General features: G+C 36.1%; 4 protein-coding genes and 2 pseudogenes across 7 annotated transcripts; 4 read left to right on the top strand and 2 right to left on the bottom strand.

Annotated features, from left to right (window-relative positions):
- Positions 1-30,003: 30,003 nt before the first annotated feature.
- On the top strand, positions 30,004-31,003 carry LOC106425619 (urease accessory protein F). The gene has a single exon (XM_013866339.3). It carries the CDS (start codon positions 30,176-30,178, stop codon positions 30,911-30,913), a length of 738 nt encoding a protein of 245 aa, XP_013721793.1. The 5' UTR covers positions 30,004-30,175; the 3' UTR covers positions 30,914-31,003.
- Positions 31,004-33,805: 2,802 nt separating this feature from the next.
- Positions 33,806-38,619, top strand: LOC125589981 (annotated as a pseudogene).
- A 232-nt stretch (positions 38,620-38,851) lies between these two features.
- Positions 38,852-44,007, bottom strand: LOC106425618 (WAT1-related protein At1g21890). 4 transcript variants are annotated; one of them, XM_048762745.1, is made up of 8 exons: positions 43,541-44,004; positions 41,133-41,419; positions 40,842-40,904; positions 40,568-40,684; positions 39,763-40,030; positions 39,517-39,675; positions 39,282-39,433; positions 38,852-39,201 (listed from the first exon to the last, which is right to left on the bottom strand). In XM_048762745.1, the coding sequence occupies exons 2-8, from the start codon at positions 41,333-41,335 to the stop codon at positions 38,991-38,993; spliced, it is 1,173 nt and encodes a 390-aa protein (XP_048618702.1). In that variant the 5' UTR covers positions 41,336-41,419; positions 43,541-44,004; the 3' UTR covers positions 38,852-38,990. The 4 variants fall into 4 exon arrangements, with proteins under 4 accessions (XP_048618702.1, XP_048618704.1, XP_048618703.1 ...); XM_048762747.1 differs by having other exon boundaries at positions 41,133-41,218; positions 43,541-43,723; XM_048762746.1 differs by lacking the exon at positions 41,133-41,419 and having other exon boundaries at positions 43,541-44,007.
- Positions 44,008-51,547: 7,540 nt separating this feature from the next.
- On the top strand, positions 51,548-52,548 carry LOC125589980 (urease accessory protein F). Its single transcript, XM_048762749.1, has one exon. It carries the CDS (start codon positions 51,721-51,723, stop codon positions 52,456-52,458), a length of 738 nt encoding a protein of 245 aa, XP_048618706.1. The 5' UTR covers positions 51,548-51,720; the 3' UTR covers positions 52,459-52,548.
- Positions 52,549-58,179: 5,631 nt separating this feature from the next.
- Positions 58,180-60,163, top strand: LOC125589982 (annotated as a pseudogene).
- A 232-nt stretch (positions 60,164-60,395) lies between these two features.
- LOC106425633 (WAT1-related protein At1g21890-like) lies at positions 60,396-64,085 on the bottom strand. Its single transcript, XM_048762748.1, has 7 exons — positions 62,677-64,085; positions 62,386-62,448; positions 62,112-62,228; positions 61,307-61,574; positions 61,061-61,219; positions 60,826-60,977; positions 60,396-60,745 (listed from the first exon to the last, which is right to left on the bottom strand). Exons 1-7 carry the CDS (start codon positions 62,877-62,879, stop codon positions 60,535-60,537), a joined length of 1,173 nt encoding a protein of 390 aa, XP_048618705.1. The 5' UTR covers positions 62,880-64,085; the 3' UTR covers positions 60,396-60,534.
- Positions 64,086-72,089: the final 8,004 nt, after the last annotated feature.

Here is a 72,089-nt window from a genome sequence, read left to right as displayed (position 1 = left end):
TAAAGTGACATAATTATTAACAAAAATTTAGCTCAAAAAAATGTGACATGATTTAATTTGTTAATAATGTTGCTAATATAAGGAGATAAGAACATTAAAATCACAGTAAGGGCAGAACACAAGTGTTGATCCAAAAAGTGTTGTCCAAGAAAAAAAAAAGACTGTTGACCAAGTGAGAATATTACGATCCCGTAAATTGATAGACTGATATTTTTTTCATCCTTTAAGCTATCATTTTTGTCAAAAAATATTGTACATTGTCAAATTTGAAAAGTAGTAGGGGCGCAAAATCGTGATTGAAAATTATATAACAAAATAATTGGAAACTACAATATTAATTGATATATTAAAACGTTTACAAAATTGTAAACAGAATCGAGATTTTATCTCTTTCTTTAACTCAAAAAATCATTTGTAATGTATGACAGATCTATGCGATTTTTCAATCTCAAGATATATTTACCATGAGATAGGTTCGTAATATCCGAAACATAATATATCAACTTAACAAAATAATATACTCCCCAAACTTACACTAAGAAGAACACTTGGGTTTTTCCTGGAATTTGTTTTTTTGCATTTTTAGCCAAGTGTTCTTCTTAGCGTAAGTCTCGAGAGTATATTATTTTTTTAAGTTCATATATTATTTTTTGTATATTGTGAACCTGTCTCATCACAAATATATTTTGGGATTGAAAAATCGCATAGATCTGTCATACATTACAGAGGATTTATTCAGTTAAAGAAAGAGATCCAATCTGAGATTCTGTGATTTCTTCTATTTTCTTAAGATTTTGTAAACGTTTTATATGTCAATATTGTAGTTTCCAGTTATTTGTTATATAATTTTCAATCATGATTTTTGCGACCCTACAATAAGTCTTATCTATCCTTAACTTTAGGATTTATAGAATTCCATACTACTTTTCAAATTTGCCAATGTACAATATTTTTTTGACAAAATTGATAGCTTAAAGAATGAAAAAAAAAATATCAGGCAATCATTTTGCGGGATCGTAATATTCTCACTTGGTTAACGGTCTTTTTTTTTAATCTTGGACAACACTTTTTGGATCAACACTTATTTTCTGTCCTTACTGTGATTTTAATGTGCTTATCTCCTTTTTTTTTTTTTTGACGTCAAAAGGCCATTCTATTAATCAAACTTGAGCTGGTCTGGGTAACCAAACCGGAATAGAACAACCAATAAAAAGTAACTCCCTATGGAAGGATCTTGCAGTCTTAGCTAAAAAATCTGAAATCTGATTACGCGCCCGTGGAACATGAATGATGCTGAACTCCGGGAAGCATATCTGTAATGTCTCTATTCTCTCCAATTCTGTCGCAAAGCTTGGCCAATCTTGAGGGTCCTTTATCATTGCAATCAGCTCCTTGCAGTCTGTCCCAAAGCTCTGGCATCTTGAATGTTGAAGCATATTTTCCATCGCCCACCCCAGTACTTCTACTTCCGAATGCAAAGCTGATTCACGTCGAGTGAAATTCTTTGTTCCCATAAGTTGAATATTCTCAGCACTGTCCATCCATACCCAGCCGCATCCACTAAAGTGAGCAGAAGATGTCCAAGATCCATCTAGCAAGCATATATTACCCAAACGTATGACTTGGGCTATCTCAGGGATATTAGCTTGAACCACTGGTTGTAACACTGGTTGTACCGCTTCGTTAGCATCAAACTATGCTTGACATTCACTCTCTGCGTGTCGAACTAGCTCCAATGGATCTCTATCTATTCCTCTGAAGAGTTTGTCATTTCTAGCCTTCCAAATATACCATAGTAAGGATCCCTGTCTCGTTCTGGCTCGATGATGCTATTCTTCCTCCAAAACAGATAATTCATATTTGTATAGACACTTGATACCGGAAATATATCAGGGCTTGTTGGAGTCAATGATAATGACCAAACTTGAATAGCTGGCGGACATTCAAAAAATGCATGGGTCACAGTTTCCTCTAATTCTCCGCATCATGGACAGTAATTGTCACACCTCATATTGCGTCTTGTTAAGTTCCTCGTTACTGCCACATGACCAGTCAACAATTGCCATATAAGATGACATATCTTCTTTGGCGCCTTTACCTTCCAAGCAAAGGCTTGGAGCTTTGTGATGCTTGGCTCTATAACTTCTTTCTCTACTGCTGGTTTTAATACATTTTGTGCCACCCAATAACCAGATTTAACCGTGTATTGGCCATTCTTTGTGTAGTTCCAGGAAAAAGTATCTCGACGATGAGTCGAGCTTATGGCTAAACTCCTTATGAGAGGTATGTCCTCAGGGATGACATAATTCTCCAATAGACCAATATTCCACTCCTTCGATGCTTGATCAATAAGATAACTGACTCTCATATTAGGGTGCATGGCTGGCGCTATGGAGTTAGCTGGTCTCGCGGGGGTCGTTGGAATCCACGGATCTTCCCACCCCTTGACTTCATATCCTGAATGTATTTTCTGTCTGATCCCTAATAGTAACAATTTCCAGGTTGCAATAATGCTCGTCCACACATAGGATGGGTTGGTAGCAGTATTCACTCTTAGTGGAGAACTCAATCTATAGTATCTCCCCTTCAATACCCGTGCAACTAGAGAATCAGGGAACTGAAGTAGCCTCCATAATTGTTTCGCCAACAGGGCCAGATTGAACTCATGGATCATACGGAAACCAATTCCACCCTCCTCCCTTGGTAAACAAACTTTCTCCCACTTCGCCTAGTGTATCCCTCTCTTTGGTGGATTTGAACTCCACCAGAACTGTGCAATGGCACTAGCAAGGTTTTCACAAATCTCTAGTGGGAGCAGAAAAGTAGACATAACGTACGTCGGTAGAGCAAGCAAAATGGATTTAATCAACACTTCCTTACCACCTTTTGAGAGCCATCTGCCTGTCCATCCATTCACTCTATGCATCAACTTATCTTTCAGAAATGCAAAGAGTTTGCACTTAGATCCACTTATGTCTTATGGGATACCAAGGTAAGTTCCCATTCCTCCTTCATTCTGTATTCCAAGCACATCTTTAAGCTGTTATCTAGTAGCCGCATTAATCCGCTTACCAAAGAGTAAGGAAGATTTATCAAAATTAATACATTGTCCAGACGCTTTGCCATATTTCCTGACTACTTTCATTACTTCTTCACATTCACGGGGCTCCGCCTTACAGAAGAAAAGGCTATCATCAGCAAAGAGAATGTGGGATACCGATGGGCACGCGCGTGTAACGCGCATCCCTGTTATCTTCCCTTGGTTCTCTGCATGATTGAGAAGACTAACGAGCGATTCCGTGCATAGAATAAAAATGAAAGGAGACAAAAGATCCCCTTGACGTAATCCTCTCCCTGGAACAATATTTCCTCTTGGCTCACCATTGATAAGGACCTTATATTTCACCGACGTAATACAACGCATTATCCAGGCAATCCATTTCTCTGAGAACCCCATTTTGCGCATGACAGCTTCAATAAAGGGCCATTCCATCCTATCATATGCCTTACTCATGTTTGTCTTGATAGCCATCCTTTTACTACGTCCACTAGGTTTAGTTCTAAGAGCGTGGAACATCTCCTGAGCAATCATAATGTTATCTGAGATCTGTCTCCCAGCAACAAAGGCTGCCTGAGTCTCCGATATCAGTCCTGGTAGCACTCTCTTTAATCTCTGGCATAAAACCTTAGAGATTATCTTGTAACTGACGTTACATAATCTGATGGGTCTAAAATGGGCCATTTCATTGGGCCTCGTTGTTTTCGGGATAAGACATATATTTGTATCATTCCGTCCATTCGCCATCGTCCCCTCGAAAAGGAATTTATTAACCATAAGAGTTAAATCATCCTTTACAATATCCCAGAATTTCTGATAGAAAAGTGCCGTCATCCCATCTGGACCTGGGGCCTTTTCCGGATGCATAGCTAAGAGCGCTAGTTTGATCTCCCATTCAGAGACCGGAGCTGTAAGGTTGTCGTTCATATCTCCAGTGATCGTCGATGGAACCTGAGAAAGTGCGTCTTCAATATCTTCTGGATCCGATGATTCAAAGATCTGTCTAAAGTAACTAGTAGCAATGGCTACTAATCCTTCTTCGTCCTCAACTATGGCTCCATTCGCGTCTAGGAGCTATGTAATCTTATTCATCGCTCTCCTTTGCTTTGTTAAGGCATGAAAATTTTTTGTATTTATGTCCCCTTCCCTCAGCCAAAACACCCGACTCTTATGTTTCTAGAATAATTCTTCTGCTTTAAGAGCATCGGAGAGATCCTTCAACGCTGCTGCAATTTCCTCAGTTGTTGCATTATCATCAGCATACAAACCCTCCACTTTTTCCTTAAGCTCCTCCACTAATTTGGCCGAGTTCACATTATGTTGTCTCCTCCATTCACTCAAGGCTTTTCTGCAACTGGAAATATGTTCCATAATAGTCGCATTAGGAGGAAGATCAGGAGATTTCCATCCATCAAGAATAACTTGCCTTAGCTCGTCATCATCCAGCCATCTCTTATCAAACTTAAACTTTTTCGATCTCCTTATTGGCTTTATGAGTATGTCTGCAAGGATCGGACGATGATCCGATCCCCATAGCCTCATATACTTCACAGTCGAGTGAGGAAACTGTTCGTGCCAATCTACATTTCCCACTGCTCTATCTAAACGACATCGAACAATTGCTCCTCCTGCTCTCTTCCCTACCCAGGAGAGCATATTCCCCTTAAAAGGAAACTCTAACATCCCACAGTCATTAAGCATCTGCTTAAATGGAAGGAATGAGCTATCAGGACGTTGTCGCCCACCTTCTTTCTCATTATGACCTGTGATTTCATTAAAGTCTCCTATCATGAACCAAGGTCCATTTCGTGTTGTTGAGAAACGCGTAAGACGTTCCCAAACTTGTTCCCGTCTTTCTAGTACAAGATCCCCATAAACAAACGGCATATAGACTTTTATTCCATCGATGACTGCTGCAATGTCAATCATACGGTTATTTGAAAATAAAACATTAACTCTAAGTTCATCCATAAAAAATAAAGCTAAACCTCCGCTGAGTCCAAGTGGCTCAACAGTAAACAAATGATCAAATCCTAAGTCGGCCTGAATGTTTTGCAACAACATCCTTCTGTTCTTCGTCTCAGAAAGAAACACAAGTCCTGGGCGATGCTTCTGACACATCTCTGTAAGGCGTCGAACTGTGAGGTCGTTTCCAATCCCTCGACAGTTCCAACTGAGTGTCTTCATATCTGACCGTGGGATGAGTTTTTGAAACCCATCAATCCTTCACTTGTTGACGAACCACCCCTAAGCTTTTTTGAACTTTGGTGGTGGCGCCTAGATTTTCCTGCATCAGCATGAGAAGAAGACGAACGCTTCCGCGGAGATCCCCAACGAAGAATCTCAAATTTTCTGCTCGAAATGCCCAAAGAGACATTTGTTTTTGCGCTTTGTCTCTTACTTCGGGTCGATTTATCAGCCGATCTTTTTGCTTCCTTGAGCGAAGCTCGACGCGAACTCGAATCCTCCATCTCCGTAAGCTCGAGGCCTAAAAGATCATCATTTCTCACGCCGCAGTCCATCATCTCTCCATCGTGCTGATCAGCAATCTCCATGTCACTCAAGGCACCAATGATCTGGCCATCCCTAACTCCATCTTGCAGCTCTTGATCGCTTAAGGCAGCAAAAGTTAGAGATCGAGTAGATTCCTTTACACGTTTGGTTACATTTTCTTCCATAGGATGGTCAGCCCGAGATGGAGTAACAATGGTACTGGCCAGCCTCCTAGTCACCGTAATCACTGGTGATCGCTTTTCATCAGTTTTGCCATCGCTTCTCGAGACCACAGGTTGTTCATATGGAACACTTTCGCGGCTATGAGTAGCTAGTTCCCCTCGATACCCTGTTTTCTCACCTAATGATTTCTGTCTCCAGGTTAGCGCAGGTTTGCGGTCATATGGACCTGTACCCACACGTGATCCACCATATCTATTACTCCTTGAATGATCATCCCGTCTGCGTATGATTCGATCCGAATGAGAGTTCCGATAGTTACTTTCCTCAAGCTTCCTATCGCTATCATATCTGGAGCTACGGGATGGGTTGTATCTGTCGTGACTTAACTCCACACGGTAACGAGGCTGCGGCTTTGGTTGATTGTTCCTTTGGTCCGAAGGGACTTGCACTCTAGCGAACACATCTTGCCGCTCAATCTTAGGTTGTTTCCTGACCTCCAAAGACGGGCAATACTCCTTTTCATGCGTTAACATACCGCAGGTTGAGCAATCTTTGAACAACATTTCGTACTTGATCTCCAGCGTGACCTCATCCCCTTCCGGCGACTCAGCCTTACGCGTGAACTTCAGAGGTCTACGGGTATCCACATCGATAAGCATACGGCCCTCGGTGTGTTCCACTTTGTCGATATGTCCCAATCTAGAACCTATGTTCCTCAGATTCTGATCAGTCCATAAGTGTAGAGGGATCCCTATCAGACGAACCCAAAAAGGGATTATCTATGGATAATCGTCGTGGACAATGGGCTCCCATCGGACCAGCACCACCATGCAAAAGTTGAAGTGGAACGGTCCTTGACACAGAACCGATTGAAGATCTTCTTCTGTGGTAAAGTTAAAAAGAAACTTTCCATTACCCAAATCATTAGCTGTGATGCGGTCAGCTAACCCCCAATGCGATGGCATTTTCTGTAGTAGTTTCTCGACGTTTTGTTTCTTTGGATTAAGGATCTTTCCAATCAATGACAAGCTGAATTCATCAAGGATTGTCGGATCATTCTGACTAGACAGTTTAATTGGTTCATCATCATCCTCGTAAAGTATTCCTTTCCCCTTAATATCCGCTATGTGAGTAGAGCGGTTCCTATAAGAGGACCCCATGTGACGGTCGTAGTGATCAGGTCGCTAGGACGTAAACGCGAAGAGATCTCCAGTGATCGTTACGACAAGGATCGTTACGAGCAGGAACGTTATGAGCAGGATCGTTAGGAGTGGTGGTGCAATATTACGATCTGGATACCGCTCAGAAACGGTGAATGAAACTGCAATCTCGATGAAGATCACGATCTGGAAACCGCTTAGAAACGTCAATATCGGTGAAGAACCAAGATCATCCAAGAGAACCTTTGATGAGAATGAAAACTTGGTGATGAAGAAAGTGCAAATGCGGGAGAATATATGCCGTACCCTTAATCAGATGACAAAGATCAATCTGATGATGCTTAATCGGCCACCAAGGAGTGGATCGATGCGTTGAGATGATGATCTCAAGAAGGTGTCGCCATTGTCGCCGCCAGAGCTCCTAGGTTACCTATTTTTTTTAACACGTTAAACATGATGCGCTATCATCTCTTTTACCTTTGGTGGTTTTTCATGTGTCATTCTTTCTCTGTTTTGTGCTTATCTCCTTATAGTAGCCACATTAACAAATTAAATCATGTCACATTTTTTTGAGCTAAATTTTTTAATAATTACGTCACTTTATTAATACATTTTGTATATCCGTGTTTTCTATTAGTCTTTCAATAATTGTAATTCATTTTGTGATATCTAATTCAGTTTGATTTTTATTGTTTGTTAATATAAGTAATTTGATTGTTTAGAACTGTATACAATAACTTTATAAATTTTGTAGCAGCTGGAAAGAAAAATATATATTTTTTTTTTGACAAAGACAATAAACAAGTTAGTAATATATTGGTACATAATAAAATAGATACAAACATACATTTTTTATAGAGAATACACGAAAACGTATAATATTCATAATTTGAATCAACGGCAATTTTTATAATAAAGGCATTTTAATCTACCAAAAACACCGCCATCGCCTTCTGGAGGAACAATCATTTGGACGTTTGGTTGTCTATTGCAAAACTTCTCGCAAGCTTCTTTACATATGTTTAGATCAGGGTTTTTAATTACTTTCATGCACTGATTTGGAATGCAATCTTTGATACACCTTTCTACATTGATTGAATGAGAAATGTGTGCTGAAAACACTACCATAATCATAATTATGGTTATGAAAACACTTGATTTTTTGTGAATTCCCATGACGTATGACTTTAGTTATTTCTAAGAAAATGTTGCACTTTCTTCTTTTAAAATTGTAAATAAGATAATTTGATGAGCGATGTTAGGTTAATGTTGGTAATTTATATAGTAGAACTACTAATATCTATTTTTAATAGTTGTTTTAAATCAGTTTAGTATTTTGTCTTAAAAATATATTGATTCAATTAATTTTGTAAATTTTAGCTGAGCTATGTCTATTTTAATTCTCCAAACAACTTTTTGCTATAAAAACAATAATTATTCGTTCGTATTTCTAATTTCTAGCTTGCAGATATATCCATATACCATTTTGGTTGATTTTATAACGACTTGTTTTTATGGTTAAATGTTGTAACTACATGTTGTTACTTATCAGTAAGATCTATACAATGGTTGAAGAAGGGAAATGGACACAAACAAGTTTCTTTTTTTAAACCACATTTGAGAGACCATCGTCATGAATGTTCCACCGCACCATCACATCACAACCTTGTCTGTGTCCAATAGTTTTAGGGTTTGAAAATTTTCCTGTCCCAGATACCTAACAACAACATCTGAATGTGTCTATTTTAGTCTTTGTAATTTCAGCTATAAAACTGGATTTTGCTTAACCACCGGTGCAAATTAACACCGCAGAAGATTGAGGCACAACACTTTTCACAGATCTGATTCTTCATGCAAATCATTCAAAGATCTGAATCATTTGTCGAATCTAAGATATAGAAACCTCGCTCATAATTAGGATTATACATATATGAAGAAACAAGCAAGCATAACTAAGAAAAACAAGAAAACCAAACCGGAATATGCATTTAAACTTTCTCGTGTAAATTATAAAAAAAATCAAGCAAACAAAGGTGAGGGAAGAGAAACCACAAAAGAACCAACCAATTCGAGTTTAAACTCATACCAAACAGAGAGGCGAAACAGAGCTAAATACATACATACATATAGATCCGGGCAGCCGGACTTAATTTCATTTGTCGAAGGGAAATCTCTAGAGAGATATCAGAGAAGATTGAGAGAGATGCTTGGTAAAAAATCATTTGAAAATCACTTTGACATAATTTCATTTGCTATCAATTATGCTAATATGAAAAATAAGCACATTTAAAATCATGGTAAAGACAAATAAGCGTTAACCAAAAATGTCTTGAAATTTTAGATATATACTTATATTTCGAAAACTATAAGCAGCCCAAAGATTAATTTTAGAGAGAGCGAAATTTTTTCTCTCAGTCACTATCTTCAAGAGCGGTCCTTACTCGTTAGTTTGTTGGCTAGTTTCAAAGTTGACTTGCCTAGTCTAGTTTCTTTTCCTGTACTTTCTCACCTGTAACTTCAACAAATTTTCCCTTTTGATATAATTCACTGGTCCACCAACCACGTTGGTTTCTACACAACGGTCCCCTTGCTGCTCGACCACCAGAACAGCTCATATCTGACCTGGCTCCTCGCCGGAACTCACCTCTGCTCCCCCCGAAACGTCATGACCTCTGTTTGGATGCCAATCAGTTCTAGACTCCCGACCTAAGCGGCTCTAGCAAACCTTCGGAGCCGACTGTTATTCCTCTGAACGGTGGTGCTCGAAGCTTATGTAGTGTCTACAAGGAAACTGTTCCGTCTCTTTCTCCTCTACTAGTCCGCTAGACGTCTCATCCCTCTTCAAGGACTAACTACAACAGGAAACTGCTTAGCTAACTCCTACTGAAAGAACATGTCTCTTTCTCACTGAACCTTCATCGGCGTGTGGTGAACAGACTTCTCTACTGCTAGCCTTTCCTATCTTTATATCCCTTCTCAATATGGCAAGAAGATTCACGGCAGTGGAAAAAGGCAAAGCGACTCAAGGCTGATGGTTTGATGATTGCCCTCATGGCCGATGTCACTACCTGCAATTCGACGCATCAGATCATCGGCCGATCCTGTCTGTTTTTAACACGAGGAGAAAAAAAGCAGCAAGATCTTCTGATACGATCGCCGCCTATAGATGAGACCTTTAACTCTTGTCCCCTCTCATCCATCGCATACCGATTACCAGCATGTTAAGCTGCTCTAGAGACGTGGAGTAAAATTCAGTTTCTGAATAGCAAGAAAGAGATTGAGAGATTGAAGCTTGAGTTAGACGCAGCTATGGCGTCGCCAACTGGGACGCTGGATACTATTACGACACTTCAATCACTACTCTGGCTTATACTGGGAGATAAGGCGGCGATGGCTTTTTTGGAGACATAGGAGTAGGCTTCTCTGGCTTATACTGGGAGATAAGAACTTCAGTTACTTTCAAGCAGTAGCAAAAGGGAGAAATGCTCATAATTCTCTCTCTGTTCTGGAGGATCGCAATGTGAACCACTTATACGAGGAAGAACATATTGCTGCTGAAATAGCACGGTACTTTACTGATTTCTTTGCTTCTTTGGGTGCGGACTGCACGGCGGTTGTAGAGTGAGCTCTCCTCCCTTGCATCTCGCAGGAGTCGAATGCCAAACTCACCACAATACCATCGGCTGAGGAGATAAAGAAAGCATTTTTTGCTATCCATCCCGATAAAGCCCCCTATCCGGATGGGTTCTCCACGTGCTTCTTCCAAGAAAATTGGGCAACAATAGGTCAGGCTATTATCACATAAATCAGGAGCTTCTTCTCTACGGGTGTGATGCAGTCCAGTATCAATGCTACTTATGTCCGTCTTATTCCGAAGATTCAAGCTCCTAACCTGGTCTCAGATTTCAGGCCAATAGCCTTATGTAATGTTTATTAAAAGGTTATCCCGAAGATCTTGTCTCTCTGCCTCATACCAGCATTGGGCTCGATTATATCTGAGAATCAATCAGACTTTTTACCGGGAAGAGCGATCTCACATAATGTCCTCATTATCCATGAAGTGCTGCACTATCTGAAGACTTCAAAGGTGAAAACACATTGTTTTATGGCGGTTTAAAACGGGCATGAGCAAGTCTTATGATATGCTATTTTATCCGCTTGGTGTTTACTCGACTAGGTTTTGACGATTGATGGACTCTGATATCACTTAAATTACTCTAAGGAGTGATTTGTACTCTCTCAAATAAGAGGTTGAGTTGCAGTACTTAGGGATCAAATTCACGGGGAGCTAAGGCAAATAAAAGATCTAGAAGGTATGTGGTTAAGCTAGGCAAACATGTTTAATTAAAATAGAAGTGGTGAACAAGTAATTGTTCGGTTGATTGATTCGGGTTTTAAGACAAATATGAAATGCGTTACACTTAGGGTTTCTATTCAGACAATAAGTATTATACAGATATAGATACTAACCATATATTGGATATTCTAGAACTCAAACAGTAAGAATAGTCGATCAACTTCCGTGTTCTTAGACTATCTATTGCCGGATCTAAGACCTCAACTAACTTGTTCACTAGGCTTAACTAAATCGGCTTCCGCTTGTTTCTAGAAATCCTATCACAATGTAAACTGATTCAAACAGAGAACCAAGCTTCTACTTGCGCCTTAATATCTATAGACAAGGTCCCAGTTAGCTATTCTAGAACACATGCATTAAGAACAGCTTAATTGATGGATATCCTAATACTTAGCCATTCTATATTTTGGGCTAATCCCTCATGAATATCTGAACCCTAAATCTAACAAAGAGAACTACTCGGACATAGCTAAGCAATTCATAATAAAGAAATATGAAAACTGCATAAATAGATAAGAGTAGAAAAACTTGGAGTTCCAATCACAAATCTCTGAATGAGCTCTTGGATCTTCTCTCCAAACCTAAGGCTCTAAGTATTTTTCTGTATGAAAGTATGAAAGCGTGTTTTGCCTAGATTAATGGCATAGCACATAAATATTAGTTTAAAACTCGTCAGAGGTTATCTGATAATTCTTGTAGGACTTGGGCTTAAAGTCGGCTTGAACCAAATCTGGCCTTTGCGCGCTTCGTTGTCGATCGACAACAAAATGTGTCTGTCGATCAATTATCATCTTCAATCGTCGATCACTAGGTTGTTCGATGGTCAGCTACGGGTCTTTATCATTTTATCTCCAAAATGCACCAAAATCACCACTTTCCTCCAAATCACTCCAAAACCTGAAAACATACTAAAAAGACTCCAAAACAACTATAATTTATTTAAAAACACATATATACCATGGCTAAAAGTGGGTAAGGGTTTGGGTGGATGAGAGTGTTTAGCTGCGAACTCCTCGTGAGTTAGAATCCTTACTATTGCACATGATGCAACTTCCTCTGGCGATCGGTAAGGGTTTGGGTGGATGAGGGTGTTTAGCTGCGATCTCCTCGTGAGTTAGAATCCTTACTATTGCACATGACGTACTTCCTCTGGCGATCGATGTGGGGTAGCTGATATCGATCGATCCTCGTCTGTCTCCATCGGTAGATGTTCATTTCTTGGTGTCGGTCGAAACTAGTGTAAATCGCTGAAACTCATGGAGCTTTTGACTTGGAAGTCTCCTTCCTGAAGCTTCTCCTCCTTTACCAGTTGCCAGAAATCATCATCTATGATGGCATTCACGTGGTGCTTCAGTGATTCATCTCATTTACCCTTGATGAAGGTCTCCTGCCTCTTAATAGTCTCTCCTGTCTGAACCACTTGTGTCTCCAACTTCCTCACATGGTTGTTCAAAGACTCAAATTTTGAGTTCAGCTCTGTGTAGACAACATCTATCTTTCCATTGAAATTCACCATCAACTTTTGCTGACCCTCAAGGCATAAATTATATCTTGCTCTCTCGAGTCTGTGGTGGTTGATTCTGGTAGAAAGAATTTCCATAAGCTTTGTTGCTATTGTTGTAGTTGCTGCTGAAGAGTTTTTGGTACTGTGAACTCTGGTTGTATCCACTCCTCTGTCCATTGCCAAAAGAGTTTCTGTATCCACTCTGATTTCCAGACCTCTGATTCTGAAAGCCTGAACCACTAACGAAGTTCACATCCTCCTCTCCATATATGTCACTGTCGACATCTACAACCTCTACATCCTCTGCAAAGTTGATTTGCTTCTTAAGAAGCTTGTCAACACTATCCAGCTTAGCCTTAACATCGTTCAGCTGCTCCTTTCCTAGGGTAGTGGCCGATTTTTTTCTCTCAAAATCAGTGTTCTTGGTGTTGTTGCTGGATGCCAAGTTCTCAATAAGTCTCACAGCCTCTTCTGGATTCCTAGTGTTGAAGTTTCCATTACTGGCTGAGTTGAGAGCAATCTGATATGTTGCTGCTAAAGAGTTTTTGGTGCTGTGAACTCTGGTTGTATCCACTCCTCTGTTCATTGCCAAAAGAGTTTCTGTATCCACTCTGATTTCCAGACCTCTGATTCTGAAAGCCTGAACCACTAACGAAGTTCACATCCTCCTCTCCATCTATGTCACTGTCGACATCTACAACCTCTAAATCCTCTGCAAAGTTAACTTGCTTCTTAAAAAGCTTGTGAACACTATCCAGCTTAGCCTTAACATTGTCCAGCTGCTCCTTTTCTAGGGTAGTGGCCGATTTTTCTATCTCAAAATCAATGTTCTTGGTGCTGTTGTTGGATGCCAAGTTCTCAATAAGTCTCACAGCCTCTACTGGATTCCTAATGTTGAAGTTTCCATCACTAGCTGAGTTGAGAGCCATCTGATATGCCAGTGTGATGCCTCTGAAGAAAATGCTGAGCATTTGCACTTCATTGAATCCATGGTGTGGGCAGTCTCTATGATATGACTTACATCTGATCCAGGAGCTTCTGAATGACTCTGTAGGCTCCTGTGTGAATGTAGCAATCTTGCTCCTCAACTCTTCAGCGCGTTCCTCATCAAAGAAATTTCGCAGGAATGCGTTTTTGATGTCGGCCCAGGATGTAAGAGATCCTGGCTGTAACTGCTTAAGTCAGTGCAAAGCTTCTCCAGCAAGTGAGTACTTGAAGAGCTTGCACAAGATGTAGTCCTCAGGGACTCCATTGGCTTTAATAGCAGACACTAGATCCTCGAACCTTTCCATATGGTCCATAGGATGCTCATGTGATAACCCACAGAAGGGTGTCTGTCCCACGAGTGTGAAATACTGAGCCTTCAGCTCAATGTCTTGCCTCTGAATGGCTGGAGGACGGATGGCATATATGTTATCGTATTACTGATCTGGCATGTTGTAATCAGCTAATGTCCTCGGTCTAGCAGCCTCGTCAACAGCTTGAGCAGCTGCAATATCAGCATCAGTATCATGGATTACAACCCCCTGATCATCTATCTTCTGACCTGCTGGATTACGCAGACGACCCTCCTGGTCATTCAGGTTTGCAGTCGCGTCCTCAATTAGAACTATAGACGCAACCATGTCTCACGGCTCAGTATTGGTCGATGTACGATGTGGAATGTCCATCGATGTCGGGTGGGTAGAGGCAGTCGACGGAAAAGTAGTCTCGGTCTACGGTGGAAGGCGAGTGTCGGTCGACAAACTGATGTTGTTGTCGATCGATGCGGTGCGTTTTTCCTTGTGGATTGAGCATTCTAAACGTGCAGGATCTAAAAAAAGAAGTGTTTGTTCCTTGTTGCTTCCGGTACTGCTGGACATGCACCTGAAAAGACAAAAAAAAAAACTTATCAGTTTTTGCAAGTACAAAAACCTAGACTATACCTAACTAAATATGATCTAATGGCGATCGAAGCTCCCTAGCAACAGCACCAAATTTGATATCACTCAAATTACCCTGAGGAGTGATTTTTACTCTCTTAAATAAGACGTCGACTTCCAGTACTTAGGAATCGAATTCACGGGGAGCTAAGGAACACAAAAGATCTAGACGTTATGTGGTTAAGCTATGCAAACAAGTTTAATTTAAATAGCAGTGGTGAACAAGTAATTTTTCGGTTGATTGATTGGGGTTTTAAGACAAATATGAAAGGCGTTAGACTTAGGGTTTCTATTCAGACAATCAAGATTATAGAGATATAGATACTAAGCATATATTGGATATTCTAGAACTCAAACAGTAAGAATAGTCGATCAACTTCTGTATTTTTAGACTATCTAAGACCTCAGTTGTCGCTTGTTGGTCTTGAGAAAGTGTTGATCGATACCAATTAAGGATTGTCGATCGATACACCTTTCAGCCCATCGATCGATACGACTACTGAGTTGTCGATCGACGTACCTTCCATGAAGCTTTACATGCGGGTATGACTTGTTCACTAGGCTTAACTAAATCAGCCTCCGCTTGTTTCTTGCAACCCTATCACAATGTAAACTAATTCAGACAGAGAACCAAGCGTCCGCTTGCGCCTTAATATCTATAGACAAGGTCCCAGTTAGCTATTTTAGAACACATGCATTAAGAACAGTTTAATTGATGGATATCCTAATACTTAGCAATTCTATATTTTGGGCTAATCCCTCATGGATATCTGAACCCTAAATTTAGCAAAGAGAACTACTCAGACATAGCTAAGCAATTCATAACAAAGAAATATGAAAACTACATAAATATATAAGAGTAGAAAAACTTGGAGTTCCAATCACAAATCTCTGAATGAGCTCTTGGATCTTCTCTCCAAACCTAAGACTCTAAGTATTTTTCTGTGTGAAAGTATGAAAGTATGAAAGTGTGTTTTGCCTAGATTAATGGCAGAGCACATAAATATTAGGTTAAAACTCGTCAGGGGTTATCTGGTAATTCATGTAGGACTTGGGCTTAAAGTCGGCTGGAACCAAATTTGGCCTTTGCGCGCTTCGATGTCGATCGACAACATAGTGTGTGTGCCGATCGATTGTCATCTTCAATCATCGATCACTAGGCTGTTCGATGGTCAGCTACGGGTCTTTATCATTTTATCTCCAAAATACACCAAAATCATCACTTTTCTCCAAATCAGTCCAAAACCTGAAAACATACTAAAAAGAATCAAAAACAACTATAATATATTTAAAAACACATATATACCATGGCTAAAAGTAGGTAAAATACATGGTATATCAGAATCATTGGATCTTGCAGTGCGTCTCTACGGTTTCCTACTCCTATTTGATTAATGACTAAGCCTTGGGGAAAGTAACACTACACAGAGGTATTAGACAAGGAGATTTGCTCTCACCCTACATCTTCATTCTCTACGGACAAGTCTTATACGGGCTGTGCCGGGAAACGCAAGAAAGCGGTGAGATGACAGGCATCAAGGTGACGCGACAAGCACCGAGGATCAACCACCTTCTCTTTGCAGACGAAACCATGTTCTTCATCAACGCAACCCACCAAAGCTGCTCAGTACTAAACTCCATCCTACAAGACTATGGCTCAGCTTCAGGACAATCAATCAACGGCGACAAATCCTCCATCTCCCTCTCGGTTAAAACACCATAGGCCACTTGACTTTTAGTGAAACAAAGCCTTGGTATCACCAAAGAGGGAGGTGTTGGAAAGTATTTAGGACTTCCAAAGATATTTACAAGAAAGAAGCGTGATTTGTTCTCTGCCATTGTCGATCGGGTTAAGAAAGAGGCAGTGTCTTGGTCCTCTCGGTGTCTCTCTTCAGCCAGGAAGCTTACGATGCTCAAGGCAGTCTTGACGGCAACGTTGACATACTCCATGTCATGTTTCTTGCTGCCCAGAAGCTTATGTAATATGATTCAATCCACTTTGACTCGATTTTGGTAGGACTCAAACTTCGACCAAAAAATCTGTTGGGTGGCTTGGGATTCCTTATTATTGTGTAAGGAGGATGGGGTTTAGGCCTCCGTTACATTCACGTCTTCAATGTAACCATGCTCGGAAATCTTGCATGGCGACTGGTGCACAACCCGGATTGTTTTCTTGCGTGTGTTCTTTTCGACACATACTATCATAGCTTGCCCTTTCTAACTACGATATGTTCAACGACTGCTTCCCATGGCTGGCGAAGTCTGCTTGCATGCAGTGACCTTCATTAAAAGCAACTATGTAAAGTGATAGGCAATGGTGAAACTACACATACATGGAAGGACTCATGGATCTCTTCTTCAGAACATATCATCCCCTACGGCCCAACAATGGAATTTCAAAGTGATCTCGTGGTTTCTTACTTGCTAACCAGAGTATCTATTTTATGGAATAAGCAACAAGTTGAACTCCTGTTCCCCGAGACTGCACATCTCATTTACTTGATCCAACCAAGCCGTCTAAACGCAGAAGACTCCTTCGCTTGGCAACGAACGAAATCTGGTGTTTACAGTGTCAGATCAGGCTATCATGCGTTCATAAATGACAGGCCCTCGAGAGCGATACCAACCCCGGCGGATCCTAGCTTCAAATGGTACTGATACCACTCAAATTACCCTAAGGAGTGATTTATACTCTCTCAAATAAGAGGTTGAGTTGTAATACTTAGGAATCAAATTCACAGGGAGCTAGGGAACCTAGAGATTCTAATATGATTTGTTAAGCAAGATGGTTTTAAGAGTTTTGAAAGTAATTGCAGTTTTATATTGAACAAGTATTTAATAGCAAGTTTTGGTGCTTAGAAAAGAAATAGCTAGACTTAAGGTTTTTATTCAGGAAAGTTGGAATTATAATCCTATAGATGCCTAATGAGTTGCATGCATGATAATGTAAAGCTCAACTATTTGATCAACAAGTCTTTCGGCCTTTGTGAGCATTGACTTGTTGACTATTAACTAGATCTATGATCTCAACTTTCGTTATATTAATCTATAGAAAGTGTCGATCGGTACACCTTTTGCACCGTCGATCGATTATTGAAGTATGATATCGATCGATGCGCTCTAGTCAAGCTTTATGCACATGTTGAATGAATGATTACTAAGCTCACTAGATCAGCTCTCGCCTTGCTCATAGCAAGAAACAAAGTTCAATTAGAATGTTTTCAGGATGATAATTAGCCATGGATTTTATCAATCAATCTTAGGGAAAGTTCTAGGTAGTTAATCTAGACACAGACATTAATGAATAATTCTAAAGATGATTATCACAACTCAGCAATCTATAGTTGGGGCTAATCTCTCCTAACCTATTTAAACCCTAAAATCTAACAAGAGAACTACTCAGATATGGCTAATCAATTCATAACAATAGTTAGGTATAAAAACTTCATAGAATAAATAAGATAAATATCAATGGAGTTCCAATCACAAATTATAACTTTGAATCTTCTCTCCTATCTATCAATAAAACAATGAAACACAAAGAAAGAAAACTTTGCCTCTAACATGGCGGCAAAGCTTATATAATTAGGGTAAAACACGTCAGGGGCAATCTTGTAAAATAGTGAAATCTTGGGCTTCAAGTCGGCTGTGACCAAACGGGCTTCTGCACGCTTCGCTATCGATCGATACCATGACTTGCGTATCGATCGATTCTAGCTCTCCAATATTGACCGATTGTCGATCTCGATGGTCATCTCGGGTGCTTGCTCCAAATATCTCCAAAATGCTCCAAAATAATCACTTATCTCCAAAACCCAAATCATGTCCTCACTGTGGAGGTACAAAAACAGCACTTCATCTGTTCTTCCAATGTCCTTTCGCAATGCAGGTCTGAAATCTGTTCCACTAAAGGCACATGTAAATGCTAGCAGCTTCTCATCTATACATCAAGCGCTGGTGCAGACAAAATGAATGTCTGTCTGCCCCCGACCGGCCAGACTGACGACACAATCTCTTGGATTTTCTGGCACATATGGACTGCTCGCAACAAAATCATCTTCGAAAGCTTCAAAATCACATGAGCAAAGGAACAGTATGCAGTGCAAGTGGAAGGTAGCACTCGCTGGGTCACACACAAAATCCCCTTTACACCTACCCTAGCTACGCCATGAAGAACAATAGTCTGCAACTCAAATGCATCGTGGAGTCGGGACACACAAAAGGCGGGATTGGGCTGGACCCTTGCTCAAGACCAGACTACGTTTAAAGTTAAAGATTCTACCTGCACCACCCACGTGAAGTCAACACTTCTAGCGGAAGCATTAGCACTCCGAGAGGTGCGACATCAGCAGTCAACCTCTCCCTCTCTAACGTCTGGTTTCGATCCGAGTCTCATGAGCTCAACAGAGTTATAAACTCGAAGTCATATCCTGTGGAGCTTTTTGGAGTTCTTGTAAGGCCCCGACCCGACTGCCTAAGCCGCGGTCGATACCTCACGTCGCTCGGTCCATACAATGTCCGAACCTCTCAAAATTTCGCGCTTTATTACAATGTCGCCCATAAGGCGAGGCTAACTAGACCTTAGCCTTAGTCATTCCTTAGCTTAGATCATTTCAATTTATGCACAACAGAATAATATCTACTTAACCATTGGTCTAAAATCAATATAATACTTGTCTGGTCGAATCACCTCAGCTAATGGTTAGTATACTCAACTACCATCTAGCTCTAACGTTGATCCTGAACCCAAATCAAGTCATACAAACCCGAGGTTCCATTTCCCTAACCATTTTATCTAGATCTATGCAACATTGCTAGATCGTACCTTTACCATATCCACGGAGCTTGTTAGCTCATTGTTCCAGCTGACTTAGCTGTTTAGTTAGCTCATTCAGTTAGATGAGCTGAACCACTTCACTTGAGGTTTCATCTACTCTCTTCCAGCAGATAGAGCTTCGAGGTAGCTTCGACCAGCTCCCCTTCTACTCGTACAGCTCTCTTATACCTGCATAAACTCTTCCATTTGGTACTTAGTCATTAATCCAACCATCCCCACAGACCAAGCACCTTTGGGAAGTCTTCAGCTACAAAAACGACCTCAATCAAACATGCTCCAAAAATTAATTAAAATTCATGAAAACTCATGATAAATCTCAACTAAGAGATTCCCATAATCAGAATCCAATGAATCGACCCGGATCATATGGATCCTGATCATGAACAGCCCGGCTAAGCCAAAGACTTCATCCCTCAACCGGCCTAAGGCCTTAGTTCAGTGCCTCCATGTCTTAAGCGTATGCTCCCCTGGAGCCAAGTCCTCTTATGGACTAATAATGCCCATCAGATCCTAAGTCAATCAACCAACCTCCCCACATGACTCAGAACTGATGAGTCTTCACACTTAACTAACCGGCCATGGAACCATGTTCCAATGAACCCGATCAATCTTGCTCTCACAACCGGTACATCCTTTGATCAATCTGATCAGACACCTTGATCCATCACCTATGGATCAGGCCGTCCATCCTTGCCCAAGACCAGATAACACACGGCCTTCCTTGGATAAACACACCCGGCCCCATACTTGTGGTCCATGCCACTTAGTACTGGCCTTACTCACCTCCACGGCTTGCTGCCGGTTCCAAACGAATTTGACCTTGCACTGAACATGGTTTCTCATGTACTAGGACCCCCATGTGTCTTCTCCATGAGTCGGATCATTGATTCACACCATGATCAGAACCAACACACACCATGATGATAACTATCCAATGATTGGCCTCTAACTCCCATCCCACACGGATGAGTTAGATCAACTAAGATCCGCCCTTCTCTCAGGGTCCTGGATCCTTAGTTTACATCACAAATGGTCTTAAATGGGCGTGCCATACTTGGCCTTAACCGCACCACAAGAGACAGAAACATGAACTGGAAAGTAATTATAAAATTGGTTACCTTATACATGATCTGACTAGATCATGTGCCTTCTTTATCATGAATGTGGGAACCAAAATTTGCACTGTCGATTTACGTTTAAATTAGGAAACTAGGAAAACCCCAATTTCCCAGAGGTCCCGGATCTCTGCGAGAGCCAACGGCAAGTGACCAAATATATGCGGAAATCATGAAAAGATAACAAACGAGTTTAGAGAAAATAATAGATCTTATTTCGAGTCCGCGTGAGAGCGTTGCGATCATTACAAGAGATCATAAAAGCTTTGGCCGCAAAGGCTGTCAGGGAGTTACCTAGTTCTAGCGGCCTAAAAGCTCAAACCTAGTTTACTCGTAGTTCGATAACAAAGACGAAGAAAATACAGAAAAGGGTTTTGATTGATTTCGGACTGAACCTTATGAAAGGCTGTCTACGTACCCCTTTCGAGGATCAAGCTGAACGTAGTTCAAGAGTGAACAAAGAGATCGAACTGCTTGTGCACGTTCGTCTGGTAATCGGGTGCTAGTCATGGAAACAGAGCATGTCGAGAATAATGCCTCAGAGTTTCTAAGTCCCGAGAGTTCTGAGTCTAAAAAGTTGTCCTTCATGCCTCTTGCCTAGGACTCCTTATATACTCGCTCCTAGGTCGGTTTACGCTTTTCCCCTTCTGCCCTTAAGCCTTCATAGCCTAAAAATTGAGATATTCCATTTTTCCCGATCTTCGTAATTATCTTCAAAATTTCGTATTTATCTGCGGAAACTTGACATTTATCTTTCCTTGCGAACCAAGCGTAAACCGTCCCACGGTTTACAGGCTGCTGGTTAAGAAATCGTAAGGTGGGCTTCGATTCATGCCTTAGGTCCCTTTGGGCCGTCTTTCGACTTGAAGCGTTTATTACGACTTCTTTCGATAAAAACGAACTTTCCGCGGCTTTTATCGTAAAGTTTGATTGATGCTTCGAATGGCGGAAAACATGAAATGAGTTCGCTACGGTCTTCGGGAGACAACATCGAAGGGTAGACGAGAATGCATGGATTCGTGTCGTATCGATGTTTCGGAAGAGCTCGGTCGCTACGTAGCGACCGAACGGAACGCACGCTCGTTCGCTACATAGCGACCGAGCGGGACGGACGCTCGGTCGCTACGACCGAGGGAGACGGACGCTCAGTCGCTAAGCGAGACGGACGCTTGGTCACTACGTAGCGACCGAGCGAGACGGACGCTCGGTCGCTACGTAGCGACCCAGCTTGGCTCGAGCTCGGTCACTACGTAGCGACCGAGCGGGACGGACGCTCGGTCGCTACGTAGCGACCGAGCGAGATGTGTGCTCGGTCTCTACGTATCGACCGTGCGACCTTATTCGGGCTTTTCTCCGATGTCTTGTGTTTGTTCCGCAGGGCTCTTCGTAAGAATAAATCTTTTCCGAAGGTTTATTTTTCGTGAAAACGTTCATGCCGATCTTTACGGACTTTCAGACATTGATTCCGTCGTGACCGATTTTGACCCCAACAATGAACGACCATGATCCTCCAAGCCACGCCTTTATCAAGCCCTTATCATATACTTCCAGTAATGATAAGATCCATACAAGGGTCGCTCATCTCTTCCCTTGAACTCCCATGAAACCGATTTCTGCACTGCATCCGCCTTCAAGGCTGTCCATGCCATTGAGAGTGGAGTCCGGCCTTCTCTCTTCTCTCCTGGATATTTGCGTATGTTTCCAAGACATAGAGGAAGCCTAGGACGTGATCATCCATGATCAAACAACATCACATGGTTGTTCCCATCTCCCATGAAACTGCCTTCCCACGCACCTCTCCCCTTAAGGCTATCTTGGCCTTAGGAAGTGGAATCCGGCCATCCCAATTCTTCCCTGACTAATTGCGTGTGTTCTCAGGCCCTGGAGGATGCTTTGGGTGATGTCAACATGAATCAAAACCCATCAAATGGTCGTTCATAACTTCCCCTTTGATCTCTCCCAAAACTGCCCCTTTATGGCCTTCAAACCACTCCTGGTCTTTGATGTTGAATCCGACCAACTCTCTGTCTTTTCTCTGTTTTTATTTTCGTTTCAGGGTGTAGGAGGAAGCCCTGGCGTGCCTGCAAGGCCACAGAACTATCCTCTTTTTATAGGAGAAAGGTGGTTACTTTTCTAACTATTGCATCCTTTCGGTATCAATTATGGCCATTGATTAAATCAATGGTTCAGATTGCACCCCTTGGACCTGGCAGTTACCATCCGCCCCTGACCTGTCTCAGTGTCCACCTACAGTGTCAGACCACCCAGCTAGGTCAGTAGCCAACCAACCAGGTCAGCTAAGTTGAGCTAACCGCCAGCTCGCCCAGCTAGCTCAGCTAGTAGTTCAGCTAGTGTGAACTGATCAGTGAGTGTGCAGCTAGTGTGAGTGAATATTGTTGTTGGCAACTGGCGGTGCCCTAATGCCCAACCTATTCCCATTTATGTTAGGTTGATCTTACGTACCGATGGCCCTAGCTTGGCGTTGTGGTTGTCTAGGTTGAAGGTTGGCAGCTCCTTGACCATTGCCCTCTTCAGCTTGAGGTTGTTCTGGAACTGGTTCCATCATAGGTTCTGATCTTTGTATCTGAGCCTCTTGCTCTTCTTGTCTTAACCTTCTCATGTTCTCTCTTTCAAGTGTTTTGATATCTGTCAAGGGAGTAAGATGTGTAGTGCCTCTGCTTCTTAGGTTCATGCACCTACGATCACAAGTAGATGAAGAAGTAGAATTAGTAACTTTAAAACAAAATAAAACTCAGTCTCAAGCAAAGACTCAAACTCAATGTCACAATCAGACTAGGATTGGCAACGGCGCTAATTTGATAATAGGTTTTTCTGCCTATTGCAAATGTTGTAGTATAGTGGGGTGAATGTCAAATCAGTCCTAGTGATGTGAATCAGTGAGAGTACAAGTCATTTCTTAAGCTAAGCAGATTCAATAGTGGTGAGTGTGTGACAAGTAACAATAGCAAACAGAGCAATACAACAAGGTTTTAATCAATTTAGACAAGTGAATCCATGGGTATTGGGAATTGACTTCAAGTAACTAAGATCCAATCTAGGTGACAAGCTTTCAATCAAAGTAATCTCTTAAGTCTAAACACAATTTTAGACAAGTCCTATGTCTAGGTAAATGTCCATTTGCTTAGAAATCATTAAACATCAAATGTCTTTGGCTTAATTCAATCAAGCAATCTTTAAGTTCAAGTTTAATAACTATCTAGCAATTTTAACATCAAGTGTCCTTGGCTAATCTCACTAGAGCTTAGTTGAGTTGATTCAAACACTTCATCTAATCATGTCTGATGAGAAGTGTTTAGAAATCAGGTTTAGAGTGATCAAGACTAAACAAGCATTAAAAATACTCAACAAGCAAGTTCATACAAGGATCTAATACAATAACACCATAGATCTTCACTAAATTACTCTAATCTCCCTAACCCATGAATTCTTAAGGAAACTACTCACTAATCTCCATGAAAACACTTAATCTCATAATAAATTGAAGCATATTCAAGTAGATACAACAGAGAATAAAGATAAACAAGGATTAAACAAGCAAAACGAAATTAAAACTCAAGAATAGATGATGAACAATGAAGAACAGCTCAAGAACAAATGTTTTCTCTCAAACTCTCAAAATACAAAATATGAAACTATAAAACTTTCACTCTCTACTCTTTGTTGTATTGTACTCTGTGTATTGTGTGTCTTCCTCCTTCCCCTTGCAGTCTCTTTTATAGCCTAAGTAAAGGAGGATGACAACACATCCATCATGTGAAAGCATAAAGCATAAAACACACTCATAAAAGTTATTCTCCACTTTCTTCCATTATAGAACACCTTTTGCCCCTTCATATGGCCAAAGTAGTCTTGCCTCTTCAGAAAAGGTAGAGAAAGTTAGGCCAAAAGAGCCACCAAACTCATGATAGACAACCCATCCCCCATGTTGCAAGCTTTAAAGAGATAAAATTCACTCATTAAAGTTTTCTCCACTTTCTCCATGTTGCACACACCTTTAGAATACCAAAAATAAGAAGAATAATGAATAGTAATGAGTTTTATAGGTTTTAAGTGAATAAAAATGAGTCTAAAGGCTTAAAATTCGAAGGCTATTGTTGATGTTGCTAGGGTGGCCGATAGGAATGTCATACTGATATGTGTGTAGTATTTTGATCATAAATCCCTCAATACAGCTCCAAACGACTTGAAACCACCTCCATTGTAAAACTAACTCAATTTACCATGTCTTCCCAAAAGACAAGTTTCAAAAGATATCTTTAAGACCTTCATCAATGCTTGTCTTTCACACGTTCGGTTCAAGACTCCTCGAAAGCTCCTTTTGTGCTCTAATCACCTCCAAAACTCCAAACAATTCATCCAACACCTACAAGATGCAAATGTACATGCAATAGACTCTAAATGCAAATAAATGTAAGGTTAATGCATGAATATATATGAAATAACAAAGCTAAAACTATGCAAAATCACAACACATCAGTGTGCAGCTAGTGTGAGCTGATCAGTGAGTGTGCAGCTAGTGTTTAGCTGGTTTAGCTGAGTGTTCAGCTGGTTCAGCTAATAGATTAGCTACTCCAGCTCGTCCAGCTTCCTCACCACGTCACATTGTATCCGTATAAGTCCCTTAGTGCATTTTCTGACACGAACTATACAATTAATGATCATTTCTGATCATTCCTTCATCATACCTTGTTCACAATCATTTCTTATGATCTGAATCAAGGCATCCCCGTTTTCCTTGCAAGGCCTAGCCCTTATATCAAGTTTCAGACCATTTAACCCTTCCGTTCAACCTTGGAAAGCTTGACCTTAAGCTAATCGACCAGCTTGCTTGTTCTCCTGTCCAAAGTCTATACCGACGGTCCTTTCCAGGTTTCGGGATGCTACAAGTCTCCCCCACTTAGGATGAATTCGTCCTCGAATTCTGTTGTGGTTTAGACCTTGTTACCTGACTAAGTTTTTCCACCAAACTTAGAGATTCTTAAATCATGAGATGCATCGTTTGGTTTCTCCCAACCTAAACGTCTGATTTTTATCAACATGTCCCAACATGTCTCAAGTCTCCCCCACTTGATAGGGACTTAACAAAAATCCTATCAAGTAGTCCATTCTGGTTTTTGCTTATGGCACCTTTACTTGGCTACTCTAACCACAGTCTAGGCCCATTAAGCACACATACCAGTGTTACTTGTAATCATATCCAAAGACAAACCTTGTGTCACTGGCCGAACTCTCTAGGTTGCGGCTCTAGTGTCCACCAAGTCTATGTCTTTTTTTTGAATGTCGTCTACTCTAGACTTTATTCTATTTCGGATCTTAGTCCATAAATAGATCAAATTCAGTCCCTAGAAACATACTGCGTACTCAAGTCTTAGTAGATACAACCATCTCCAAGCCACTCGATGCACCAGCCAAGTCCTAGCAAACAGTTCCAATCTTTAGGCTGCTCACATACTATGAGTTAACAGATTGTTCTGTTTTCCTTAAGTCCTTCCCGGACACTAAGGAATTATGATTTACACCAATTACTGGATCATCCTTCCGATCACAAGCCTCTGTACCAGCATGGTATTGCGATCTTAGTCCATACTAGAAAACCGCCTCATGCTGACTTGTTACTTGAACGGCCACCAAGTGATAACACTAACCTCCAAGAGAGTGCTGCACGTTTCTTTCAACCTAAGCCATTCCTTGGTCCATGTTACTTCCCCGGTCCAGATCATCCATACAAAGATCTTGCATAGCGTCCATCGTCCAATCCGTCTATTACTTCCAAATGACTAGATAAACTAACCTTCCTGTTTTCAGGGTCTTGCCCTTGGAGAGTGCATCTTGGCTAAGCCGGCTCATCTGGGAAATTCCTCGTTCACAAGCATGAAACCTAATCTTACCTCAACTCTCACTTGGCTCACCACAGCTAAGGTTCCAAGTCATCTCAGTGTTCAGAAATAATTTCGGTTTGGAACTCAACATCTTTGAGCACTGTCCTTAACAGGATCAAGCATGCTATGATACCAACTTGTAAGGCCCCGACCTGGCTGCCTAAGCCACGGTCGATACCTCACGTCGTTTGGTCCATACACTGACCGAACCTCTCAAAATTCTGCACTTTATTACAATGTCGCCCATAAGGCGAGGCTAACTAGACCTTAGCTTAAGACTACCTTAGTCATTCCTTAGCTCAGATCATTTCAATTTATGCACAGCGGAATAATATCTACTTAACTATTGGTCTAAACCAATATAATACTTGTCTGGTCGAATCACCTCAGCTAATGGTTAGTATACTCAACTACCATCTAGCTCCAAGGTTGATCCTGAACCCAAATCAAGTCATACAAACCCGAGGTTCCATTCCCCAACCATTCTATCTAGATCTATGCAACATTGCTAGATCATACCTTTGCCACATCCACGGAGCTTGTTAGCTCATTGTCCCAGCTAACTTAGCTGTTTAGCTAACTCATCCAGTTAGCTGAGCTGAACCACTTCACTTGAGGTTCCATCTACTCTCTTCCAGCTAATAGAGCTGCGAGGTAGCTTCGACCAGCTCCCTGTCTACTCGTACATCTCTCTTATACCTGCATAAACTCTTCCCTTTGGTACTTAGTCATTCAGCCAAACATCCCCACAGACCAAGCACCTTTGGGAAGTCTTCGGCTACAAAAACGACCTCAAGCAAACATGCTCCAAAAATTAATTAAAATTCATGAAAACTTATGATAAATCCCAACTAAGAGATTCTCATAATCAGAATCCAATGAATCGACCCGAATAAAATGGATCCTGATCATGAACAGTCCGACTAAGCCAATGACTTCATTCCTGAACCGGCCCAAGGCCTTAGTTCAGTGCCTCCATGTCTTAAGCGTATGCTCCCCTGAACCCAAGTCCTCTTATGTACTAATAATTCCCATCAGATCTTAAGTCAATCAACCAACCACCCCACATGACTCTGAACTGATGAGTCTTCACACTTAACTAATCGGCCATGGAACCATGTCCCAATGAACCCGATCAATCTTGCTCTCACTACCGGTGCATCCTTTGATCAAACAGATCAGACACCTTGATCCATCACCTATGGATCAGGTCGTCCATCCTTGCCCAAGACCAGATAACACACGGCCTTCCTTGGATAAACACACTCGGCCCCATACTTGTGGTCCATGCCACTTAGTACTGGCCTTACTCACCTCCACGGCTTGCTGCTGGTTCCAAACGAATTGGACCTTGCACTCCACATGGTTTCTCATGTACTAGGACCCCCATGTGTCTCCTCCATGAGTCGGATCATTGATTCACACCATGATCAGAACAACCACACACCATGATAACTATCCAATGAGTGGCCTCTAACTTCCATCCCACACAGATGAGTTAGATCAACTAAGATCCGCCCTTCTCTCAGGGTCCTGGATCCTTAGTTTACATCACAACATATGGTCTTCAAGGGGCATGCCATACTTAGCCTTAACCGCACCACAAGAGACAGAAACATGAACTGAAAAGTAATTATAAAATCAGTTACCTTATACATGATCTGACTAGATCATCTGCCTTCTTTATCATGAACGGCCATGATCCTCCAAGCCATGCCTTTATCCAGACCTTATCATATACTTCCAGTAATGATAAGATCCATACAAGGGTCGCTCATCTCTTCCCTTGAACTCCCATGAAACCGATTTTTGCACTGCATCCGCCTTCAAGGATATCCATGCCATTGAGAGTGGAGTCCGGCCTTCTCTCTTCTCTCCTGGATATTTGTGTGTGTTCCCAAGACATAGAGGAAGCCTAAGACGTGATCATCCATGATCAAACACCATCACATGGTCGTTACCATCTCCCATGAAACTACCTTCCCACGCACCTCTCCCCTTAAGGCTATCTTGGCCTTAGGAAGTGGAATCCGGCCATCCCACTTCTTCCCTGACTAATTGCGTGTGTTCTCAGGCCCTGGAGGATGCTTTGGGTGATGTCAACATGAATCAAAAACTATCAAAGGGTCGTTCATAACTTCCCCTTTGATCTCTCCCAAAACTGTTCCTTTATGGCCTTCAAACCACTCTTGGTCTTGGATGTTGAATCCGACCAACTCTCTGTCTTTTCTCTGTTTTTCTTTGTGTTTCAGGATGTAGTAGGAAGCCCTGGCGTGCCTGGAAAGCCACGAAACTATCCTCCTTTTATAGGAGAAATGGTGGTTACTTTTCTAACCATTGCATCCTTTCGGTATCAATTCTGGCCATTGATTAAATCAATGGTTCAGATCGCACCCCTTGGGCCTGGCAGTTACCATCCGCCCCTGACCTGTCTCAGTGTCCACCTACAGTGTCAGACCACCCAGCTAGGTCAGTAGCCAACCAACTAGGTCAGCTAAGTTAGAGCTAACCGCTAGCTCGCCCAGCTAGCTCAGCTAGTAGTTCAGCTAGTGTGAGCTGATCAGTGAGTATGCAGCTAATGTTTAGCTGGATTAGCTGAGTGTTCAGCTGATTCAGCTGGTAGATTAGCTACTCCAGCCCGTCCAGCTTCCTCACCGCATCACATTCTATCCGTATAAGTCCCTTGGTGCATTTTCTGACCCGAACTATACAATTAATGATCATTTCTGATCATTCCTTCGTCATATATTGTTCACAATCATTTTTTTATGATCTGAATCAAGGCATCCACGTTTTCCTTGCAAGGCATACCCCTTATATCAAGTTTCAGACCATTTAACCCTTCCGTTCAACCTTAGAATGCTTGACCTTAAGCCAATCGACCAGCTTGCTTGTTCTCCTGTCCAAAATCTATCCCGACGGTTCTTTTCAGGTTCCGGGATGCTACAGTTCTCATCGATATCGAGTCTCTATCTTTATCTTTTACGTTTTCTGCATTTACTTTCATTCGCTGTGAGCATAATGATGTCGTTGATGCTCTTGCAAAAGCGGCCTTGTTGGCTTGCTCTTCTATCTTGTACCTGTACTGAACTCTCTTCTTCTTAATGAAATGGGCTATTGTTATTCAAAAAAAAATACTTAGATTTTGATTATTTTGAATTCTCATTCGATTTTTAATTCGGGTCGAATGTAGCGAATCTTCGCTTATTAAAACATATATATATTAATTGATTTTGGTTCGCTATCTCAAAATTTGATCGATCTTTGCATCTGGATATTCTGCCTAGGTCTACGCTTATGGATCACCCAAATTTACTAATATGTCTATGATGAATTGTTTTTATAAGAAAACATCTAGATTTGAAGGTAAATTGATGGGAATCGATTGACAAAAAATAGTCGTGTGGTTCGGTTTAGAGGCAATTCCGTTGGTTCCCACATGGTTTTCATTTGATTTGAAATTGAACCGTAAACCAATATGGTACTGAATAAAAGAGAATAATTAAATGTAAGTATAATTTAGTGTCTTCTCGCCGATGTCGTCGTCGTTCTCTCCCTCCGTCCAGACTCTGAAGTCTCTCTCTCTCTCTCTCTCTCTCTCTCTCTCTCTCTTTTCGAAGACTCTCGATAAGAAACTGTTCGATTGATGGCAAAACCAATCGGAGAAGATTCAATTAGCGAGAGCGTTGCGTCAAGATCCTCTTCTTGTTCGCAGTGGAGCCAGTGGCAACTCCTCGATTCAATTTTACCAACCGGAGGCTTCGCTCATTCGTTCGGTCTCGAAGCAGCTGTTCAGACACGGTTAGTTTCATCTCCGACAGATCTCGAAACCCACATCATCCATGTCTTGGACAACACAGCTAGCTTGTTGCTTCCTTTTGTCTACTCTTCCCTCAAATCTCCAGACATAGAAACATGGCAAAGACTCGATCTTTTACTCGACGCTACCTTAACCAACCAAGTCTCTTCAAAGGCATCGATCTCCCAAGGATCAGCCTTGTTCCGAATCGCTGCTTCGGTTTTCACCGAGATCCCATCTCTGAAGATGATCAGAGACGCCTCTTTGGGCTCCTCCAAGGAGCTGCGTTTCCACCACGCTCCGATCTTCGGGCTTGTGTGTGGCCTTCTCGGGATGGATGCCGAGACTTCTCAGAGGGCGTACCTGTTTGTTACGCTGAGAGATGTCGTCTCGGCTGCAACCAGGTTGAATTTAGTGGGACCGATGGGTGCTTCGGTGATGCAGCATCGTATTGCAGTTGTGGCTGAAACGGTTTTAGAGAAATGGAAGGATCGTGAAGCTAGTGAAGCGTGTCAGACATCTCCTTTGCTAGATGTTGTGCAAGGTTGTCATGGTTACTTGTTTTCTAGATTGTTTTGCTCTTGATGAAACACACATTGATGTGACTTTTATGTTCTTTAAGTTGTATTAAGCATGAGAAGGATCAAATTATATGGAACTATACTTCTGAGACAAGATGAGATGTGTTTTTAAACATTCGCATGTAGAATTGTTGTCTCAAGTATTGTTTTTCCCACAACTCTGATCTTATGTTCCACATTCCTACATTGTCTAGTGATATGTATATCGCAGTCCATGATATTTTAGCCTAAAAACAAGTGGTTACAAAATAAACCAAAATGATCTATGGATGTATATGCAAGCTAGAATTTGCAATACAAACGATTAACCATTGTTTCATAATAGACAAATCACAGCTAAACTTTACAAAACTAAACAGACCTAATAAACTGATTTAGAACAACTATTAAAATAGTTATTATTACTATATAAATCACCTACATTAACCTAATATTACTCAACAAATTATCTTGTTTACGATTTAAAAAGAAGAAATTGCTATATCTTCTTAGCATTTGTGATAATTAAATACATACGTCATGGGGATTCAGAAAAAATCAAGCGTTTTCATGATCATAGATATGATTATGATAGTGTTTTCTGCACACATTTCTCATTCACACGATGTAATGTGCAGAAAATATTGCATTTCAAATCAGTGCATGAATGTAATGAAAAATCCTGATTTAACCACCTGTGAACAAGTTTGCGAGGAGTTTTGCAATCAACAAGAAAACATCCATCAACAAGAAAACATCCATCCAGAGTATGCGGTTCCTTCTGACGGCGGTATTATTATGAACGCTTATTGCTTTATGAGACCTGCCGATTGCACTACCTGATTCGAACTATGAATTACACATTTTCTTAAATTTGTGTATTCTCTATAAAATATATGTTGTTTTTGTTTATTTTATTTTATTATGTATTGATATAATACTAGTGTGTGTGTTTATTGTATTTATCAAGTAAATATTTTTTTTTTCAGCTGCTAAAAAATTTAGTATATCCATTTTCTTAAAAATAACTGATTTCAATGAACAATTCAAATCTAACTGAATTAGAAAATGCAACACGTGAATTACAATTGCTGAAAGACTGATAGAAATCACGAACAAACAAAGTTTATTAATAGGACGATATAATTATTAAACAACAGATTCATGCAATGCAATGATCCGGTGATATATATATAAACGAGAAGCATTGTAATAAATGAATTCACACTAAACTGCACACATGTCACGTGTAGAAGCATTGTAATAAGTGCGTTCACACTAAAATGAACACATGTCACATGTACAGAGCTTCTCAGCCAAACTCTACATAAATATGTTCACACTACTTTACGTTTTTTAATATAAAACTCACATGCATGGTTTTTTTACGTTATTTTTACTGTTTACAAATAGAGCTGGACAAATTATTCATAAATTTTGATTGGATTCGTTATCCGTTTTGATTTGAACCGAAAAATCCTGATATCTGTTACTCTACGAAGCAAATCAAATACTAAAATGCAGTATGCGGTTCCTTCTGACGGCGGTATTATTATGAACGCTTATTGCTTTATGAGACCTGCCGATTGCACTACCTGATTCGAACTATGAATTACACATTTTCTTAAATTTGTGTATTCTCTATAAAATATATGTTGTTTTTGTTTATTTTATTTTATTATGTATTGATATAATACTAGTGTGTGTGTTTATTGTATTTATCAAGTAAATATTTTTTTTTTCAGCTGCTGAAAAATTTAGTATATCCATTTTCTTAAAAATAACTGATTTCAATGAACAATTCAAATCTAACTGAATTAGAAAATGCAACACGTGAATTACAATTGCTGAAAGACTGATAGAAATCACGAACAAACAAAGTTTATTAATAGGACGATATAATTATTAAACAACAGATTCATGCAATGCAATGATCCGGTGATATATATATAAACGAGAAGCATTGTAATAAATGCATTCACACTAAACTGCACACATGTCACGTGTAGAAGCATTGTAATAAATGCGTTCACACTAAAATGAACACATGTCACATGTACAGAGCTTCTCAGCCAAACTCTACATAAATATGTTCACACTACTTTACGTTTTTTAATATAAAACTCACATGCATGGTTTTTTTACGTTATTTTTACTGTTTACAAATAGAGCTGGACAAATTATTCATAAATTTTGATTGGATTCGTTATCCGTTTTGATTTGAACCGAAAAATCCTGATATCTGTTACTCTACGAAGCAAATCAAATACTAAAATGCAATATCCATTAAAAAAAAAGCAAATCACAAATATCAATATTTATAGGAACGAATATCCAACTTGATCCGTTATATGCATATATATATACATATATTTAAAGAATTATATGTAAGTTATATATTATAGTTTATATAAATTTTCCAATATTTTTGTTTTTAAATAATTTCATTTTAAGAATTTTATTTTTCATGTATATTTTGAAAAAATGTCATTTAATACTAATTAACAGTATCTTTATATATTTATCAACTATATTTATATACTTTTACATACACATACATGTGCACATTGACGTGGGCACCTTATAACTAAGTATTTACCACAACTGAAATATCTATTTTTTTGGAAGTTAAAATTTTTTTTTCTTAATGCCTCTTTCACTATCGACCAAATTGTAGTAAAATGATTTGTCTTAATAATTTTCTTTTCTTTTTTTTTAATTATTATCCATTTAAAAACTATAATACAAAACCATTGGTTCGACATCACGACTATCTAAGATTCATAACATAAAAACAAACAAATAATAGTAATTTTTAATTATCACAAGCAAAAAAAAAACAAAAAAAAATCAAACATTTTAACCAAACAAACCAAATAAATATTGATTTAAAATTATAATTATATTTTTCGAGATTAAAAACCAAAAAACAACCTAAAACCGAACCGATATCCAGATTAAACAGATTAATGTCTCTTTATTAAAAAATAATGAAAATAATAATCACATTCCGCGCAAGGCGCGGATTATTACCTAGTGTATATTACAGTCCATGATCTCGGGTACACCTACACAGATTCATGCAATGGTCCACATTTTACACAAAACAGACTCAACTTTTGTGGCCAACTGTGTCATCAATGGTAAAGTATCTACCATGAGCCTCTCACACATATTTTGTTATTATTATTCTCTAATAATGTAAATAACTTCTAAAAATAAATAAAAATATAACAATCACATAATGACACATAAGAGAAAACAGTTATTTTTGGAAGTTTTTCATTTAAGATATGTATCTCAACTTTTTTTTTTTGCCTTTCAATTCTTCTCTTATTTTTAAATTGTTCAAAAGTGAGATACTTGTTGAGAGATGCCATCACGAATCAATGAGGATGATTGAAAGGAGCTGTAGCTTTATATTTTTGATTTAGAAATAAAATTGTAGATTTTTTTTTGCTGTGGCTGTAAATAATTTTGCAGTAAAATATTAGGTGTAGGTTTAAAAAGATTTAAAACTTACGTATAAATTTTCTAAAACAAAAAATAAGTGCTTTAGATTTGTGGCTTTCTACAGCTAAAAATAAATAAAAAAGAAAGAAAAATATGTAGTTTTAAAAAATATTTACAAAACATGATTAGCAAAGATTTAGGCTGTAGAAATAATTTAGGCTGTAGAGAGATCTAACAGCACTTCTAAAGCCCTTCCCAATCAACCCCATTGGGGGATCTCACCTAAACGGTGCAGCGTGAGTATAGATTGTACACTTTTCTACTGGTAGGACTCCACTTCCCAAGTAACATTCTGATTGTTAGACCAAAGTCCACACGGTTAATAAAATGGTCATGAAGTCAACAATTAGAAGACGCACATAACTTTGGCTTCCTTAAGGTCTATCTCTCGGTTTGAGAACGCTATATATATTGCTTACCGTATGGATATCTTGGATGCAAATATGAACGTATGAGGTTCAAGAATAAAAGAGCTTAGAGAAACCAAGAGAAAACAGTCAAAGTAATATTTAACTCACCAGAAAAGGAAGAAAGAGTAACCATCAAGGTGCCAGCTTTGGCAAATTCTTGAAAACAACCTCCGAAATCAGTTTGCATCACAAATGTGACAGGGAATATCTCTCTTTTTGTGCGCTGGTCAGATATGTTTCCAGGCGTGTATACGCCATCAATTTTGAAAGTCAGCTAGTTTCAAAGGGGTGTCACTTGGGTAAAATGATGCTCTGTTCAGGGCGTATCGTTGGTTGCCTTTAATCTGTCGAGCAGAGCTAGCAAGTCTGATTGTTCTGGTGATGTTTATCTTACCATAGCGGTATGTATCTTGTGGGCTTGGCCTCAGTCTGTTTGCTGTAAGGTTTGTCCTACAAAACACGAACCAAAACAACTCATTAAGTAGTTATGTTTAAGCCATGAAGTTAGCAAAACAACTAAATATTTGCAAGAACTGAAACACTATATATCACCATATTTAATATCTTAAACTAGTGCATTGGATTTAGGTAAAACATTTGATGACATGCAAATAAAAGAAATGTACTTACCATTGATTTATGTTTTGCACTTGGCCAGTTATTACTATCAAAAGATAATACATGCATATTTATAATATATTTATAACTTGAAACTTAATTTGTGATTCTATGGAGGGAAATCCCCTACACTATATTTGAAAAGTGATTTGTATATGTTTCTTCAGTACATTAACTTTCACAAAAAAATAATGACATGGCTTAAAAGAAATATGACATAGCATAAATCTAATTGTGACAAGTAAAATTTACTATATTTAGATTTATGTTTTTGGTAAGATTTCTTAAATATAATAATGATGATTTTTTATATACGGATTTATATTTTTGGAAAAGATTCATAATATAGTAATAACTAATAAATTTTATATCAAAAATATTTTTTCTCAGTAAATATTCATTTTGGTAAGATTTTATGATACCTAATAACTTTTCTATATCAATTAAAATAATATGTTTTTATATATAAATAATAGTTACGAATATTAAAATTTTACATCAATATATGAATCATATTTTTATTATTAAAATAAGTGTAGTTTAAAATATATTTTATCAACATATATAAGTTATTTTTATTTAATGTATATATTATTAGAAATAATTTATATATTTACAAATAGACATATTTAAAAATGGTAATTAAATAAATAATAATATAATAAAGTAACTTTATAAATTTCAATTATTTTTATCAAAAGTTAAATAATGCAAAATTAAAAGGTCAAAGTAAACTTGAATAAATCAAACTAAAAACAATTACATTATGGTTTTATTTTTTAAACTGATAAAACTAAAATATAAAAATAGAAAATTTTATTTATATATAACATTTTTAAATATTTTATATCTGCGCATGGCGCATGAAAATTCCTAATAAAAGATAATTCATCAATTTCTTACAAAACAAACAAATGGAGGATTTTTGTATAGATGAACATCTTTTTCTATTTAACTAAAAGGAAACGTTTATATACAAGAACTTATGTACCGTTGTTCTTGTTGAAGCTCTAGTTTAGTTCTAAATTAAAATAATATATAAATAAATATATTTTTTCAATATTTCATTAATATTTACCAAACAAAAATTTAATTTGAAAAACGTTCTTGAAAACTTAAAATTTTGTTTTGTTTTGTCTATGATATAGTTAAATAATTAATTTAGTTTTAAATAAATTTTTTTTATATTTTTAAATTTGAGTTTATTAAAAATAATTTAGTAACTTTCCTATTTAATGAATGTTATTTTCTAACTTTATCTTTGTGGTCTATATATAATATATATAGCAAGTATATATAGAAACAATCGTTTTTCCTGTTTAGGAGAATTGTCATTTATTTTATAAAAGCTACTTAAGTATTTATTTAGGTCATAAATTATTTATGTGATGATGTGGGTTTAAAATTAGTGTCCCGTAATAATATTAGTGAGAACAATTAGTTACAATTTATTTATAACAAATATTTGTTCAGATTAGCTTACAAAAAAAAATTGACAGCTTAATAACTGGTCGTAATTTTTTAAAACCTGTTAAAACTAAATTTACTAAACATATAAATACATCTACATTGACTTGGAATCTTTGTACTGAATCATCTTATTTTAAAACCACAATAAAGAAACATATATGATTTAAAAGGTGTAATAACTACTGTACGATATGGCAGCTCAAGTATCAAAGAAAAAATTCAGTGTTTTAAAGATTGTAAATTTTGTTTACAATGATGTTTTCATCACAAATCTCCCATTCTTATGTAATGGATGAGAAGTGTGTAAAAAATTGTATCGTGAATATATGTATGAAGGCATCAAGAAAAGCAACAGCCATATGTACCACTCCACGCCAGACAAATATGTGATCCATTGGGTAATGAGCACTTCATAGTCCCTCGAGGTGGTCATAATCCAATAAAAACCTTCTGTGGAACATTTAGCTGGGTATGCGGTAATTAGAAACCAAAAACTGTCTTCGTCTATTCATACATCACATGTTTATGTTTTTGTATCATTGTCTCGGCTACCATCTCATCTCATGTACTTGTTTATTCTCGAGGCATCTCTGACTCTACTTCATTTTTTATTCCAAACTTCATTTTGAAATAATATCTTCTTCAATCCCACTTTATATTCAACTCTAAAATGGATTAATGGTTAGGGTTACAAAATATTACTTTTGCATTTTGAAGTTGAACTTTTTTTATTTATGAAATGGTCCTTTTAATCTTGAATATTTTTATTTCATACTTAAATAATATATAAAATAATACAATAACATGAAAATAAATATAATACTCCACAAAATATTATTTAATAGTTTTTCATAAAAGATGCATAAACTAATAAAAATCAAAACTAAACGTAATAATTTATAATATAATATAATATAATAGAAATAAGTGATTTAATAATTCTGTAAACTGTTTTTGGAATCAGTGAAGTATCGTTCAAACAAAATAGATGAGTTTGTTTATCTTGTGGGTCAACATTTCGATTGATAACATTGTACTTGTTAAACTTAATATATGCAGAAACATTTGGATCAAGTACGTAATTTAAAATACAAAACAAAACTTTGTTTTCTTCTTTATGTTCTTTTAATGCATAATTTTGTTTTTGAATTAGGAAAATTGCATATGATGAAAATTACACCAATTGAAGTTGGAAGAAAATATCTAACTGTATTTTTATTAATAAATATTTAATTTAAATAAAATATATTTTTATGAAAGTTTTGTAAATATAAAATAGTTAATTTAATTGTTTAATTTTTATAAGTTGAAGGTACTACTAACAATTATTAACTAAATAAAAAAGGAATAATTTGTGAATATTTTTTTGGAGTAAAAAATGGAGTAATACATTACAGTAAAACTCAACTCCATCTTGGAGTTACACCATTTTGAAGTAAATATTGGAGTAATACTTTGGAGATACTCTTATTCCAGAAACAAAAATTAGATATTTAAGAGTGCGAGCTACGACCAGGCCTGGTGTTATCACTATGATCAGTGATCAATTGAAATCTCTAAACTCTCGGAAGATATTACATTACATCAACATCTAGATGATTGCAATGAATTGGTTCTCCATTACTATTTTAAATATCTTTTTTCTTAAGTAAAAATTGTTATCAAGCTATTTAGTTGTTGTGTTTAAAAAAAAAAAAAAAAAAGCTATGTAGTTGTTGAACAAGAAAACAAACCTAATTAGTTTTTCTTTTGTTCTTTGATCAATTGTAATCTAATTAGTTATGCATATTAGATACAATGACGAAGCCTAATTTTATTTTGTTTGTAAATTCAAGTTCGAAAAAGATGTTGTGCTAATTTAAGAGTCTTGGTAGAAACGCTTCTAATGGCAAGAAAACCTGAAGTTTCATGGATTTTAGAAGATTCACTTTTGTTTCGACATGGAAACCTACTAACGAGCAAAACCTTTTTGTTAACTATAAGATGATTTGATTAATCTCATCAGTTACATATGATCTGCCAAACCGTAGAAAGCAAGAAAAGAAAGCATAAACAATATACATAGAAAGGCCTTTTATCACTCAAGTATCCTCAAATCCCAGCTTGATTAGCCTTATTAGTCTCCTGGCCTTCCTTTGTTTTCATCTCCAATTTTCCGGCTAAGACTCTATTGGCGTCTACCTCTTTAACCGAAATCTTAACCGGAAGTTCTTTGCTATCATCATCCGTCATTCTCTTATCTTTGCCTTTACCCCATACAACAGTGTATAGGCCCACAATTATAAATATCGTTCCAATCACACTGCAAAAAAATATTATAAGAAAACAATTTAATAACGAAAATTATTAATTTTAGAAAGAAATAAAATGAGAAAAAAATACCTTCCAAGATGAATACTTTCAGACAATACAACAACACCAAGAGCTGCAGTTATAACGACACATAGAGGATTAAATGTCGCAACGAAAACAGGTCCTCTTTCTCTCATCACTACTCCTTGCACGTAATACGCCACTCCCGAACATATCACCCCCTAATCACCAATTTATTTAGTTAATTATTTTAATTAATCAGTTTCATTAGTAAATTATTTAAAACTAATTAATATATACTTACGGAGTACGCGGCTGCGAAGAGATTAGAGTCGAAGCCGATTTTCCAAGCGCTCAGGTCACGTACCGTTACCAATGAGACGGCAGTTCCTTCTAACGTTCCCATCAAACATATTAACGCCGTTAATGATAGCTCAGCTGGGTACTCCTTCAGTGTAAATGACTGCGTTTTAACATAATAAGACAGAACCATTAGAAGTTTTCTATGGTTACTGAGTAAACCGGAAATTATGTATTAATTGGTACTCACTTGTAGAATGAAGAAACCGGCCCAACCAAAAGTTCTCCCCAACAACATTAGAGTTCCCGGAACCCAGTGTTTGTCCAAAGCCGCTGATGCTGCACCGCCGTGAGGTCCTCCTGCACCGTCACCGCCTCCTCCTCCACCACCACCGAATTTTATAAAGTCAATGATTGGACCTTTGTAGAGAGTCATGAGAAGTGCTCCGGAGACTGTAATAACTGTTCCGATAACTTTGGCTATGCTTCGTACCTTCTTAAAATTCACGCTCTCTAATCTGAAATTTTTATATAAAGAATTTATTTCGAGCTTACGTCTAATTGTTTTATAAAAATTACATTTGCATGGAAAACAACAGTCATGTTTTTCTTAACTTGGCTTACAGTCATGTTCTAGACTTCTAATGGCATCTTACGTTAGTATAATTGTAATGATCTCACACGGTATATTTCTTTTGGTGTTTATTAATTAATTATTCAGGGGGTATCATGTTCCACGAACATACTGATAACTGTGTTTACCTATGATTCCATTAATTATAATCTTGTTCCCACGGCATGGGAATTAAAAGTCAAAATCCTCAAAATAAAATCAAAGTGAATAAAGCAGGACAATTTACCAGCAGCAAAAATATATATTAATAATCTCACTAACAAGTTGATATATAAGAATGTTCAGTTCAAGAAAAAGAGTTAATAAGAAAATTTTAATTTTCTGATGGAATCAATTTTAATTTTCTGATGGAGTCAATACGAATCTAAGCTTGAAATGTTTGATGAGTTTATTTACAAGAATCAAGAAAAATAATGTAAACCTGAAAATGATTGCCAATACGAAGGTGATGGCAGGAAGAACATTAGCCGTAGCAGAAGCGAAAGTCGCTGAGGTGTAAGTCATCCCGACGTAGTAGAGATTCTGATCCAGCACCGGCCTATCATTTTAGTAACACCCATTTAATGACCTTTTTATTTAATTATCACTACTACTAATATATTTATTAACTATATAAGAACTTCAAAAAATATGCGGAGATTGTTCTTATAGTGTTTAGTTGTGAATGTATTATGAGACTAATGGACGAGTATTACTCAATAAATCCGAGCAGCGCAATTTGAAGGAATATCCGGAACGTCATCTTCGGCCTTGTTTTCCTGCATACGCATAACAATAAAAAAATTACATACTTGATTTTATTAAGTTATAAGATTTAACATGTTTGTATGACCTAGATACGGCAAAACTTACATAGACATCGAAATTATGGTAGTATAGTAGTTAATGCTATGTTAATTGACATACTCTTTTTCTACTATAGAGCTTTGGTGTAGAATTTTCTGTCAGTTAATTCACAAATAAGACAAAAAGAGTTATATATATACCTCTCATGAAATAGAGCAAACGGCGCGATGACGACCGTGGCGATTGCGTGGCGGTAAACGGCCAGGATGTAATGGTTCATGCCATGCTTAAGAGAGACCATGGTGATTATGTACATACCGGCATAACCAAATTGCATAGATATCATTGCTAAGTATGGTTTCACTCTATTCATTAAGCCTCCCCACATTTTCTCACTCTCCATTTGATCTATGTTTCTTTTTCTATAGGTTTCTCTTTCTTGATTGTATTGATGTATCAATATTGTACTTGACTATGAGCCTTATAACTGTGAATGATTACACCAGACAAGAGCGTACTTGCTTATATAGCCAAATTGGGCTGACACAAAAGGCAATATACGAGTGCATTTTTACAGCCATTGGTTATCTATGCATCACTTTAGTTATACATTTTTTTTAATTTTATCAAATAATTATCCATTATGTGTGGCTAACTATAGTATTGTTCTATATATATGATCCAAACCGGTTAGGTCGTATCTCGTAAGTTTCTTTGGTTACACACCTATTATAATTTATTAATTATTTGGACTATTGGTTATAAAGACTTGCGTATGAAGAGCAATGTTGCTTCTTTTTTGGAATACATATTTGCATAATCAAGATGGCTGGTTTATTAGCATCTAAGATCACTAATTAATAATGTTTTTGTCAAGGTAGTAATAATATAGTGATAACGAATCATAAAGTATCGTACCAATAAAAAGAATGTAGTGTAGCAAGCAATGTATAACAAATTATATTTAGACTTTTACGTCCAAGCCGAACTTATATATAACTTATATATCCGTAAGTTATAAGCAAATAGTTTCGAGAATCAAAAGCATGCACTTACATTATATAATATATAATCAACTTGCAAACATCATTCATTTTTGTCCACTCATCACACATCTAAGAAAATTCTGTATCAACCTGAATATTCACGAAACTATTCATCTCTTGTTGCTACTTGTAATATATCATATATATAACATATAATCTAAATAATATTACATATTTTTATTTTATTTTCAAAGGATTTTCTTATATTTCATTATGCTAATTGGCTTCATTACAATGAGTAACGTGTGGGATTATCATTTTAAAAGAATCAATAAATTTAGTCACGGATATCTGAATCCACTAATATATACTCCCTCTTTTCTTTTTAGTTGGCGTTTTAATATTTATTTTTGTTTCAATTTAAATAATATTTTCAAATTTCTATGCAAAATTTTAATGTTATTTGGTGTTTTTGACTAACTTTTTATTGAATAATTTTTAGTTGGATTAAGCTTAACTAATGCAAAATGAATAAAAGTTAACAATTTCTTAATAGTTGTGTAAAAACCTTAAACACTGACTAATTAAAAAATTCAAACAGAGGGCGTATAATTTAGTGGGAGTCCTCTCCCAACGTGTGTTAGAGCTATTCGACTACGGTAATAATCAGGATGTCATGTAAGTGTTCAGTGTAACCCGGATTATAGATGGTCCAAGTAGCCAGCTGATATGGAATTGGAAAAATTAACAACCCATCCCAGCGCATCTTTTTTCGAAATTTCTCCTCAATTTTGATCAGCTAAGAGCATCTCCAACATGTTCTTAAACCTTCAAATTTTAAGTTTTTAACTTTTCCAACAAATTTTTAAACTTTCAAATTTTTGAGTGTCTGAATAATAAAATCTCAAATTTGATGTTTTACTATTCAAAACCTCAAAAAATTATTTACTTTTCATTTTATTCTTTATAATTATATAACTTACATATTATTCTACTAATATTATTTAGGTATCACTTTAATTTTTATAATAATATTTCACTTTAATACTCAAATATATATTATCAGTAAAACCAAAAGTTCATATATGAGTCATAAATATTGTAAAACCAAAAATAAGAAAATCCTTAAATCTCAAATTTGATGTTTGGTTTATGACTCATATATGAATTTTTGGTTTTACAATATAAGAAAATCCTAAAATCTCAATTTGATGTTTTAATTGTATATTTATTACTTACTTATAAAATTTTAGTGCTTATAATTGATTATTATTAAAGCTAAATATTAAAATGTAATATATTAACAAATTCAAAAAATATGTAGGTTTTGGAACAATTCATCCTCGAACTTTCATTTTAAATATTATCCATCCCCAAAATGATGTTCCTCATTGGCGATGCTCTAATATGGAAAAACAAAAGGTGTGATCAGCGACTGCTTCGAGTCCAAGTAACATGTTTGTATGACCTAGATACGGCAAAACTTACATAGACATCGAAATTATGGTAGTATAGTAGTTAATGCTATGTTAATTGACATACTCTTTTTCTACTATAGAGCTTTGGTCTAGAATTTTCTGTCAGTTAATTCACAAATAAGACAAAAAGAGTTATATATATACCTCTCATGAAATAGAGCAAACGGCGCGATGACGACCGTGGCGATTGCGTGGCGGTAAACGGCCAGGATGTAATGGTTCATGCCATGCTTAAGAGAGACCATGGTGATTATGTACATACCGGCATAACCAAATTGCATAGATATCATTGCTAAGTATGGTTTCACTCTATTCATTAAGCCTCCCCACATTTTCTCACTCTCCATTTGATCTCAAACTCAATGTCACAATCAGACTAGGATTGGCAACAGCGCTAATTTGATAATAGGTTTTTCTGCCTATTGCAAATGTTGTAGTATAGTGGGGTGAATGTCAAATCAGTCCTAGTGATGTGAATCAGTGAGAGTACAAGTCATTTCTTAAGCTAAGCAGATTCAATAGTGGTGAGTGTGTGACAAGTAACAATAGCAAACAGAGCAATACAACAAGGTTTTAATCAATTTAGACAAGTGAATCCATGGGTATTGGGAATTGACTTCAAGTAACTAAGATCCAATCTAGGTGACAAGCTTTCAATCAAAGTAATCTCTTAAGTCTAAACACAATTTTAGACAAGTCCTATGTCTAGGTAAATGTCCATTTGCTTAGAAATCATTAAACATCAAATGTCTTTGGCTTAATTCAATCAAGCAATCTTTAAGTTCAAGTTTAATAACTATCTAGCAATTTTAACATCAAGTGTCCTTGGCTAATCTCACTAGAGCTTAGTTGAGTTGATTCAAACACTTCATCTAATCATGTCTGATGAGAAGTGTTTAGAAATCAGGTTTAGAGTGATCAAGACTAAACAAGCATTAAAAATACTCAACAAGCAAGTTCATACAAGGATCTAATACAATAACACCATAGATCTTCACTAAATTACTCTAATCTCCCTAACCCATGAATTCTTAAGGAAACTACTCACTAATCTCCATGAAAACACTTAATCTCATAATAAATTGAAGCATATTCAAGTAGATACAACAGAGAATAAAGATAAACAAGGATTAAACAAGCAAAACGAAATTAAAACTCAAGAATAGATGATGAACAATGAAGAACAACTCAAGAACAAATGTTTTCTCTCAAACTCTCAAAATACAAAATATGAAACTATAAAACTTTCACTCTCTACTCTTTGTTGTATTGTACTCTGTGTATTGTGTGTCTTCCTCCTTCCCCTTGCAGTCTCTTTTATAGCCTAAGTAAAGGAGGATGACAACACATCCATCATGTGAAAGCATAAAGCATAAAACACACTCATAAAAGTTATTCTCCACTTTCTTCCATTATAGAACACCTTTTGCCCCTTCATATGGCCAAAGTAGTCTTGCCTCTTCAGAAAAGGTAGAGAAAGTTAGGCCAAAAGAGCCACCAAACTCATGATAGACAACCCATCCCCCATGTTGCAAGCTTTAAAGAGATAAAATTCACTCATTAAAGTTTTCTCCACTTTCTCCATGTTGCACACACCTTTAGAATACCAAAAATAAGAAGAATAATGAATAGTAATGAGTTTTATAGGTTTTAAGTGAATAAAAATGAGTCTAAAGGCTTAAAATTCGAAGGCTATTGTTGATGTTGCTAGGGTGGCCGATAGGAATGTCATACTGATATGTGTGTAGTATTTTGATCATAAATCCCTCAATACAGCTCCAAACGACTTGAAACCACCTCCATTGTAAAACTAACTCAATTTACCATGTCTTCCCAAAAGACAAGTTTCAAAAGATATCTTTAAGACCTTCATCAATGCTTGTCTTTCACACGTTCGGTTCAAGACTCCTCGAAAGCTCCTTTTGTGCTCTAATCACCTCCAAAACTCCAAACAATTCATCCAACACCTACAAGATGCAAATGTACATGCAATAGACTCTAAATGCAAATAAATGTAAGGTTAATGCATGAATATATATGAAATAACAAAGCTAAAACTATGCAAAATCACAACACATCAGTGTGCAGCTAGTGTGAGCTGATCAGTGAGTGTGCAGCTAGTGTTTAGCTGGTTTAGCTAAGTGTTCAGCTGGTTCAGCTAATAGATTAGCTACTCCAGCTCGTCCAGCTTCCTCACCACGTCACATTGTATCCGTATAAGTCCCTTAGTGCATTTTCTGACACGAACTATACAATTAATGATCATTTCTGATCATTCCTTCATCATACCTTGTTCACAATCATTTCTTATGATCTGAATCAAGGCATCCCCGTTTTCCTTGCAAGGCCTAGCCCTTATATCAAGTTTCAGACCATTTAACCCTTCCGTTCAACCTTGGAAAGCTTGACCTTAAGCTAATCGACCAGCTTGCTTGTTCTCCTGTCCAAAGTCTATACCGACGGTCCTTTCCAGGTTTCGGGATGCTACAAGTCTCCCCCACTTAGGATGAATTCGTCCTCGAATTCTGTTGTGGTTTAGACCTTGTTACCTGACTAAGTTTTTCCACCAAACTTAGACATTCTTAAATCATGAGATGCATCGTTTGGTTTCTCCCAACCTAAACGTCTGATTTTTATCAACATGTCCCAACATGTCTCAAGTCTCCCCCACTTGATAGGGACTTAACCAAAAATCCTATCAAGTAGTCCATTCTGGTTTTTGCTTATGGCACCTTTACTTGGCTACTCTAACCACAGTCTAGGCCCATTAAGCACACATACCAGTGTTACTTGTAATCATATCCAAAGACAAACCTTGTGTCACTGGCCGAACTCTCTAGGTTGCGGCTCTAGTGTCCACCAAGTCTATGTCTTTCTTTTGAATGTCGTCTACTCTAGACTTTATTCTATTTCGGATCTTAGTCCATAAATAGATCAAATTCAGTCCCTAGGAACATACTGCGTACTCAAGTCTTAGTAGATACAACCAATCTCCAAGCCACTCGATGCACCAGCCAAGTCCTAGCAAACATGTTCCAATCTTTAGGCTGCTCACTCTACCATGAGTCCTAACAGATTGTTCTGTTTTCCTTAAGTCCTTCCCGGACACTAAGGTTTATGATTTCAGCCACCAATTACTGGATCATTCCTTAACCGGCCACAGCCTCTCCCAGCTTGGCCATATTGCGATCTTAGTCCATACTAGACTAAACCGCCTCATCTTGACTCTGTCCATTACTAGACTTTGTCATAATTCGATCCTGGTCCTTTCATGGACTTGATCATATTCCGATCCTGGTCCACTCAGGGACTCAACCGTTTCAACCCGACCATAGGCCCATCTCCGAGTAGGCCGTCTTGTGATCCTTGTCCCTTACTGGACTTGATCATTCTTATTCCAACCCTAGGTCAATCTCCGAATTGGTTGTGCTGCGATCCTCATCCCTCGCTGAACTTGATCGACTTCAGCTCGGCCATCTCGGCAGGAGCCATACAATAGGGACTTTTGGACATTGGGGCCATCTCTGGTTCCAGTTCTGCTATGAACGGGTCAGCCCTATCAGGGAAAATGCCCTGTAGCGCCCGAAACATGTCCTCGAACTCACTGACCAGCGGAATCCCGTCCGGGTTACAACCCCCCACGACCTCCCCAGTGGTAATGGTAGCCAAGTAGGCCTCTCAACCATTTGCAAGCATCCGTTCCGAACGGACTGCTGAACCCACAGAGGTCGAACAAAATACCTTGAAACCTGATCGGGGGTCCACACCCACTCTCAAACTGCACCAAACTCCAGTGACAGTCCAAGGTGAGCCGATTCTTTCCAAGCCAGTCCATGCCTAATATCACCCCGTGATTCTCAAGGCGGACAACAATCAGATCCGCATGCATTACCCTGTCTGTGATCAATACCGGGATGTCTCTAACCAGCCCTAGTGAATCCATCACCTGCCCACCGGCCGCATTCACTATGACAAGACAATCTCATGTTCCCATCTGGAACAAACCCTTTCCGATCATTCCTGGACTCACAAAACTATGTATAGCTCCAGTATCGAAAAGTATGTGTGTTTCCACACCACCGATCATTAAGTACTTAGATGAGTAGGATCTCGGTTTGATCACACATTTGGAAAACGTCCCATACCATTCTCCAAAGCATCACACTTCTGTGAACGTCCCATACCATTCACAAAAGTGTTTATAGTATACCTCAATCCTCATCATACTAAGATGCTTAACATCGTGTTTCCAATTCCTCTTGGAATTGATCCATTCCATTCAATCAATCTTAAGGAATCCTACCTTGACTTACACTGAGTCCAAGCTGATCCATCTGATCACAAGCCCACTCATGTACTAGCCATGTATTGTCTCCCTTAGACCAACATGAACACCGCATATGCTCACTTGTTTTTGAACGGCCACCAAGTGATAACACTAACCTCCAAGAGAGTGCTGCACGTTTCTTTCAACCTAAGCCATTCCTTGGTCCATGTTACTTCCCCGGTCCAGATCATCCATACAAAGATCTTGCATAGCGTCCATCGTCCAATCCGTCTATTACTTCCAAATGACTAGATAAACTAACCTTCCTGTTTTCAGGGTCTTGCCCTTGGAGAGTGCATCTTGGCTAAGCCGGCTCATCTGGGAAATTCCTCGTTCACAAGCATGAAACCTAATCTTACCTCAACTCTCACTTGGCTCACCACAGCTAAGGTTCCAAGTCATCTCAGTGTTCAGAAATAATTTCGGTTTGGAACTCAACATCTTTGAGCACTGTCCTTAACAGGATCAAGCATGCTATGATACCAACTTGTAAGGCCCCGACCTGGCTGCCTAAGCCACGGTCGATACCTCACGTCGTTTGGTCCATACACTGACCGAACCTCTCAAAATTCTGCACTTTATTACAATGTCGCCCATAAGGCGAGGCTAACTAGACCTTAGCTTAAGACTACCTTAGTCATTCCTTAGCTCAGATCATTTCAATTTATGCACAGCGGAATAATATCTACTTAACTATTGGTCTAAACCAATATAATACTTGTCTGGTCGAATCACCTCAGCTAATGGTTAGTATACTCAACTACCATCTAGCTCCAAGGTTGATCCTGAACCCAAATCAAGTCATACAAACCCGAGGTTCCATTCCCCCAACCATTCTATCTAGATCTATGCAACATTGCTAGATCATACCTTTGCCACATCCACGGAGCTTGTTAGCTCATTGTCCCAGCTAACTTAGCTGTTTAGCTAACTCATCCAGTTAGCTGAGCTGAACCACTTCACTTGAGGTTCCATCTACTCTCTTCCAGCTAATAGAGCTGCGAGGTAGCTTCGACCCGCTCCCTGTCTACTCGTACATCTCTCTTATACCTGCATAAACTCTTCCCTTTGGTACTTAGTCATTCAGCCAAACATCCCCACAGACCAAGCACCTTTGGGAAGTCTTCGGCTACAAAAACGACCTCAAGCAAACATGCTCCAAAAATTAATTAAAATTCATGAAAACTTATGATAAATCCCAACTAAGAGATTCTCATAATCAGAATCCAATGAATCGACCCGAATCATATGGATCCTGATCATGAACAGTCCGACTAAGCCAATGACTTCATTCCTGAACCGGCCCAAGGCCTTAGTTCAGTGCCTCCATGTCTTAAGCGTATGCTCCCCTGAACCCAAGTCCTCTTATGTACTAATAATTCCCATCAGATCTTAAGTCAATCAACCAACCACCCCACATGACTCTGAACTGATGAGTCTTCACACTTAACTAATCGGCCATGGAACCATGTCCCAATGAACCCGATCAATCTTGCTCTCACTACCGGTGCATCCTTTGATCAAACAGATCAGACACCTTGATCCATCACCTATGGATCAGGTCGTCCATCCTTGCCCAAGACCAGATAACACACGGCCTTCCTTGGATAAACACACTCGGCCCCATACTTGTGGTCCATGCCACTTAGTACTGGCCTTACTCACCTCCACGGCTTGCTGCTGGTTCCAAACGAATTGGACCTTGCACTCCACATGGTTTCTCATGTACTAGGACCCCCATGTGTCTCCTCCATGAGTCGGATCATTGATTCACACCATGATCAGAACAACCACACACCATGATAACTATCCAATGAGTGGCCTCTAACTTCCATCCCACACAGATGAGTTAGATCAACTAAGATCCGCCCTTCTCTCAGGGTCCTGGATCCTTAGTTTACATCACAACATATGGTCTTCAAGGGGCATGCCATACTTAGCCTTAACCGCACCACAAGAGACAGAAACATGAACTGAAAAGTAATTATAAAATCAGTTACCTTATACATGATCTGACTAGATCATCTGCCTTCTTTATCATGAACGGCCATGATCCTCCAAGCCATGCCTTTATCCAGACCTTATCATATACTTCCAGTAATGATAAGATCCATACAAGGGTCGCTCATCTCTTCCCTTGAACTCCCATGAAACCGATTTTTGCACTGCATCCGCCTTCAAGGATATCCATGCCATTGAGAGTGGAGTCCGGCCTTCTCTCTTCTCTCCTGGATATTTGTGTGTGTTCCCAAGACATAGAGGAAGCCTAAGACGTGATCATCCATGATCAAACACCATCACATGGTCGTTACCATCTCCCATGAAACTACCTTCCCACGCACCTCTCCCCTTAAGGCTATCTTGGCCTTAGGAAGTGGAATCCGGCCATCCCACTTCTTCCCTGACTAATTGCGTGTGTTCTCAGGCCCTGGAGGATGCTTTGGGTGATGTCAACATGAATCAAAAACTATCAAAGGGTCGTTCATAACTTCCCCTTTGATCTCTCCCAAAACTGTTCCTTTATGGCCTTCAAACCACTCTTGGTCTTGGATGTTGAATCCGACCAACTCTCTGTCTTTTCTCTGTTTTTCTTTGTGTTTCAGGATGTAGTAGGAAGCCCTGGCGTGCCTGGAAAGCCACGAAACTATCCTCCTTTTATAGGAGAAATGGTGGTTACTTTTCTAACCATTGCATCCTTTCGGTATCAATTCTGGCCATTGATTAAATCAATGGTTCAGATCGCACCCCTTGGGCCTGGCAGTTACCATCCGCCCCTGACCTGTCTCAGTGTCCACCTACAGTGTCAGACCACCCAGCTAGGTCAGTAGCCAACCAACTAGGTCAGCTAAGTTAGAGCTAACCGCTAGCTCGCCCAGCTAGCTCAGCTAGTAGTTCAGCTAGTGTGAGCTGATCAGTGAGTATGCAGCTAATGTTTAGCTGGATTAGCTGAGTGTTCAGCTGATTCAGCTGGTAGATTAGCTACTCCAGCCCGTCCAGCTTCCTCACCGCATCACATTCTATCCGTATAAGTCCCTTGGTGCATTTTCTGACCCGAACTATACAATTAATGATCATTTCTGATCATTCCTTCGTCATATATTGTTCACAATCATTTTTTTATGATCTGAATCAAGGCATCCACGTTTTCCTTGCAAGGCATACCCCTTATATCAAGTTTCAGACCATTTAACCCTTCCGTTCAACCTTAGAATGCTTGACCTTAAGCCAATCGACCAGCTTGCTTGTTCTCCTGTCCAAAATCTATCCCGACGGTTCTTTTCAGGTTCCGGGATGCTACAGTTCTCATCGATATCGAGTCTCTATCTTTATCTTTTACGTTTTCTGCATTTACTTTCATTCGCTGTGAGCATAATGATGTCGTTGATGCTCTTGCAAAAGCGGCCTTGTTGGCTTGCTCTTCTATCTTGTACCTGTACTGAACTCTCTTCTTCTTAATGAAATGGGCTATTGTTATTCAAAAAAAAATACTTAGATTTTGATTATTTTGAATTCTCATTCGATTTTTAATTCGGGTCGAATGTAGCGAATCTTCGCTTATTAAAACATATATATATTAATTGATTTTGGTTCGCTATCTCAAAATTTGATCGATCTTTGCATCTGGATATTCTGCCTAGGTCTACGCTTATGGATCACCCAAATTTACTAATATGTCTATGATGAATTGTTTTTATAAGAAAACATCTAGATTTGAAGGTAAATTGATGGGAATCGATTGACAAAAAATAGTCGTGTGGTTCGGTTTAGAGGCAATTCCGTTGGTTCCCACATGGTTTTCATTTGATTTGAAATTGAACCGTAAACCAATATGGTACTGAATAAAAGAGAATAATTAAATGTAAGTATAATTTAGTGTCTTCTCGCCGATGTCGTCGTCGTTCTCTCCCTCCGTCCAGACTCTGAAGTCTCTCTCTCTCTCTCTCTCTCTCTCTCTCTCTCTCTTTTCGAAGACTCTCGATAAGAAACTGTTCGATTGATGGCAAAACCAATCGGAGAAGATTCAATTAGCGAGAGCGTTGCGTCAAGATCCTCTTCTTGTTCGCAGTGGAGCCAGTGGCAACTCCTCGATTCAATTTTACCAACCGGAGGCTTCGCTCATTCGTTCGGTCTCGAAGCAGCTGTTCAGACACGGTTAGTTTCATCTCCGACAGATCTCGAAACCCACATCATCCATGTCTTGGACAACACAGCTAGCTTGTTGCTTCCTTTTGTCTACTCTTCCCTCAAATCTCCAGACATAGAAACATGGCAAAGACTCGATCTTTTACTCGACGCTACCTTAACCAACCAAGTCTCTTCAAAGGCATCGATCTCCCAAGGATCAGCCTTGTTCCGAATCGCTGCTTCGGTTTTCACCGAGATCCCATCTCTGAAGATGATCAGAGACGCCTCTTTGGGCTCCTCCAAGGAGCTGCGTTTCCACCACGCTCCGATCTTCGGGCTTGTGTGTGGCCTTCTCGGGATGGATGCCGAGACTTCTCAGAGGGCGTACCTGTTTGTTACGCTGAGAGATGTCGTCTCGGCTGCAACCAGGTTGAATTTAGTGGGACCGATGGGTGCTTCGGTGATGCAGCATCGTATTGCAGTTGTGGCTGAAACGGTTTTAGAGAAATGGAAGGATCGTGAAGCTAGTGAAGCGTGTCAGACATCTCCTTTGCTAGATGTTGTGCAAGGTTGTCATGGTTACTTGTTTTCTAGATTGTTTTGCTCTTGATGAAACACACATTGATGTGACTTTTATGTTCTTTAAGTTGTATTAAGCATGAGAAGGATCAAATTATATGGAACTATACTTCTGAGACAAGATGAGATGTGTTTTTAAACATTCGCATGTAGAATTGTTGTCTCAAGTATTGTTTTTCCCACAACTCTGATCTTATGTTCCACATTCCTACATTGTCTAGTGATATGTATATCGCAGTCCATGATATTTTAGCCTAAAAACAAGTGGTTACAAAATAAACCAAAATGATCTATGGATGTATATGCAAGCTAGAATTTGCAATACAAACGATTAACCATTGTTTCATAATAGACAAATCACAGCTAAACTTTACAAAACTAAACAGACCTAATAAACTGATTTAGAACAACTATTAAAATAGTTATTATTACTATATAAATCACCTACATTAACCTAATATTACTCAACAAATTATCTTGTTTACGATTTAAAAAGAAGAAATTGCTATATCTTCTTAGCATTTGTGATAATTAAATACATACGTCATGGGGATTCAGAAAAAATCAAGCGTTTTCATGATCATAGATATGATTATGATAGTGTTTTCTGCACACATTTCTCATTCACACGATGTAATGTGCAGAAAATATTGCATTTCAAATCAGTGCATGAATGTAATGAAAAATCCTGATTTAACCACCTGTGAACAAGTTTGCGAGGAGTTTTGCAATCAACAAGAAAACATCCATCAACAAGAAAACATCCATCCAGAGTATGCGGTTCCTTCTGACGGCGGTATTATTATGAACGCTTATTGCTTTATGAGACCTGCCGATTGCACTACCTGATTCGAACTATGAATTACACATTTTCTTAAATTTGTGTATTCTCTATAAAATATATGTTGTTTTTGTTTATTTTATTTTATTATGTATTGATATAATACTAGTGTGTGTGTTTATTGTATTTATCAAGTAAATATTTTTTTTTTCAGCTGCTAAAAAATTTAGTATATCCATTTTCTTAAAAATAACTGATTTCAATGAACAATTCAAATCTAACTGAATTAGAAAATGCAACACGTGAATTACAATTGCTGAAAGACTGATAGAAATCACGAACAAACAAAGTTTATTAATAGGACGATATAATTATTAAACAACAGATTCATGCAATGCAATGATCCGGTGATATATATATAAACGAGAAGCATTGTAATAAATGAATTCACACTAAATTGCACACATGTCACGTGTAGAAGCATTGTAATAAATGCGTTCACACTAAAATGAACACATGTCACATGTACAGAGCTTCTCAGCCAAACTCTACATAAATATGTTCACACTACTTTACGTTTTTTAATATAAAACTCACATGCATGGTTTTTTTTACGTTATTTTTACTGTTTACAAATAGAGCTGGACAAATTATTCATAAATTTTGATTGGATTCGTTATCCGTTTTGATTTGAACCGAAAAATCCTGATATCTGTTACTCTACGAAGCAAATCAAATACTAAAATGCAGTATGCGGTTCCTTCTGACGGCGGTATTATTATGAACGCTTATTGCTTTATGAGACCTGCCGATTGCACTACCTGATTCGAACTATGAATTACACATTTTCTTAAATTTGTGTATTCTCTATAAAATATATGTTGTTTTTGTTTATTTTATTTTATTATGTATTGATATAATACTAGTGTGTGTGTTTATTGTATTTATCAAGTAAATATTTTTTTTTTCAGCTGCTGAAAAATTTAGTATATCCATTTTCTTAAAAATAACTGATTTCAATGAACAATTCAAATCTAACTGAATTAGAAAATGCAACACGTGAATTACAATTGCTGAAAGACTGATAGAAATCACGAACAAACAAAGTTTATTAATAGGACGATATAATTATTAAACAACAGATTCATGCAATGCAATGATCCGGTGATATATATATAAACGAGAAGCATTGTAATAAATGCATTCACACTAAACTGCACAGATGTCACGTGTAGAAGCATTGTAATAAATGCGTTCACACTAAAATGAACACATGTCACATGTACAGAGCTTATCAGCCAAACTCTACATAAATATGTTCACACTACTTTACGTTTTTTAATATAAAACTCACATGCATGGTTTTTTTACGTTATTTTTACTGTTTACAAATAGAGCTGGACAAATTATTCATAAATTTTGATTGGATTCGTTATCCGTTTTGATTTGAACCGAAAAATCCTGATATCTGTTACTCTACGAAGCAAATCAAATACTAAAATGCAATATCCATTAAAAAAAAAGCAAATCACAAATATCAATATTTATAGGAACGAATATCCAACTTGATCCGTTATATGCATATATATATACATATATTTAAAGAATTATATGTAAGTTATATATTATAGTTTATATAAATTTTCCAATATTTTTGTTTTTAAATAATTTCATTTTAAGAATTTTATTTTTCATGTATATTTTGAAAAAATGTCATTTAATACTAATTAACAGTATCTTTATATATTTATCAACTATATTTATATACTTTTACATACACATACATGTGCACATTGACGTGGGCACCTTATAACTAAGTATTTACCACAACTGAAATATCTATTTTTTTGGAAGTTAAAATTTTTTTTTCTTAATGCCTCTTTCACTATCGACCAAATTGTAGTAAAATGATTTGTCTTAATAATTTTCTTTTCTTTTTTTTTAATTATTATCCATTTAAAAACTATAATACAAAACCATTGGTTCGACATCACGACTATCTAAGATTCATAACATAAAAACAAACAAATAATAGTAATTTTTAATTATCACAAGCAAAAAAAAAACAAAAAAAATCAAACATTTTAACCAAACAAACCAAATAAATATTGATTTAAAATTATAATTATATTTTTCGAGATTAAAAACCAAAAAACAACCTAAAACCGAACCGATATCCAGATTAAACAGATTAATGTCTCTTTATTAAAAAATAATGAAAATAATAATCACATTCCGCGCAAGGCGCGGATTATTACCTAGTGTATATTACAGTCCATGATCTCGGGTACACCTACACAGATTCATGCAATGGTCCACATTTTACACAAAACAGACTCAACTTTTGTGGCCAACTGTGTCATCAATGGTAAAGTATCTACCATGAGCCTCTCACACATATTTTGTTATTATTATTCTCTAATAATGTAAATAACTTCTAAAAATAAATAAAAATATAACAATCACATAATGACACATAAGAGAAAACAGTTATTTTTGGAAGTTTTTCATTTAAGATATGTATCTCAACTTTTTTTTTTTTGCCTTTCAATTCTTCTCTTATTTTTAAATTGTTCAAAAGTGAGATACTTGTTGAGAGATGCCATCACGAATCAATGAGGATGATTGAAAGGAGCTGTAGCTTTATATTTTTGATTTAGAAATAAAATTGTAGATTTTTTTTTGCTGTGGCTGTAAATAATTTTGCAGTAAAATATTAGGTGTAAGTTTAAAAAGATTTAAAACTTACGTATAAATTTTCTAAAACAAAAAATAAGTGCTTTAGATTTGTGGCTTTCTACAGCTAAAAATAAATAAAAAAGAAAGAAAAATATGTAGTTTTAAAAAATATTTACAAAACATGATTAGCAAAGATTTAGGCTGTAGAAATAATTTAGGCTGTAGAGAGATCTAACAGCACTTCTAAAGCCCTTCCCAATCAACCCCATTGGGGGATCTCACCTAAACGGTGCAGCGTGAGTATAGATTGTACACTTTTCTACTGGTAGGACTCCACTTCCCAAGTAACATTCTGATTGTTAGACCAAAGTCCACACGGTTAATAAAATGGTCATGAAGTCAACAATTAGAAGACGCACATAACTTTGGCTTCCTTAAGGTCTATCTCTCGGTTTGAGAACGCTATATATATTGCGTACCGTATGGATATCTTGGATGCAAATATGAACGTATGAGGTTCAAGAATAAAAGAGCTTAGAGAAACCAAGAGAAAACAGTCAAAGTAATATTTAACTCACCAGAAAAGGAAGAAAGAGTAACCATCAAGGTGCCAGCTTTGGCAAATTCTTGAAAACAACCTCCGAAATCAGTTTGCATCACAAATGTGACAGGGAATATCTCTCTTTTTGTGCGCTGGTCAGATATGTTTCCAGGCGTGTATACGCCATCAATTTTGAAAGTCAGCTAGTTTCAAAGGGGTGTCACTTGGGTAAAATGATGCTCTGTTCAGGGCGTATCGTTGGTTGCCTTTAATCTGTCGAGCAGAGCTAGCAAGTCTGATTGTTCTGGTGATGTTTATCTTACCATAGCGGTATGTATCTTGTGGGCTTGGCCTCAGTCTGTTTGCTGTAAGGTTTGTCCTACAAAACACGAACCAAAACAACTCATTAAGTAGTTATGTTTAAGCCATGAAGTTAGCAAAACAACTAAATATTTGCAAGAACTGAAACACTATATATCACCATATTTAATATCTTAAACTAGTGCATTGGATTTAGGTAAAACATTTGATGACATGCAAATAAAAGAAATGTACTTACCATTGATTTATGTTTTGCACTTGGCCAGTTATTACTATCAAAAGATAATACATGCATATTTATAATATATTTATAACTTGAAACTTAATTTGTGATTCTATGGAGGGAAATCCCCTACACTATATTTGAAAAGTGATTTGTATATGTTTCTTCAGTACATTAACTTTCACAAAAAAATAATGACATGGCTTAAAAGAAATATGACATAGCATAAATCTAATTGTGACAAGTAAAATTTACTATATTTAGATTTATGTTTTTGGTAAGATTTCTTAAATATAATAATGATGATTTTTTATATACGGATTTATATTTTTGGAAAAGATTCATAATATAGTAATAACTAATAAATTTTATATCAAAAATATTTTTTCTCAGTAAATATTCATTTTGGTAAGATTTTATGATACCTAATAACTTTTCTATATCAATTAAAATAATATGTTTTTATATATAAATAATAGTTACGAATATTAAAATTTTACATCAATATATGAATCATATTTTTATTATTAAAATAAGTGTAGTTTAAAATATATTTTATCAACATATATAAGTTATTTTTATTTAATGTATATATTATTAGAAATAATTTATATATTTACAAATAGACATATTTAAAAATGGTAATTAAATAAATAATAATATAATAAAGTAACTTTATAAATTTCAATTATTTTTATCAAAAGTTAAATAATGCAAAATTAAAAGGTCAAAGTAAACTTGAATAAATCAAACTAAAAACAATTACATTATGGTTTTATTTTTTAAACTGATAAAACTAAAATATAAAAATAGAAAATTTTATTTATATATAACATTTTTAAATATTTTATATCTGCGCATGGCGCATGAAAATTCCTAGTAAAAGATAATTCATCAATTTCTTACAAAACAAACAAATGGAGGATTTTTGTATAGATGAACATCTTTTTCTATTTAACTAAAAGGAAACGTTTATATACAAGAACTTATGTACCGTTGTTCTTGTTGAAGCTCTAGTTTAGTTCTAAATTAAAATAATATATAAATAAATATATTTTTTCAATATTTCATTAATATTTACCAAACAAAAATTTAATTTGAAAAACGTTCTTGAAAACTTAAAATTTTGTTTTGTTTTGTCTATGATATAGTTAAATAATTAATTTAGTTTTAAATAATTTTTTTTATATTTTTAAATTTGAGTTTATTAAAAATAATTTAGTAACTTTCCTATTTAATGAATGTTATTTTCTAACTTTATCTTTGTGGTCTATATATAATATATATAGCAAGTATATATAGAAACAATCGTTTTTCCTGTTTAGGAGAATTGTCATTTATTTTATAAAAGCTACTTAAGTATTTATTTAGGTCATAAATTATTTATGTGATGATGTGGGTTTAAAATTAGTGTCCCGTAATAATATTAGTGAGAACAATTAGTTACAATTTATTTATAACAAATATTTGTTCAGATTAGCTTACAAAAAAAAATTGACAGCTTAATAACTGGTCGTAATTTTTTAAAACCTGTTAAAACTAAATTTACTAAACATATAAATACATCTACATTGACTTGGAATCTTTGTACTGAATCATCTTATTTTAAAACCACAATAAAGAAACATATATGATTTAAAAGGTGTAATAACTACTGTACGATATGGCAGCTCAAGTATCAAAGAAAAAATTCAGTGTTTTAAAGATTGTAAATTTTGTTTACAATGATGTTTTCATCACAAATCTCCCATTCTTATGTAATGGATGAGAAGTGTGTAAAAAATTGTATCGTGAATATATGTATGAAGGCATCAAGAAAAGCAACAGCCATATGTACCACTCCACGCCAGACAAATATGTGATCCATTGGGTAATGAGCACTTCATAGTCCCTCGAGGTGGTCATAATCCAATAAAAACCTTCTGTGGAACATTTAGCTGGGTATGCGGTAATTAGAAACCAAAAACTGTCTTCGTCTATTCATACATCACATGTTTATGTTTTTGTATCATTGTCTCGGCTACCATCTCATCTCATGTACTTGTTTATTCTCGAGGCATCTCTGACTCTACTTCATTTTTTATTCCAAACTTCATTTTGAAATAATATCTTCTTAATCCCACTTTATATTCAACTCTAAAATGGATTAATGGTTAGGGTTACAAAATATTACTTTTGCATTTTGAAGTTGAACTTTTTTTATTTATGAAATGGTCCTTTTAATCTTGAATATTTTTATTTCATACTTAAATAATATATAAAATAATACAATAACATGAAAATAAATATAATACTCCACAAAATATTATTTAATAGTTTTTCATAAAAGATGCATAAACTAATAAAAATCAAAACTAAACGTAATAATTTATAATATAATATAATATAATAGAAATAAGTGATTTAATAATTCTGTAAACTGTTTTTGGAATCAGTGAAGTATCGTTCAAACAAAATAGATGAGTTTGTTTATCTTGTGGGTCAACATTTCGATTGATAACATTGTACTTGTTAAACTTAATATATGCAGAAACATTTGGATCAAGTACGTAATTTAAAATACAAAACAAAACTTTGTTTTCTTCTTTATGTTCTTTTAATGCATAATTTTGTTTTTGAATTAGGAAAATTGCATATGATGAAAATTACACCAATTGAAGTTGGAAGAAAATATCTAACTGTATTTTTATTAATAAATATTTAATTTAAATAAAATATATTTTTATGAAAGTTTTGTAAATATAAAATAGTTAATTTAATTGTTTAATTTTTATAAGTTGAAGGTACTACTAACAATTATTAACTAAATAAAAAAGGAATAATTTGTGAATATTTTTTTGGAGTAAAAAAATGGAGTAATACATTACAGTAAAACTCAACTCCATCTTGGAGTTACACCATTTTGAAGTAAATATTGGAGTAATACTTTGGAGATGCTCTTATTCGAGAAACAAAAATTAGATATTTAAGAGTGCGAGCTACGACCAGGCCTGGTGTTATCACTATGATCAGTGATCAATTGAAATCTCTAAACTCTCGGAAGATATTACATTACATCAACATCTAGATGATTGCAATGAATTGGTTCTCCATTACTATTTTAAATATCTTTTTTCTTAAGTAAAAATTGTTATCAAGCTATTTAGTTGTTGTGTTTCAAAAAAAAAAAAAAAAGCTATGTAGTTGTTGAACAAGAAAACAAACCTAATTAGTTTTTCTTTTGTTCTTTGATCAATTGTAATCTAATTAGTTATGCATATTAGATACAATGACGAAGCCTAATTTTATTTTGTTTGTAAATTCAAGTTCGAAAAAGATGTTGTGCTAATTTAAGAGTCTTGGTAGAAACGCTTCTAATGGCAAGAAAACCTGAAGTTTCATGGATTTTAGAAGATTCACTTTTGTTTCGACATGGAAACCTACTAACGAGCAAAACCTTTTTGTTAACTATAAGATGATTTGATTAATCTCATCAGTTACATATGATCTGCCAAACCGTAGAAAGCAAGAAAAGAAAGCATAAACAATATACATAGAAAGGCCTTTTATCACTCAAGTATCCTCAAATCCCAGCTTGATTAGCCTTATTAGTCTCCTGGCCTTCCTTTGTTTTCATCTCCAATTTTCCGGCTAAGACTCTATTGGCGTCTACCTCTTTAACCGAAATCTTAACCGGAAGTTCTTTGCTATCATCATCCGTCATTCTCTTATCTTTGCCTTTACCCCATACAACAGTGTATAGGCCCACAATTATAAATATCGTTCCAATCACACTGCAAAAAAATATTATAAGAAAACAATTTAATAACGAAAATTATTAATTTTAGAAAGAAATAAAATGAGAAAAAAATACCTTCCAAGATGAATACTTTCAGACAATACAACAACACCAAGAGCTGCAGTTATAACGACACATAGAGGATTAAATGTCGCAACGAAAACAGGTCCTCTTTCTCTCATCACTACTCCTTGCACGTAATACGCCACTCCCGAACATATCACCCCCTAATCACCAATTTATTTAGTTAATTATTTTAATTAATCAGTTTCATTAGTAAATTATTTAAAACTAATTTATATATACTTACGGAGTACGCGGCTGCGAAGAGATTAGAGTCGAAGCCGATTTTCCAAGCGCTCAGGTCACGTACCGTTACCAATGAGACGGCAGTTCCTTCTAACGTTCCCATCAAACATATTAACGCCGTTAATGATAGCTCAGCTGGGTACTCCTTCAGTGTAAATGACTGCGTTTTAACATAATAAGACAGAACCATTAGAAGTTTTCTATGGTTATTGAGTAAACCGGAAATTATGTATTAATTGGTACTCACTTGTAGAATGAAGAAACCGGCCCAACCAAAAGTTCTCCCCAACAACATTAGAGTTCCCGGAACCCAGTGTTTGTCCAAAGCCGCTGATGCTGCACCGCCGTGAGGTCCTCCTGCACCGTCACCGCCTCCTCCTCCACCACCACCGAATTTTATAAAGTCAATGATTGGACCTTTGTAGAGAGTCATGAGAAGTGCTCCGGAGACTGTAATAACTGTTCCGATAACTTTGGCTATGCTTCGTACCTTCTTAAAATTCACGCTCTCTAATCTGAAATTTTTATATAAAGAATTTATTTCGAGCTTACGTCTAATTGTTTTATAAAAATTACATTTGCATGGAAAACAACAGTCATGTTTTTCTTAACTTGGCTTACAGTCATGTTCTAGACTTCTAATGGCATCTTACGTTAGTATAATTGTAATGATCTCACACGGTATATTTCTTTTGGTGTTTATTAATTAATTATTCAGGGGGTATCATGTTCCACGAACATACTGATAACTGTGTTTACCTATGATTCCATTAATTATAATCTTGTTCCCACGGCATGGGAATTAAAAGTCAAAATCCTCAAAATAAAATCAAAGTGAATAAAGCAGGACAATTTACCAGCAGCAAAAATATATATTAATAATCTCACTAACAAGTTGATATATAAGAATGTTCAGTTCAAGAAAAAGAGTTAATAAGAAAATTTTAATTTTCTGATGGAATCAATTTTAATTTTCTGATGGAGTCAATACGAATCTAAGCTTGAAATGTTTGATGAGTTTATTTACAAGAATCAAGAAAAATAATGTAAACCTGAAAATGATTGCCAATACGAAGGTGATGGCAGGAAGAACATTAGCCGTAGCAGAAGCGAAAGTCGCTGAGGTGTAAGTCATCCCGACGTAGTAGAGATTCTGATCCAGCACCGGCCTATCATTTTAGTAACACCCATTTAATGACCTTTTTATTTAATTATCACTACTACTAATATATTTATTAACTATATAAGAACTTCAAAAAATATGCGGAGATTGTTCTTATAGTGTTTAGTTGTGAATGTATTATGAGACTAATGGACGAGTATTACTCAATAAATCCGAGCAGCGCAATTTGAAGGAATATCCGGAACGTCATCTTCGGCCTTGTTTTCCTGCATACGCATAACAATAAAAAAATTACATACTTGATTTTATTAAGTTATAAGATTTAACATGTTTGTATGACCTAGATACGGCAAAACTTACATAGACATCGAAATTATGGTAGTATAGTAGTTAATGCTATGTTAATTGACATACTCTTTTTCTACTATAGAGCTTTGGTGTAGAATTTTCTGTCAGTTAATTCACAAATAAGACAAAAAGAGTTATATATATACCTCTCATGAAATAGAGCAAACGGCGCGATGACGACCGTGGCGATTGCGTGGCGGTAAACGGCCAGGATGTAATGGTTCATGCCATGCTTAAGAGAGACCATGGTGATTATGTACATACCGGCATAACCAAATTGCATAGATATCATTGCTAAGTATGGTTTCACTCTATTCATTAAGCCTCCCCACATTTTCTCACTCTCCATTTGATCTATGTTTCTTTTTCTATAGGTTTCTCTTTCTTGATTGTATTGATGTATCAATATTGTACTTGACTATGAGCCTTATAACTGTGAATGATTACACCAGACAAGAGCGTACTTGCTTATATAGCCAAATTGGGCTGACACAAAAGGCAATATACGAGTGCATTTTTACAGCCATTGGTTATCTATGCATCACTTTAGTTATACATTTTTTTTAATTTTATCAAATAATTATCCATTATGTGTGGCTAACTATAGTATTGTTCTATATATATGATCCAAACCGGTTAGGTCGTATCTCGTAAGTTTCTTTGGTTACACACCTATTATAATTTATTAATTATTTGGACTATTGGTTATAAAGACTTGCGTATGAAGAGCAATGTTGCTTCTTTTTTGGAATACATATTTGCATAATCAAGATGGCTGGTTTATTAGCATCTAAGATCACTAATTAATAATGTTTTTGTCAAGGTAGTAATAATATAGTGATAACGAATCATAAAGTATCGTACCAATAAAAAGAATGTAGTGTAGCAAGCAATGTATAACAAATTATATTTAGACTTTTACGTCCAAGCCGAACTTATATATAACTTATATATCCGTAAGTTATAAGCAAATAGTTTCGAGAATCAAAAGCATGCACTTACATTATATAATATATAATCAACTTGCAAACATCATTCATTTTTGTCCACTCATCACACATCTAAGAAAATTCTGTATCAACCTGAATATTCACGAAACTATTCATCTCTTGTTGCTACTTGTAATATATCATATATATAACATATAATCTAAATAATATTACATATTTTTATTTTATTTTCAAAGGATTTTCTTATATTTCATTATGCTAATTGGCTTCATTACAATGAGTAACGTGTGGGATTATCATTTTAAAAGAATCAATAAATTTAGTCACGGATATCTGAATCCACTAATATATACTCCCTCTTTTCTTTTTAGTTGGCGTTTTAATATTTATTTTTGTTTCAATTTAAATAATATTTTCAAATTTCTATGCAAAATTTTAATGTTATTTGGTGTTTTTGACTAACTTTTTATTGAATAATTTTTAGTTGGATTAAGCTTAACTAATGCAAAATGAATAAAAGTTAACAATTTCTTAATAGTTGTGTAAAAACCTTAAACACTGACTAATTAAAAAATTCAAACAGAGGGCGTATAATTTAGTGGGAGTCCTCTCCCAACGAGTGTTAGAGCTATTCGACTACGGTAATAATCAGGATGTCATGTAAGTGTTCAGTGTAACCCGGATTATAGATGGTCCAAGTAGCCAGCTGATATGGAATTGGAAAAATTAACAACCCATCCCAGCGCATCTTTTTTCGAAATTTCTCCTCAATTTTGATCAGCTAAGAGCATCTCCAACATGTTCTTAAACCTTCAAATTTTAAGTTTTTAACTTTTCCAACAAATTTTTAAACTTTCAAATTTTTGAGTGTCTGAATAATAAAATCTCAAATTTGATGTTTTACTATTCAAAACCTCAAAAAATTATTTACTTTTCATTTTATTCTTTATAATTATATAACTTACATATTATTCTACTAATATTATTTAGGTATCACTTTAATTTTTATAATAATATTTCACTTTAATACTCAAATATATATTATCAGTAAAACCAAAAGTTCATATATGAGTCATAAATATTGTAAAACCAAAAATAAGAAAATCCTTAAATCTCAAATTTGATGTTTGGTTTATGACTCATATATGAATTTTTGGTTTTACAATATAAGAAAATCCTAAAATCTCAATTTGATGTTTTAATTGTATATTTATTACTTACTTATAAAATTTTAGTGCTTAAAATTGATTATTATTAAAGCTAAATATTAAAATGTAATATATTAACAAATTCAAAAAATATGTAGGTTTTGGAACAATTCATCCTCGAACTTTCATTTTAAATATTATCCATCCCCAAAATGATGTTCCTCATTGGCGATGCTCTAATATGGAAAAACAAAAGGTGTGATCAGCGACTGCTTCGAGTCCAAGTAACATGAAATGTGGCTCTCTCAGTTTAAAATAATTTCTTACTCCGATCAAAGATAAAAATTTAAGATTATTACTCATTTAATAAAAATGGGAGTTATGTGTTTTAATGTAATTTTTAGTTTGTTTACTCTTTTTACTCATACTAGCTAAGATCATTATTATTAAAATAAATTATTTTTTTTTTTGAAAATTATGACATTTGAAACAGTAATGATTGATTGCTATTGTAAAATTATTTTTAAAAAGTGCATGAAAATGTCCAAAACTTTTATATTCGTAAAATAGAGGGAGGAATATTTACCTGGTTTCCAAATACACTTTGCGGCCCTGTGTGAATGATACATTGATACGTTGCGTGAATTATCCGCTGTGTGAATGTTGAAAACGAATTATGGAGTTTTAACTGATGAGATGGCTTATTTAATTTTATATTCAAATATAATGTACAAACAAATGATGGTTAAGTTTAGTGGCTTACATCCTATTTGATATTGTCGCCGATAATAGATAGGGAACTTTGTGGTGGTTTGAAGAGTGGACACCATGTCATCCAAAGGCTAATTGTTTTATCAGCTTATTACCAAATACTAAATTTGTCTGTTCGTACAATATGCAGAAAAAATACATGTGAGTAAGCTTGTGAAAATAAAACGTAACCATTAAGATCACAAGGACTTTCAATGGTGGACTATAAGTCAGATGGTTTAACTTTTTTAGTTGTTTGTATGAAGCGAAAATGTTTGTGGCAATTACTAATTATAACATGCTGTTAGTTTAAATTTCCAAATTATGTATTTTATCCCATTAATTAATTAAACCACAAGATGATTTTCATTTACTTTATCATTTATTTTGTCAAAAAAACACTTTTGTTATTAGCTACTAGATCTAAAGTCTAGTTAAAAGCATAACATATAGACAAGTAACATAGAACAATCTATTCTTTTCTTTTTTTGAACACCAGAACAACCCATTCATAACTCATTTAATGTACGTTAAAAACCTATAAATCTAAACATGCATTTTACAATGATATTTGGTTTTGAAATAAACTACCAAAGGCGCCTGGAAAACGTTAGTGTAAAACAAAACAAAACAAAATTAAAAAGGCAAATCTTCAAATTCGTAAATAGTCTCTAATTATTAAAATGACCAAATTAAATTTTGTTAAATGGATAAATGATAATTATACATTCATTTATAATTTTACTTATTTATTTATCAAATATATATATAAATGATATTTATACCTTTATTCACAATTTTACTTTTCCAAAAAATAACATTCTAATTTTTTTTTCTAGTTTCTCCCCAAAAAAAATTTGAAAAACATTTTTTCTTAAAAATAGTTTAGGAAAATATTCATGAATATGTAGGATATCTTCCAGAATTTTTCAATTTTATTTTTAATAAATTCAGAAATACCTTCATAAACTTGCAATTAGACTTCTTTAATGTAACATGTATGTATTTAGGAAGGTCTTCCTAAATGTGTATAACATCTTCTTGAATTTGATTTATATGCATATTTAAATATTTATAAAATTTAGATATCAAATTCAGAAAAGTCTTCCCATAACTTTAAGAATATGTTATACATATTCAAGAATATCTTACTAAATATACATATAATTCAAATTTAGTAAGTTATTTATAAATTATATATCTACGAAGATCTTCCTAAATATTCAATTCAGAATGTATTCTTAAATACACATTTATGAAAATTTTCATGAACTTTATGAAGATATTATACATATTATTAATATATTCCTAAATTTTAAGAAATATTATATTTATTCAGTAATGTTTTCCTAAATATGCATATAATTCAAATGCATGTAGATATCATATACATTTAGGAAGGTTTTCCAAAAATATTTAGTCGTTTCATAGTAAAATTCGAAATTTTTTTCATTTAAATATTTATTTATTTAATATATCTGTAGAAAAATGTATCACTGTCATTTACCCCTTTAATGATATATATTTTGATCACTCTAAACCTTGTGGTCTAGTTTGGAAATAAAAGCATGTTTTGTGGCTATTTAAGACAATTTCTAAAATTTTAAAACAATATATAAAATAGTAATTAAGAAAAAAACTTTGTTCCTATTAATTTAATATAAGATTAAAAAATTTAGATAAAACATTAACAATTATCATTGGCTCATCTAAATCAGTCATATTTTTCATTACTTTTTGTTTGATTATATTATATACCATTCAATAAACTATGAGTCTATATTATTAAAATTGATGTATCTTTTGAAAATAACATTTAATTCACCTTAATATTTACCAACGTGTGCCACTGAATTAGTAACTATTAATTAATTAATTATTTTGTTAGGTTTTTCTCTATCCAAAATTTAGTTAATTAACTAAAAATCATTTATTTTATTATATTATTCTATAATCAAAATTACAGTTACCCTTTAACCGGATTATTCTCCAAAAAGATTTTACAATAAATTAAACAAATTTATTGAAAATGTGACTACAACCTTTAAATGCTATATGTTCATGTATATTATTATGTCATTTCACATACAAAATATAAACAATAATTTTTTTGTTAAAACATATATAGTTAGTTTTCAAATATATGTTAAATTATTTTATGATTAATATAATTAACACACACACACACATATTTTTGATTATAAGAATACAACAAACAAATTTTAATTTAATATTTTCCACAAGACTGAACATAGAAGTAAAATTTATTTTGCATATAAAAAAACTTAGAGATATATCTATCTATCTTATTGAAACATAAATACATTTTTGGAAATATATATATAATAATATACATAAATATAATAATTGGTGTTTTAATTAAAATAAAAATAAAATACATAAAAATGGTTACTATAGTTAAAAATACTAATTGACGAATATATTATATAACATATTATTTTGATTTGTTTTATATCTAATCACAATATGAACAATCAACAACTTATAGGCAATTAAATACCGTCGATCAATTATAAATGTTATATATTATAAATTGAACAAACATGGGACGCATGTTTGTGCAACCATTACATTAATTCATATATCTATTCTATTAACCAAATACACGGACATGTGTACGAAACTCTAGTTGTATCTATTTCAAGAGATCGAACTAAGGAAAATAAATTAATATAGTAAATATTCAAAATATATATTTTTTTTTATAAATCTTATCGGCTGATCCGGTTGACCCCGAGAGGAACGCACTTAGTGCTACAGAGTGGACTAGCCCGAAAGCGTACCACACTGCCTGACCTGAGTTTGAAATATCTTCCGACTAATGCCAGGAGGTGAACCAATCATCTGTTATGGCCCACCATGTAAACCACTTGGGCCGAAATCCAAGTCCAGACTGGCCAAGTAGTGATAATTTAGTTTCCACAATATTCAAAATATTCTATCAACGATATATAAGAAACTGTTATAAATCATGGAGTGGATTGCCATTAACCAGGCCCGGTCCAAGACCGGCCCAAAACCTAGAAGATGGAGAGACGGCCGAAGCCCTAGAGAGAGGAGAGAGAGAGCCGACTTTAGGAGAGAGAGAGAGCCACAAAGCTTGGAGAAAAGAAAACCCTTTCTTTTTCCTAATAGATGTAATCTTTCCATTATTATGTATTAGTAGTTTTTCTAATCCTAGTGTGTTTAGATTTTGGATACTTTCCATTTATCTTCATCTTGTAATCCTTATATAAAGGAACCTCCTTGATCAAGTATTCAGTCTCTAAACTCTCTAATTACAACACGTTATCAGCACGATAGACTCCAAAACCCTGAGACAAAACTTAACCTAAAATCCGTCACACATAAACCCTAAACCAGGCGCAACTTAAAATCAATCGATCTCTCCAACCCTGATGAACCCGACGACGAGCCACATATCATCTTGAATCTCTTGACGAGACGAATCCATCAGCGCAAACCGTTTATTGATCCAATCTCAGACGCGCCCACAATCGCAGAAACAATACGCGGCGCCGTCTTGATCTTTTGGAACCCTAATCCGAACCAACAAGATTTTCTAGCTAAATTCAAATCCTGTGAAAGATAAGTTTATCATACCTTAGTTGTTTGATGATATCTTGTTCAGATTATGGTGTTCATGTGATCTAATACTCCTTGTTTTTATTTTATGAGCTAAGAGGAGTTGGTGCAAAGATCTAATCCCGAAGAACCCTAACTTGTTCTTGCTTCCGTTCCGGCTTGCAAACACCTGATCAGCTAAAGCTCTTAAGCGTTCCTGATCCTAAACATTCGCAGCTTGGTGTACACAACAGAGCCAGCTCACGTTCGCGTCACAGCCAGCTCGTAATTCAGATCATCCGCAAAGGCAGTAGCTTGCGACCTGATAAGGAGCCAGCTCGCGTCTGTGTGCAACTAGAGGTTCATCTGACTTTGGTGGTCCGGTTCAACCCTACAAAAAAAAGGTAATTTGAAATCTGAAAACAAGAATCGAATTTGGTTGTTTTGTAAAGATTGAAACCTTAAAATATAATCTCTAAAACTAAAGGCCATAGGTTAAATAGATCAATCCCTTATGAGTAAATCGAAGCTCTATAAGTTCGATCTAAAACCTAAAAACGAGATTGATCCATTGAACAATTAAAATAAGAACCTTAAAGGTTTTTGAATCTCAAATCAAATCCCCTTGATCAAAGATCAAAGTTTTCGAAATCCCCTAAAACCCTAATTTTGGAAAATCGGTTTTAATTTTGATTTGAAACTTGAGTGTTTGATTGATCACCTAGAGCTATGATTATGATTGTTTTAAAACTTGAATCTGAATCTTGTTTAAACTAAAATCCTAATTTCGAATTTTAAAATTCCTAAAAGGTCTTGAAACCTTAAATCTCTCATTACTTAAAGCTTGAAAGATTGATTTAAAGAATTTACATATTGAATGAGAGTTAGGTTGCTAGATTATTTAATTCTAAAACCTAATAGATATGCAACTAAGAAATAGGATTGAATGCATCTAGATCCCGTTTTGTATATGGCCGTGTGGCCTAATACATTGTACACACTTGCGGCCTTGTGCCCTTGATTGATTAAAAGCCGTTTGGCTAAATGCATATCCATATGGCCGTGTGGCCTAGTATCCGGATGGTTATATAAACTGGATTGCATCATGATTCGATCCATAAGATCGTTGTATCAAATAATGGCCGTGAAGTCTAAGCATCACAAAACATGACCGTGTGGTCCAAGTATCATAAAGAGACTTATGAAATCATATGCACTGATTATTTAATTAGTTGCAAGAATTCTAAATCATAAATTGATAATATGATTTCAGATGCCGAGATTTGAACCCATGAATTATACCATTCTAAATCTCTCTGGAAGATATTATCCAGAATGGAAATGAACACTTCAATTGCCCTGAAGTCTAGAGGACTCGGGAAATGTATCATTCAAAGAAATGATGAAATTGAAAGTGAAAAGTTAAGAGCCATAAACTATTATGAGCCATCATCTCACCGAGGAACTGAGAAATCAGTATTTACATATCAAGAATCCTCGTAACCTTTGGGCAGAATTAAAGTCCAGATACACAATGGTGTTATTACCAAAAGGTCAAACATGAATGGATGAGTCTCAGATTCCAAGACTTTGAGACAGTGGCCGAGTTTCACTTCGCCTTGTCCAGGGTCGTGTACCAACTGAGATTATGTGGAAAAGAGGTAACATATAATGATTGTCTATTCAATACATACTCCACATTCCATCCAGAAGATTTGTTGTCAAAACATATCTACATAGAAAGAGGTTCTACCACTTACAATGACCTGATCTCTTGCCTAACGGTGATTGAGAATGACAAGGTTCTAAAGAGGAGCAGTGAGATGAGATACCCTGATACAAATAAGACCGATATAGATCAGGATGAATCCAAGGGAGCCGTGTCCAATATAACTCAAGGAGTGGCCGGCATGTCTATTAACTAAGAGGGATCTCGACATTTTATTTTAAAGTCTCTGATTTGTGTTTTGCTTTAACCTAATTAGGCATTCACGTTTTTATATATAAATAAAAGTTTGTTTTGACTTCATTATGTCTTGCCTGATCTTACTTGAACATATAAATGATTTTAAAGAGTTGCCTAAAGGGCATAAAACCAAGTAAGAAATCATGAATGGGTATAGTAAGCATAGTAAAGAAACTATGGCTAAAGCATTGCCTTAAAAGGCATTATACACACCCAAAAGAACATGTGACCCATTGAAGTTATAATGTATGGTTTCCAAGTAGAAACAATGGGTAAGGAAGGAAACAAGTTCCTTTAGATTTTAATAAGAATAAAAACGCCTAAGACGTTGAAAGAAAGTGGTCGAGACTATACCTATGATCTCTACTGATTTTAAACTATGCTACAAGATCAGTATGACAAGAGGCAAGAGAAGTGGTGACTATACTGATATATCCCACGAAATTTTACACTATATGGCATGATAGGATTAGTCATCCTAAAGTCTAAACTTGATGCAAAGATTGGAAAGGCACAGAGTTATCCCGTAAAAGATCTTACGTTGTGAAACATGTACACAAAGGGAAACCCATTAGGATTAATTGTCCCAAGCACCACGACCTTATAGTATGGTCATGAGGGGGAGAGAGGATAAACCCATGATCAATACTACAAGTTCGTGTACTACTATAACGGCCAAACAATAAAGGCCATGAGAGACAACGGCCTTCGGCCGCAAAGGCAATAAACATGTAAAACCATGTTTAGGACGGCCAAACCATAAAGGCCATTACTTGGCCATGTTATAAATGGCTCGGCCATAACCGGCCTTCGGTCACAAAGGCCATAACCGGCCGGAAAGGCCATTACCATAAAAGATCGGCCATGTAAGCCATTACCTATAAGACTAAGATTCTAAAGTCTATAAGCTTGGAGATATTATGAATTTACATGTATAGAATGATAATATGCATCAGGCCATATAAGTGAGCATAGATATTCCCATCTCAAGTTGAATACAGGTCATAAAACCAGACATACACCATCTTAAGAGATTTGAATAAACCACCACATACATACATGTGCCGTCTAAAGATGGAACCTCGGAAGAGGATTGGGAATATATAAGAATAGGACTTTCTCCACGAAATCAAAAGGACCGAGAGCCAAAACATGGGTTG

Source organism: Brassica napus, chromosome C7, assembly GCF_020379485.1.
Source record: "Brassica napus cultivar Da-Ae chromosome C7, Da-Ae, whole genome shotgun sequence".
In the NCBI taxonomy this organism is placed as follows: domain Eukaryota; kingdom Viridiplantae; phylum Streptophyta; class Magnoliopsida; order Brassicales; family Brassicaceae; genus Brassica; species Brassica napus.
This window is presented reverse-complemented; position numbering and strand designations above follow the sequence as displayed.

Coding starts and splice junctions, on each gene's coding strand:
- LOC106425619 (XM_013866339.3), top strand. CDS start 30,176: ATGGCAAAACCAATCGGAGAAGATTCAATTAGCGAGAGCGTTGCGTCA.
- LOC106425618 (XM_048762746.1), bottom strand. CDS start 43,743: ATGGAGAGTGAGAAAATGTGGGGAGGCTTAATGAATAGAGTGAAACCA. Junction 39,434..39,516: donor TCTTCGCAGCCGCGTACTCC/GTAAGTATATAT, acceptor ATTGGTGATTAG/GGGGTGATATGTTCGGGAGT. Junction 39,202..39,281: donor GAAAGTATTCATCTTGGAAG/GTATTTTTTTCT, acceptor ATTTTTTTGCAG/TGTGATTGGAACGATATTTA.
- LOC125589980 (XM_048762749.1), top strand. CDS start 51,721: ATGGCAAAACCAATCGGAGAAGATTCAATTAGCGAGAGCGTTGCGTCA.
- LOC106425633 (XM_048762748.1), bottom strand. CDS start 62,879: ATGGAGAGTGAGAAAATGTGGGGAGGCTTAATGAATAGAGTGAAACCA. Junction 61,575..62,111: donor GTATTGGCAATCATTTTCAG/GTTTACATTATT, acceptor TAAAAATTTCAG/ATTAGAGAGCGTGAATTTTA. Junction 60,746..60,825: donor GAAAGTATTCATCTTGGAAG/GTATTTTTTTCT, acceptor ATTTTTTTGCAG/TGTGATTGGAACGATATTTA.